The 72,089-nt window shown below is 38.7% G+C and overlaps 5 protein-coding genes and 1 long non-coding RNA gene across 12 annotated transcripts in view; 2 read left to right on the top strand and 4 right to left on the bottom strand.

Moving 5' to 3' along the window:
• The window catches only part of LOC122638747 (eukaryotic translation initiation factor 2D), a 29,785-nt gene extending 4,819 nt beyond the window's left edge, over positions 1-24,966 (top strand). The window contains exons 4-9 of one of the 2 annotated variants that reach the window (XM_043831602.1): positions 5,251-5,441; positions 5,568-5,662; positions 5,755-6,186; positions 14,101-14,209; positions 16,475-17,123; positions 24,690-24,966. In XM_043831602.1, coding sequence (XP_043687537.1) covers positions 5,251-5,441; positions 5,568-5,662; positions 5,755-6,186; positions 14,101-14,209; positions 16,475-17,123; positions 24,690-24,811 — 1,598 coding nt within the window. In that variant the 3' untranslated portion in view covers positions 24,812-24,966. The remainder of the gene's footprint in view (positions 1-5,250; positions 5,442-5,567; positions 5,663-5,754; positions 6,187-14,100; positions 14,210-16,474; positions 17,124-24,689) is intronic. The other variant, XM_043831599.1, reaches the window with a different exon arrangement.
• A 9,163-nt stretch (positions 24,967-34,129) lies between these two features.
• LOC122638796 lies at positions 34,130-37,364 on the bottom strand. The gene is made up of 3 exons (XR_006329484.1): positions 37,353-37,364; positions 35,820-35,822; positions 34,130-34,296 (listed from the first exon to the last, which is right to left on the bottom strand). It is a non-coding gene; the product is annotated as an uncharacterized LOC122638796 (long non-coding RNA).
• A 100-nt stretch (positions 37,365-37,464) lies between these two features.
• LOC122644751 (cytosolic sulfotransferase 5-like) lies at positions 37,465-46,809 on the bottom strand. Its single transcript, XM_043838141.1, has 2 exons — positions 46,783-46,809; positions 37,465-38,500 (listed from the first exon to the last, which is right to left on the bottom strand). The coding sequence occupies exon 2, from the start codon at positions 38,497-38,499 to the stop codon at positions 37,465-37,467; it is 1,035 nt and encodes a 344-aa protein (XP_043694076.1). The 5' UTR covers position 38,500; positions 46,783-46,809.
• LOC122638757 (cytosolic sulfotransferase 5-like) lies at positions 45,677-46,772 on the bottom strand. The gene has a single exon (XM_043831610.1). The coding sequence runs from the start codon at positions 46,755-46,757 to the stop codon at positions 45,735-45,737; it is 1,023 nt and encodes a 340-aa protein (XP_043687545.1). The 5' UTR covers positions 46,758-46,772; the 3' UTR covers positions 45,677-45,734.
• Positions 46,810-50,128: 3,319 nt separating the features above from the next.
• Positions 50,129-50,866, top strand: LOC122638788 (protein MIZU-KUSSEI 1-like). The gene has a single exon (XM_043831639.1). The coding sequence runs from the start codon at positions 50,129-50,131 to the stop codon at positions 50,864-50,866; it is 738 nt and encodes a 245-aa protein (XP_043687574.1).
• A 3,342-nt stretch (positions 50,867-54,208) lies between these two features.
• On the bottom strand, positions 54,209-61,987 carry LOC122638764. Of its 6 annotated transcripts, none has more exons than XM_043831615.1 (10): positions 61,793-61,987; positions 61,300-61,395; positions 61,044-61,118; positions 60,762-60,830; positions 59,244-59,320; positions 57,952-58,040; positions 56,985-57,114; positions 54,897-54,987; positions 54,750-54,815; positions 54,209-54,419 (listed from the first exon to the last, which is right to left on the bottom strand). In XM_043831615.1, exons 1-10 carry the CDS (start codon positions 61,952-61,954, stop codon positions 54,300-54,302), a joined length of 975 nt encoding a protein of 324 aa, XP_043687550.1. In that variant the 5' UTR covers positions 61,955-61,987; the 3' UTR covers positions 54,209-54,299. The 6 variants fall into 6 exon arrangements, with proteins under 6 accessions (XP_043687550.1, XP_043687553.1, XP_043687561.1 ...); XM_043831618.1 differs by having other exon boundaries at positions 61,230-61,395; positions 61,793-61,931; XM_043831626.1 differs by having other exon boundaries at positions 61,268-61,395; positions 61,793-61,931.
• Positions 61,988-72,089: the final 10,102 nt, after the last annotated feature.

Here is a 72,089-nt window from a genome sequence, read left to right as displayed (position 1 = left end):
AGTCAAAACAGGACTGGACTTATTGAATCCTAATCCATCCTAACTAAAACACTGAATAACAATTAAAATAAAGAAATAAACCATTATCTTGACTAATCCCGTATGCCTAGCCTATACCCATATTATAGGCCCGTTAAAGTGCCCATTACAATGAAAACCATTACATTAAAGGCCCAACACATATATAACCCGATCCAAGGCTTATTTCCAATAAAATAAGCCCCTTTAGGTGATTTAACTGCATCAAGAAGGCAGTGGAATAGTACGATAGCGGAGGAAGATTGGAGTATAAAACTACAATGCCTCCTCACTGTTGTAGTAGTTTCCCTTGTATTGCACTCTGTTGGCCCCTGTCATACTTAGTTGCTGAATGTATCTAGAAAAGAAAGAATTCCTGTTAAACGAACCTTGCTAATGGGGACTTTATCTTGTGTATGGCCGACATAGGAGTCCCTCTAGGGCTTGGTACCCACATGGGGTCGCTGAATTGGTATTGTTGTTCAGTTGCTAGTTTTCACTTTATTTGATTTCTCCATTTGAGGTAATAAGGATAAGGATATTTTTGCTATTTTGGGCTTCAGTTGGGGATGGATAGGAGTCTAGTCAGTTGAGGTGTTATTTACAGCAGTTTTGGGCTGTCATTTTATGTCCAAACTTAAGTTTGAATTGTTTTTTTATTTTATAATTAGGAGTCTTAGCTTGTGTCTTACATTATTCCTATTTCTTTAGAATAGGCCTTTATTTGTGTGAGAACTTGCCTGTTTGCTAGATATTTGGTCATTAGAGGTACCGTCAGAGACTGTTAGCTTAAACCAGGCTCAAATCTGAGATCTCAGATGGATGGCTTGGAAACCGAGGCTGTTAAGCTTAATCCAGGCTCAGATCTGGGATCTCAGAAAGATGACTTTGGTGAAGATCTTCAATCTTCCGATCTCAGCAGCAGCGGCAGATTGCACTTCACCGAATGCACCAACAGTGGCAGATCTCACATTCAAACTCACCAGCAGCAGAAAGTCTCACAACTAGACCCACTTCCGATCTCGCTGGCGGTACCTGCGGCAGATCCCACCTTCCTAACCTCGCCAACGGTACCTAATCAAATACCTCCAAGTTCCATCGATTTCTTCTCCTCCATCTTTACATTGATTGGGCTTCTACGATGAAATTTGGATCCAGGACTTGAAACATGGCCAATAATACACCATCATGAAAAGGCTTTTGTGTGAATTATATGGTATCAACTATCAAAGGAGAGGTTTAGTCATGAGAAATCTATAGAGAGGTACCTTTTTTTACTTTACTTTTAGGACATATCGATGGTGAATTGCCACTGGTTTGATGGTCCATCCAAGTTTCTTGTCATTTGTTGACAGCGGACGCATGCAAAAATTCTCTTACCCTTTTTCAAAACCCTAAAAGGTTTAAAGTATCGATATCGGGTATTGTATTGGAAAGGTGATTTTAAGAGACGTATTGGAGAGACACAAGATATGCTTTAGAGACTCATTGAAATGCTTAGGATACATGTGAAAATACAGTTTTGAAGCATAAAACACTATAAGTAAATAAGATGTAAAATATATTACATATAAAGAGAACAAAACACACAAAAGTTCTCTTACCCTTTTTCAAAACCCTAATCAATCCATAAGCAAGGTTTAAAGTATTGATATCGGGTATTGTATTGGAAAGGTGATTTTAAGAGACATATCGGAGATACACAAGATATGCTTTAGATACTCATTGAAATGCTTAGGATACATATGAAAATACAGTTTTGAAGCATAAAACACTATAAGTAGATAATATGTAAAATATATTATATATTAAGAGAACAAAACACACACACACATGGACCACTGTAAGTTAATAAGATGTAAAATATATTATATATGAAGAGAACAAAGTATGTTGAGATAAGTGCATTCAATTGATTACTTATAAAGGATAAGGTTTCTTATATGTACTAATACCAAAAAAGAAAATGTCATTTTTAGTTTAGGAGTTAGGATTTAGATGCACACATCATTGGCAAAAAAAAAAAAAAATTCTAGTTTGATGTACTTATTCAGGATGTTTTTCACTACTCTAATGATCCGTTGCAAAAAACAACACTAAATCAATAATTGAGCAAGAAATTCATAGTTTTAAGTAGCAAAATGTTCCTGCAAAATCTGGTTTTAATCCTTGATCGCAGGTTCTTTAATCACCAAATGATGATGAAACCAACACTACTAAAGTTACTTTTACCAGTAGTAACAAGGAATCAAGTTGATTTTGCCAAAACTAAATTGATTAGAATGTGTTACAGGAGTTCTTGGTAAGTATTTTGCAGTCATTGATCATGTTATATAGTTTCTAAGAGATGTATCGATCGTATTGGTAAGAATCGACCATATCAGGTCACGTATCGACCCGATAGAGTCGATTCCTTTTTTAGGGATTGTTGTGGTGCTGTATCGTATCGGTACCTAAGAGATACGATACACATCGGTTAGTATTGGCTGATACGTTAGGATACTTAAAACCTTGTCCATAAAAGATACGATACACATCGGTTAGTATCGGCGGATACGTTAGGATACTTAAAACCTTGTCCATAAGTACTCCTAAACCTTTAGTAATATCATCAATGGCCTCCATCCTTGCATTCACTAGCAAACTTCTGAGATCTTTGTCTCAATCTATTTCTTCAATCTAGCAGCCATGGATTCCTCATCTATTAATTGCAAATCCTATTTTGGCATCACCATGAATGTAAGTTGCCACTGATTTAAAATGAGGGGATTTCATTTTCTTCCCTGTTTGGAATGATTACAGTTTAGACAAAATTAAGCCTTAGGTTGATTTTGGGAAAGGGTTTATATGGAGTAGTCTCCAGCTACTCAGAAGTTGCAACAAATCATTTGACATTGATGCTTGGGGACTGAATGCACAGAGAGATTTGGCTTGGATGGCCATGCTTACTCTAGACTCGTGGAAGAAGATATAGCATTGTTTGTTGTATTTTTAATGTACATTATATTTTCAAAAAATCATTTTGAAGTATCTTTTGATCTTTAAGGTTTTGATTTCTCTAGTGTTCAGGCAAGAGATGCACTAGGAAGTAATATATAATTCAAATTAAATTACATAGATTATGAGGGAAATTTATATCTGTTAACTCAGTATGACAATATGTTAAAACTATCCAAAATTATACACATACTCTACCGTTGTGAGGGTAACAAAGGTTAAGTTCTTTAGGACATAACAATATGGGAAATAACAAAGCCTAAGCTCCATTACCTGAACACTTTGCATAATTACTAGTGGAAGCCCAGCAAACCCTTACCCTAAATTAGAGATGTAGGAATCTGATGCTGGGTTTGAATTTCAATAACTCAACAACAAAGTACATAGACCTGAAATTTTGGTTAATTAGCCCTGTTGAAGGCATCTAACAGTGTCCAAAATATATCTGATTTTCTTCACACTTCAAGGGTGCGATTGGCCTGGAAGAAGGTGTTGGCCAGAACAGAGTATGAGTGCTAGTCAGGTAAGAAACAAGGACTGGTAATAGGTTTCATGTTGGTATTCAGGGGAATAAGTTAACAGAGAATTGTAGAAGAGATTTGAGGTGAAAGAGAGGACAATTGAGGATGATATAGAGAGGACTCAAATCAAGCTCCAAAATAAAGTAATCACAGACAACAGAAGGTCATTGAACTGATCTTTTTAATGGCAGAAATAGATCAGAATAAAAGAATATAGTGAAGGAAAGCAACATCAGCTTACTTATCCAAAAAAAAAAAAAAAGCACCATCAACTTATTACTTCCCCTGGGACTTTTACCACAGACACGCTATCAAGATTTCCTACCAGCAACTCCACAAATTTTCATTCATTCATCTCAAAAAATTACTGCATTATATAGCTTGTTAGATTTCTTATTTATAGACTTAACCCCTAAACCTTCTATTCCAAACATTGACAAACTCTAGAAACTTTCTTAAATTCCTAGACTTGGGAACCAAGGAAACTGAAAATAGGAACTTGCTGGAGTTTCTAAAACCCAAATAGAAAATTAATCTAGCCTAAATCTTCTGGAAAAGTAGAAAACAGAAACTCAATTTCGTGCACCTAAAGGCTATCCGTGATATCAGCCCATTGAAGCACTCTTTTGCAATGGACAACCCAGAGGTAGAAGGCCTAAAGCCCATGTAATCCATTGAATCTTTGAATTTAGGCTTAATAATCAATCAGCCTTGGCTGTGATAATTACAAAGAGGCTTTATCTGATCACCCAGACTCCCGTGCAAGTTCCTGGTCTACAGTGGTTGAATGGAGTTGAATAGACTTGCCCAACCACAAAGGTGTGTGAATGCAGAAAAGGCCTGCATACATTTGCCCCTCCCAGAGCCTGCAGTAGCAGGAGCCTCGTGGATTGGGACGCTCTTTCGACAGAGTTGTAGGAGATGGGTTGTGGAATTTGATTCAAACTCAATTTCAGGGTTTGAGTTTGAGTAGGTTTATTTTTGTTGCAAGTCTTTAAATAAATGTATGTAACCAACAAATAGATAGATTGGAATGAAAACGTTTGAGTTGATACCTTTGACTGCCAAAACTGTGGTTGCGGTACGCTGCTACTCTATCTCTTCTTTTCTCAGATACGATACTTGATACTGATACTTTAAACCTTACTAGAACACATAAAATTCAATAAAAACAGCTAAAATATGCATTACAATAACTTTGTTATATGACAAAATGTCAAAGTGTTACAAGTGTACAGCCAAGGTTAAACACCCCCTACGAAATCGTTCCTCCAACTCTATGTCAGTACCACATAGAGTTTCCTTGAAGGCTCGAAACCTTTTGGGGGAAAAGGGTATACTTCTCTAAGTTTGAATCTTACAAAAATCTTGCTCAACTGTGGCAAATCATCTTTGTAGATGGCTAGATGCGTTTTAGTAGTCCTCAACACTTTGTTCCCCCAAGAAATGTAGGTGATTTGGTCAGAAATACCGAATCTTGTTTTTTTTGGACTTCCCCCCCTCAGCTTACTAATTGGGCATTCAAATGTGTTTATTGGATAATTGATATCCCTCTAAATATAGTTGGATTGGCTGTTCCAAATCATTAACAAAATATTTCTTATCAATCTAATGGTTTCACGACGATATACTTAATGTGGATCTTCGGCTTAAATTTTGTTTTGCCTCTAGTTGTTACCTGTCAGGCTGAGGTTGTCTTTGTTCGTCAATGCAGTTTATGCACTCTGGAAAGTTCCTGAACTCTTGCCAGCTTTCATGCTCAAGGGGGGTGAAGTGTCTCGTTATGTTATCGGGGGTGCAGATTTGATGTTCCCTGGTATCAGTATACCTGTAGAAGGTCTCTCTTCATTTTCAGCTGGGCAACCCTGGGCAGTAAAAGTCCCCGGCAATCCAGCTCCAATTGCGGTAAGCCTATTTAAATGCCATTAATCTTTCTCTCTCCTTCTGAGACAAGATTTCATCTATCGATATTAACTGTCTGGCAAGTACATTTTTGTTTGGTCCCTTAAAGATTGGTTGAACATTGTGCAGGTGGGAACAACTACTATGAGTAGTACGGAAGCATTAAAAGCTGGTTTGAGAGGAAAGGCTCTGCGCATCATGCACTACTACCGGGACACACTTTGGCAAGTATAGGAAGAAAATTGGCATGGATATTTGACTTCAATTTTATGGAATTTTTTCTGACAAACTTGATTGTTGCTGATCTTTCTTACAGGGAATCAGTGGAAGCTCACTGTGTCCCAAATGCAGGTTTTTTGGAAGATGTTGTGCTTGAGGATCCTTCTATATCATCAGTTAGTCAGACATCTGATTCCTGTGAGAATGTTAATAAAACTTCAAGTGATCAACAAGATGGAATTGACCATGGGAAAGGGGGAGAAGTGGTGGATGCTGCAGGTTTACATTCAGAACAGGATCTTGCTAGCTCAACACATGTTTATCTTAGGGAAGATGTTCCAGAAGAGATAACTGCAGATGTGGGTAGTTTAAAGATTACAGAAAATATTTCTGCTGAAGAAAATAGTGAAAAGGACCAGAATATTCTATCCACAAAAGAAATTGACGCCTTACTGGACAAATGCCTTTTGCAAGCCTTGCACACAACTGTTAAAGGCAAAGAGCTTCCAATTCCTGGAAGCATGTTATGGTAATACACACCTGTCAGCAAGCACATTGATTCAATTATCTCTAGTAGATGTTGTTGAGTTTATTGTCAAATAGCCTCCGTTTTTTTTAATTATTATTGTCATATTTTTCTTTTTTTTAATAGACCCATGTAGTGCATGTTTGCTATTGATTTTTTTTTTTTTTTTGTCATTGCACTGAAAGCTATAACCAATATTTTTGCTTGTTTTCTTTTCTTCCCTTGTGAACTAATTTGTATGGCCGTGAGTTTCATGGCTGATAGCTCTATAATTTTTTTTTTGTCAAATGAATTTTGTATGTAGTGCTCAACAATATCCTGATGGAATAATGTATTAGTTAATTAGATAAGGAGTAAAAAAGAAGTGAAGACCAGTGGAAAGAATGTTTGCCATTTTAATTGGAATCCCGGGGGACATGCTTAGCCTCTGTTCTCGGGGTGGAGCCAGAATCTCCTCAAGGAGGGGAGGGGGTAATGTAGTCCTAGATAGGTAGGAGACCTACTAGGAGCCAGATTACAGGATCAATAGCAAAAGGGGTTGTTGGTTCGAATGGACAACACTAGGTTTTAGGTTAATTCTAGGGTTTAGGATGGGAATTTGGGAATGGGTCTTATTTATAGGTTTAATATGCAGGTTTAGGGGGTTATTATGGGATAAAAGTAATTGGATTTGGTTAAGTTTGAAAATCTATAGAATTAGGGTTAGGGTTTCGGGTTTTAGGTTTAAGGATCTAGGCTGAAAACTAGGGTTTAGATGGTCAGATGGTACTCAAATTGGGATCGAGTGTAGGAGGGAAAGGGAGGGATGTTTGCTGGAAGTTTGGCACAGAGCTGATGGTTGGAAGGTGAATGCTTGGGGATCAAACAAAAATGTGAAGGAATAGTTGCAGGTTTAATGGAGGGGATGGAAGGCTGGCTGTAGTGATCTGATTGGGTCGATGGGAAAGGATGGATTAGGTTAGAGGATGAAGAGGGGAACGATATATGCAGGAAACTAAAATTACTTATTGGTTTGATCTCCTTCAAATGCAGCAGCAACAGCTTGAAGAAGGTCGATTGAAGAAGAAGAACCTCCTGCTCCCGGTACTGGACAGACGCAAGGAGTCGTGAGAGTCCACTCACCCTAGCACCTTGAGATCCACAGGGCAACACTCACACAAGGGAGCAATAGTAGCAACAAAGGCAGCAAGAATAAAGTTGAGTTTTTATTAACCAAAATTCGTATTCAATGTTGGCCTCCCTTACAAACTTATATAGAAGACAAAATAGACTTAGATACTAAAAAGGAAAGGCCTAACCCTATCCCTAACCTAGTAGGTAACTTAAACTGACTAGGAAACTAAAATACTAAAGGAAATTGACTCAAAACATGGCTGGACTTATAAAGTCCTAATCCAGCCCAACTTACATCACATGACCACTTAATTTGTCACATGACCACTTAACCAAGTCATATGATCACTTAAATTGAACCAATTGGATGCAACCAATTTGAACCGGTTCAATTAAAAAAACATAAAAATAAACTAAGTATTGGGCTAATCCCGTATGCAACCTATATAATACCCCTATAGTTTAGGCTCCTTAAAGTGGCCTAATACATAGAAAACTCTTGGGAACAAAGGCCCAACATGTATATAACCCAACCCTAGGCCTATTTCTAAAGAAATAAGCCAATTTCTATGATGAACCTGCATTAGGGGGTGTTAGATGAATAGGGCAATGCTGTAGTAAAATGATACATTAATGGTATCCCACCTTACTGCAGCCCCTACTTGAATTTGGAAATTATTAGATTTCTCTTTTCTAATTAAGTTCAGCATTTGGCGGGTTCCACTTATTGGATTTATTACTAACAAATAGCTCAAGGAAATGATCTTTTTACCGAGAAACTGAATTATGACTAATATATTTGGAGCAGATACCATTTGAGATTTGAAAAAGCACTTGCAAATTCATACCCGTAAACCTACACCCTATGAGTTATTGAGCTACTTAACACGTGTTCAAATTACAAAATAATCGTGGCAAATTCAGTCTCCTTTAACAAATCCAACACATACTTCCTTTGACAGATATTTTTCCCCTTCAGTGACCTTGACACTTCAATACCTAAGAAATATTTCAAGGATTCAAGGTCCTTAATCTCAAATTGTGAAGCTAAATAAGATTTAAGTCTCTTCATCTCTTCGCGGTCATTTCTAGTCACCACAATGTCATCTGCATGGTAGGGTAAATAGAGTATGGTTAGCCCGACTCTGAGTGTATTCATTCTTCAATATGGCTTTCCTCTCAAACCAAGCTTTCGGGGACTGTTTGAGGCCATATAGACCTTTCTTAAGACAACACTCTTTCCTTTCAGCTGAGGAAAACTTGAAGCATGGAGGGGTCTGCATATACATTTCCTCTTTCAAGTTACCATGGAGGAATGCATTCATCACATCTGGCTGATGAGTAGATGGTCTCGATTGGCTTCCAATGATAAAGGACTCTTATCGAATGGTGTTTAGCCACAGGGACAAATGTCTCCTCATAATCTATTTTGTACACTTAACTGTATCCTTTGGCTTCCAATCTAGCCTTATATCTCTCAATAGTGCCATCTTTTCGGTACTTGATTTAGTAGACCCATCTACATCCAACCGGGAGCCTTCTCTTTGGAAGATCAACAAGTTCGCAAACACAGTTCTTCTCAAGGGCTGTCATTCCTCACTCATAGCTTCCTTCCACTTTTCAGTAACATTCTTGGGAATAGGAATTAAAAAAGAGCAGCTGAGAAAGAAACACCTGTAGGAGAGATTGCATCATAGGTTACAAACTTTGGCTATGGAATTAGTACATGCTCTTGTTCTTTTCCGAACAACAACGGAAAGATCTAACTAAAAAGCAAGGGAAGCATAGTTGTCACGATGTCATAGTTTTCAAGGTGTTACCTAGGCGTGTGCCTTGACATCTAGGATCGCCTAGGTGGGTGCCTTGGTTTCCTTGCGTCATGGCCCCCTCCAACGCCTTGGGTCTCCTAGACACCATGACAACTATGTGTTTAGGCGACCCAAGGCGTTGGATTCAAGGCGACTAGGCGATGCCTTGACAACTATGAAGGGAAGGAGTATTACTGGACTTGGAAAGGTGAGGCTCATGATGAGGATCCAAAGAGAATTCTTGACAGGTCTTCCATTTTCTTATTGTGTATGCAATTCTCCTTCTACTTGTCAACCTTCTCAACCTAGTTTCTCTTTGAGTACCAGCTCTCCCCGGATGGTCTAATACATCAGCAACATTCACTCCCTTTTGCTTTCCCGCATCAAAGAAGAAAGGGAGGAATAGGCAAAGGTTGAAAAGGGTGGATAGCAGCAGCTGCCTCTTTACTTCCACTACTCTCCCCCTGAAGAGGTGGCATATGGGGAGTAAAGAATGGCACAAACTCAAAGAAGGTGACATCTTTTGAGAGAAGTCGCTTCATGGAGGATGGGTAGTAGTAATAGCCTTTCATAGAAAGGGCATAACCAAGAAAAATACATTGAAGAGCTTTAGGATCACGTTTATTTCTAGCAGACTTATGAACATGCACATAGTACACACACCCCCAAACACTTTGGGAGGAAGGGAGACAGAAGAAACACCTGGAGACATGATTTCTGAAGGAGATTTGAAACCAAGGATACTAAAATGCATGCAATTCATTAAGAAGACAATAACAAGGATAGCATCGGACCAAAAAGTCTTAGGGACATGCATACCAAACAATAGGCTCTAGTGACTTGAGCAAATGGCAATTTTTCTGCTCAGCTACCCCATCTTGTTGGGTTGTGTGTGTCTACACAAGCAAGCTGATGGACAATATCATTATCGATAAAAAAAATTTGGAGCCTCCTATACATATACTCCCCCTTCTATTAGAGTGAACAATAACAATCTTGAGTCGAGTATCAAATTGGGTGCAAATAATCTGGTAAAAATGTAATTTTTTTTGGTAGTGTCATAAACAATAACATTAATTTTTTGTTTTAACAAGAAGACCCGTGTGGTGCGGGAGTAGTCTCCAACAAATGAAACAAAATAGCAATATCCAAATAAATAAGTGGTGGGAGCAAGTCCCCAAACATCGAGATGCACAATATGAAAGGAAGTACTAAAGCAATTACCATGGTAAGGATAATGAGAAGGACAATGTTTCGCAGATAAACATAATTCACATTGAAATACATGAAAATTAGAAATAGAAGAAAACAAGTGGGGCAATTTTCTTATCTATAACAATAAAAGAGGGATTTCCTAAACGTTGATGCCAAAGTATAGTTGTCACAGTGGTTAGGCGATCGAAGGTGTTGGAGATGGTAAAAAAACAAGGTGACACCAAGTAGGCGCCTAAGGCGACCAAAGCGCTTGGACGCCTAGGCGTCACCTTGACAACTATGTGCCAAAGCATCATAGTATCAACTGTACTATTGTCAGTTCACCCACAAACATATGATTGAGCACGTTTCAAAAAGATGCCTGGGGTCAAGAAGATAGAGCTCTTTCGCCTCACATTTTCTGCCAATAATCCTCTTCGTCACCAAATCTTGAAAAAGATAGTGACAAGAAAAAAAAAGTGGGAACAATTTAAAGATTTGCTTAAGTGACTCATGGAGAGGAGGTTAGTAGCAAAATTTGGAACATTAAGAATAGAGTCAAGAGATATAGAAGAAGTAACTTGTACACTACCCTTACAAGAGATGGATGAAGGAGAACCATCAACAATTAGAATTTTATCCCTACTTGAGCAGACAAAAGATGGCCATAACACTGAGACATACTAGTCATGTGATCAGTAGCTTCAGAATCAATGACCTAAGAGGAGGAAGTAACAGAGTTAAAAGCCTGCAAGGCTAACGCCGAAGACTCTGACAAGGTTGTTGTAGGAGGAGAGCCACTCAACTATGAGATAATCTGTTAAAAAAGTACAAGATCTTCCCCTATGAGGGAGTAGCTCCGGCTATGGTCCAGAAGGATGCCCCATGGGCTCAGGTTCAACCACCATAGTGTTAGCTTTAGCTCCCTCTTTCCTGCAACAGCGTATACTAATAGGTGCAGGTCTAGGAGGACATCCATGAAGGTCCCAACAGGTTTCCCTAGTATACCAGGGTTTGCCACAATGGTCACATCTGAGTCTATCTTTGCCATCCCCACGGTTTGGACCTTGGCCTTTTTACCCACTGCGCCAACTCCTTTGTGAGCTAGAGGCAAGGGCAGATCTCTTAAGGGATGGGGCAGTTTCCATGGCCACCCTTTTGGTTTCTTCACTTTGTAAGTAGCTGCATACGTCATCCAAAGATGGAAGGAAGGGCTGCCTTGCCCATGATTTGAACCTGTATTGGTTCATATTCTGGGTTCAGCCCACTAAAGAGAATCAAGCACACTCCTCAAATGTTCTATAAACCTTTGCCTCATCCTGGGGATTGGACAGCTGGAGGTCCCTATAGTGGTCATTCGCCTCCTAGAGACCAACAACTTTGTTATAGTACTCAATGATTGTATTATCTTCCTGCTTCATTGTGATTATCTTCTGGAGGAGTTGGTAGATCATACTACTCTGTCAAAAGTCTTAGCAACAATATCCCAGATATCCTTGGCTTTTTTGTTTCGCATAACCTCTTACCAATCTCAGATTTCATAGACAAAAATAACCAGGTCATAACAGTTGAGTTCTTCATATCCCATCTTTGATATGTTGGATCACTAGAGTGTGGAGCACGGATAATACCTATGATGTAGCCTAACTTCCCATGACTATAGATTCACAGAGTGAGTCCATTGCAGGTAGTTAGTGTGTCGAACTTAACAATGGATATTTGGGTATTTGGATTTTCAAGGGCAATTAGACTGGGGTTAGCACTACTTGAACCACCAGCTGAGGCTTACATTGGTCCACTGACCTTTGACATTATATGAGTATACTCGGGACATTGGTTGGATATGCAAACCAGATGGGGAAGTATACACTCTACCCAAACACTCCTTCCCAACACCCAAACAACAATTCCGGTCAGCCAAACGTCTCAAAACTTGAGTTAACTTCAATCAAATGCACATTTCAAGGTATTGTTGATCCTATTACAATTCACAAACTCCAAATAGCACAACTCATCTGCAAGTGACACTAGTTTACCTCAAATATAGTCCTCAAGGGAGAGAACAACCAGCAAACTAAAAGCTGGCAGTACAATAGGGATGTAGAAAATTGAGTTGTGAACTCACATAGTGCCACCTTTGCAGCAGGGGTCTTAGGGGCTTGAACGAAAGCTCTAGGACGTTTCCAATGGGCTGGATCCCATCTCCAACAGATGTTAATGAGAGACAGAGAGAGAGTCTGAACCAAAAAACCTGGTGGTGATGCAAACCCGAGAGGGTAAGCAAGCCAAGATTGAATCTGGAAGAGGGTTCTGACCTGAATCTGGTTTGAGTGGGTTATAGGTAGGTATGATGGAGGTTAATGGAGGAAGGCTGCAGGGAATGGATGATGGAGATGATGAGGATGATGAGGATTATGATAGTTGAAGATGAAGATATATAGGTGGCAGCTTAGAGTCCCACTAGTTGCCCAACCGTCGGAGTTGTCCCACCTTGATCTCACTTAAGTCTCACAAGCAAAAGTTCTTAAAGAGAGCAATTTGTTTCAATTCATGGTTGCCTTTGAGAGCAGCCAAGACTTGCATTATATAGAGATGGAAATCTTGAGTACAACACAATAACATTAAAGAGACTCTTAGAATTCCAAATCCCCTTTGGAATTCCTCATACATAGATAACAAATCCTAGACATAGAACTCTGCCCCAGGACACAAAAAACTACCTCCATTACAAAGAAACATAAACCAAGAAAATTAACTAACTTTTGAAATTCTAAAAGACACTAAGAAATTTTGAAGAACTCTTAGATAAGCCTAGGAAATATGAAAAAAAGACTAACTAATAGTCTTAGGAATAAGAAAAGGCTCATAAACATGCCTTGTAATACAAAAAGTCAAGCACTAGAAACTAGGAGAACTAAAGAGAATTTCTAGTAGCTTCCTAGCAAGGCCACAAGATGCAATCAACAAAACCGCAGGGCCAGAAATGCCCTGGCCAACCTAGGCCGAGACTTATGGGCTGGGCTTGGGAGTCTTGGGCATGGACTTGGGCCTGCGCAAGTATTTTTTGGAGAATAGGTGTACTGGCCTATTGGCTGGTGGATGCCCTGCATCAGGCGGTACCCTGTTTTTTCTTATTGTTCTTCAATTTGTCTTCATAGCTTCAAGTCTTCACCATTAAGTCTTCTAGTTGATGAGAGAACACCTCAGAGGTTTTCTTTTCATCTTATGGTAGTTTGATCTGCCAAGTCTCTCTCTCTCTCTTTTTCCTGCTGATGTTCCAATAGAACAAATCTCCAACTTTTCTTTGAGCAACGCAAGTTTTGACTTTTGATTGTGGCTCTTCCACAACACTAGGGCTGCTTTGTTGACTGATGTGCTGTGCGAGTTCGATTAATCTGTAAGGGAGAAGTGAGTTAAAATTAAAAAGACCACTCATGTTCAGAATATGACTCTGGTCTATACTAACATTGACGCTCAAAACACTGAATAGTGGGGATGTATTAACCAAAATATTATGAAACATGCCAACCTGATGAAAACATTTGTCAAAGTACTAAAGAATTGATACATTTCGTATGTTTCTCATTGTTAGTAGCTTGTTCATTGTGATTTTGATATTAAATATGTGTTGCATGTTGAGACCTCGAATGCCATTTCGATCAGTATTCTTTTTAATAAATATGCATTAATTTTTACATCATTATATCTAAATTTGGATTATGTACTGGATGTTATCAGTTGTTTTTGTAGATATTCTTTAGTTTCTAACTAGTGCTGCTATTCTTTTGTGGTGATTGTCTAGGTCAAACCACATACTGCCTTGCAGGCCTTCAGGTGTTAGCCTAGACATAAAAAAGTCATCACACAAGAAGCTTTCAAAGTGGTTACAATCAAAATCCACTTCAGGATTGGTCTGTCTTCTCCCACTTTTCTTTTTTCTATCTTTTTAAATGACATCAAAGATATTGGAACTAATTCTTTTAACATTTCCAGCATTACAGACTTAGTATGGTAGCAAGTGGTGTCTATAAATTAGTGAAGAATCTTGAATGATATATGCCTGAGATAGTATAATTCTGTTGAGGTGCTGTGACAGATGTGGATGAATATTTTGATACATCTGAAGTAGTGGTCAGTGTGTGAGGTACAATTTCTTTAATGTTGGAAAAAGGTTATTTATTATTTTTTGGTAGATGAAAGTTTATTTATTCTTGGTAATAGATTATCATTGTTGAGGGTGACCTTTCCTAGACTGACCAACCCAAGTCTCTGGATGTTCTTGTTGGAATACTATGTAAGGGTATATTTGTGGAATGAATGTCTAACTTGTACATATGATGCAATATTTTATTAATACAGCTGTAAATATGTGCTTTTCATTTTCTGAATTAGTAATAATATTAGAGAAGGGAATCGATCTTTCCTCTCTAGTATTCTTTCTCATCTCTCTTTCTCACTTTGTTTCTCCTGCTTCCATCATCTCTTCCCAGTCTGATCTCTCACTAATATCTTCTATTCTCTACTGTTATCAAGGGAATCAATCTTTCATCTAGCATCCTCTCACAGTTTTGATTGATTATTTATTTTTTAATAAAATATTACTTTCGTCTGTGATTGGCTATTATTATTTTGATACAGTGATATTTAAACGGATCAGAAAGCTATATTCTAGATGGGATCTGCCATATGGATCCTTGTACTCTATAATAGGCTCTGTCCGAGGTCGTACTTGGTACAAGACCTAGCCTATGCATGTCCTTCCTCACCACTTCTCCTATGGTCATTTTAGGTTTGCCCCTAGCTCTTTTTGGTCCTTCAATAATATCACTCCTCCTTACTGGGGCGTTCCTAGGCCTCTGTTGAATATGAACATACCACCTTAAACAACTCTCTCGGAGTTTGTCATTGATGGAGGCAACTCCCAAGTCCGCTCTTATATGTTCATTCCGTACTTTATCCTTGTTTTTCCACACTATTTTAACATCCTCATCTCTGCTACACAAAGCTTATCAATATGACACTTCTTAACTGCCCAACATTCTGCTCCATACAGCATGGCCGGTCGAACAACAGTCCTATAGAACTTTCCTTTAAGCTTTAAAGGAATATGTCGGTCACACAGTACTCCGGACACACCTCTCCTCTTCAACCATCCCACTTTAATTCTCTATGAAACATCGTCCTCTATGTCACCATTTTTATTTATGATTGACCCCAGATATCTGAAATAATCACTTTGTGGTATCTTTCCTCAATTTGCACCATCTCAGCATCCAGCATAGTCTGACTAAAATTACACATCATATATTCCGTCTTCGTTCTACTAATCTTAAAGCCTCTTGCTTCCAAGGTTGACCTCCAAAACTCTAACATGAGTTAATCCCTTCTTTTGTCTTGTCCACCAAAACAAAGACGAATGCGAATCGAATCTGGATTTTCGACTATCCATTTATATCCTTACCAGCAAGCATGTCGTTGCCACTACCGGAAGGAGGAGGAGGAGGAGAAGAGGAAGAGGAGAAGCATATCTGAGGAGGCGAAGGTGCAGGTGCAGGCACAGATGCGAGGGCTGGAGTTTAGGCAGAATTGAAGAGCTGCAGATGCGAGGGCTCGAGGGAGGTGGACTCAATGAACTCGAGGCGAGGCTAAGGCTGTGAAAACATATATAACTTAGATTTTATCATTTTACATTTAGTGTCATGTAATTTTACAAGGAAACAAATATTCGAATTTTCATTTAAGTCCTCTTTAAAACTAAAACTGAAGGACAAAAAAGATGGTTATTTACGCCTACACCTCTCAACTATGGTCATTTTAGGTGCCTAGGCATCCGGCCACCGCCTGAGCTCCACTTTTTGCCATGAAAACTATGGTCATTTTAGGAGAGGCTTCTTAAATGGACCCTACGGGAAAAATTTGTGCCTAATGAATTACATGACTTCAGTGTTGTGCTATCAACAAACTGTAGAGAGATTTGTGACATGCCTCTGATTCTGCTCCAGTGTTATGGCTGATTGGCTGGCTCTGTGTTTCTTTGATATTTTCCCTGGAAGTCTATCTTAGCGTAGGTTTTCTTCTGAGTATTTAATAATTGAGCTGTAAAGGCCTCAACTTCTTTGCAATGTATATCTTTTTGTTAAAAAATAACATAGTCTGTTTTCCTCGTTTTTGGACAGATTTCAGCAAAGGAAGATAAACATAAGAAGGAGGTTGTCTTGTTAGCTGTTAACCGCAGCCACACAGAATATACATCCTTCAAGCCAGAGAAGCGGCAAGCACAGATAGTTGATCTGAGCAATGATTCCACAGTTAGTGAAGGGCGCACACAGAGATCTCAGTTTGAAGTGGCAGAGATCTATAAACCAAGTATACATGTCAATCCCATTTTCACTGCTGTGGGAGCTGACACTGGGAAATTTTATGGTGCGCCAGAAGCCACTGAAGTTGTGTTCAGGTATATTGGGAATGAGAATTTGGTGAAGCCAACGGACAAGGCCATTGTGGTTTTAGATGCAACATTATGTGATGCAATCTACAAGGGAGCAATTAAAAAGGGGTCCAGTTACCCGACTGAGATTCATAAGAAGGACATAGGTTCTGCATTCATAAATCGGATGCAATCCCACCACCGAGTGACAAGAGGAAACGAATCAGTTGTCAGGAAAGGTGCCCTGAAAACTGTTCAGATAATGACAGAACGGCGGCAAGGAAATAAGAAAGTTACTAGAGTCTCAGGGCTAGAATCATTCTTGGTGGATGCTGAAACATTGGCTTCAGAACTGCAGAAGAAGTTTGCTTGTAGCACATCAGTAACTGAACTTCCAGGTATTCTATCTTACTAGTTTCACTCTTAATTTAAGGATTGGGGTTCCAATGCAGCATAGATTGGGAAAGTCTCTAAACGCATGCAATAACTGCCATGTGGCAGTTTGGTTAGCACCTTACTGCATGGATGTGTTCACGTCATCATCAAGTCATGTCAAATTTCAGGCCCATCTGACCTCTCTACTGGGTGTTATAACGCTTGAAAATTTTTGCAAGTCACTTATGTTCAACACACTCTGAACAATGGGGATTATTTTGAGAAAAATAAGGGTGAAAACCCCATATGATGGGCAGTATGGTTAAGATGGGAAAAAAAAAATTTACATGCATCAGATTCTGGAGATTCCTCAACTATCTAATAGTCATATTTCCAAATCTTCATGTCCATGGGGCAGAAATATAGCTAGCTTAGGAAATGATTAAGGTTTAGCTTCTTGTCCCTTCTTCATATTTGAAATATCGTTTGGTGGTCTTTGTAGAAGTAGTTCTGTTTGTTTCAAACCCTGCTTCATATTGATCAATTGATGCAGTTCAAAAGAACAAGACGGCTAGCAACAAAGCAGGCCATCAAACCGGACCAAGAATGGGTGTCGAATTGGTTAAATGGGTCATGGGATTAATATTTTTTGGGTTTACTATTGTAATGGGGCAATTCTATAAGCCCACGTATTAGGGATTTAATAAGTCCTACACGTGATAAGTGTTAGTTTCTATTTTAGTAGGTTATATTCTTTAATAAAGTAGTATTTCTTGAAGGCTGGACAGATGTCCTACTTTCCAGCCCCTAGTTTCTATTTGGTAATATTCTAGAATAGCTTCTATTCTGAAGAGATACTTTGATGCAGTCACATCTGTGGTTGGACCATCTTGACTCAGTCTGGGGGGCAAGGTGGACCAGGTCCAAACCTGATTTTATGGTTCAATAGGGTTGCCCAGGATATTTTCAATTTAATGGGATAGTAATTTCAGGTTTATTTAATTATTTCTTAATGGTGTTAGCTATGGAGGAATGAGAGTCTAAATTAGCTTGGAACTCTATTTTTTAGTCTTACAGTTCAATTTCATTATTGTTTTTAGATTGCGATTAGGAGTCTTATTTTTTTATTTATATATGCAAGCAATGAAACCAACAAAATCAGTTTTAGAATGGAATGAAAGTTTAAGTGGGTTTACCTCCCGGTTGTGGAGTTTTGCAACCAGGTTGGTCAAGTGCGATCTCTTCTTCTCTCTCCCTGCTATATTCCTCCTCTGGTCTCTCTTCTTTAGCTTATAGTTTTTTTTATGCTTCTTTATGCTAACGTTTTCTTTTCTGTTCCTGTTTTGAGCGGTATGCAGTCCACCTAAAAGTTGTTCGATCTCCCTTGTGCTTGCTCCTCTCAACCTCAAATCTGGGAAAGTGGGAATTTAAATTAATACTCCAGGATGAACCTTTGTGCAGAATCCCAACTCGAAACCCTGCTGGAATCAAGAGTTTCAAACTGAAGCTCTACTCTGTTCTCTCTCTTGCCCCCTGACAGTATTTGCAGACTTCTATTTGTCTTCCCTGGCATCAATTTTGGCTGCTTTTCATGTGTAATCAATGGGCTTTTAAGATTCTGACCTTCCCCTAAAGTCTCAGTTTTGTTGGAAACCAAACGGGAGAATTTTCTCATCGGAAGTGGTAGCTGGTTGCTGCTCTTTGGCTGGAGGTTGAAGACAACCCCCTTTCCCCCACAATATAAAATTCCTTGTGATTATTTCCCTGATTTCCCCTCCTTTCTTTGGTTATTCTTTTTTATCTTGTAATTTATTTTCCTTTCAAGTTTATCCCTATTCTATAAATTCTAATTTCCTTTGCGTCCCTCTCTCCTTTTACATACCAATTACCCCCTTTAATATTCTGGTTGTTTACCAGGTTGCCACTCCCCCTTTGAAATCTTTGATATGTTTACAGTTCAGCCATTACCTTCCTGCTATTGGCTATTGTGCATTTGGGTGGGCCCATGGTGAACCCAAATAGGGTTTTTCAAACCCCGGATCACACCATCTTAGGTTGCAAGGGATTCCTCCTTCCATGCATGGGGGTTTCCATTTTTCTCATTCCCATGAAGTTATAAATAATGAGTAGGGGATCATACCCATTACGAACAATTTTGACAATTTGTTTTGATTTTATGTGAGATGCAGTTTGCTCTTGTGAGATGCAATGGCAGCCTTGGTGGGATGCCATGTTGGACTAGTGAGATGCTAGTCAAGTTCTAGGTGGGAGGCCTAGTCCATATCCTTCTATTCATTACTTCTTCTATCTCAATTCCAGCTTCTATTTCACCATATTATTCTCAGGTCTGATTTCTGATTCTGGTTTTATATGTTGATCACTGTTTCCATATTTTTGGACTTAATTCTTTCACAGTTACTGCTTGAGTTTTACCTCGGTTACTAAATACTTCTAACTTCTATTTTCTGGTCAGCCTAGTTCTAATTTCATACTGTTTCTGCAGAGTTCCAACTTTAGTTTCTATTCTTAGAGTTTCTTTTTTTATTAGTTTCTTTTGATATCTATTACTAATACCTACAGGTTTCTAAATCTGTTTTTGTAAAGTTTATATTTTCTAGTTAGTGCTATAACTCCAGGACCAACCATTGGATTGGAACCATATTTTAAGGGTTTATTCCCCTATTCCATAGCGTCCTTTGACTTGGATTACAGCACCATCAGATTGCTCAGTTTTGCTTTATTACAAATCTCCCAATTCTGGTCCTAAGGATATGTTCTGTGATGCTTATGTGTGGTTTGCATCTGAATCTATTTTTAGGTTAACCAGATTGTATTATTTGGTATCAGAGCTATGGAGGGACAGTAGAGTCACTACGTTAATGGGATGAATATCGAGGATTGCAGAATTCCACCTCTAATTGAAGGATGACTATGCGGATCGGATTCGGCATCACTACAAAACTTGTGGGAGAGTAATGTAGTCCTAGATAGGTAGGAGACCTACTAGGAGCCAGACAACAGGATCAATCGCAAAAGGGGTTGCTGGTTCGAATGGACAGCACTAGGATTTAGGTTAATTCTAGGGTTTAGGATGGGAATTTGGGAATGGGCCTTATATGGCTTTGATATGCAGGTCTAGGGGGTTATTATGGGATAAAAATAATTGGATTTGGGAAGGTTTTAAAATTCTGCAATTCTGGACAGAATTGAGTTGCAGGTTTTGGGTTTTAATGGAGTGGAGGAATGAAGGGAGTGGGAGTTATGAGCTGGGTTTAGGATCGAGTGTAGGGAGAAGTGTGGGGGTTGTATGCTGGAAGTTTGGTTTGAAACTGATGGACAGATCTGAAGTTATGAGGGAGTCCTAGTTAAGGTAGGAGTTGCAGGTTTAATGGAGGTTAGGGTTTGATGGATGGAGGGGAAGGATATATGTAGGAAACTAAAATTACTTACTGGTTTGATCTCCTTCAAAGGCGGCAGCAGCAGCTTGAAGAAGCTCGATTGAAGAAGAAGAAGAACCTCCTGGTACTGGGCAGACGCAAGGAGTCGCAGGAGTTCACCCACCCTATCCACCTTGAGATCCACAAGGATATACACTCACAAAGAGCAGCAGTAGCAGCAATGGCAGCAAACATAAAGCTAATTTTTATTAATCAAATTCGTATTCAATGCTGGCCTCCCTTACAAACTTATATAGAAGACTCAAAAATAGACTTAGACACTAAAAAGGAAAGGCCTAATCCTATCCCTAACCTATTATGTAACTTAAACTGACTAGGAAACTAGAATACTAAAGGAAATAGACTCAAAACATGGCTGGACTTATAGAGTCCTAATCCAGCCCAACTTACATCACATGACCACTTAAGTTATCACATGACCACTTAACCAAGTCACATGATCACTTAAATTGAACCAATTGGATGCAACCAATTTGAACCGGTTCAATTAAAAAACATAAAAATAAACTAAGTATTGGGCTAATCCCGTATGCAACCTATATACTCTTAGTTTAGGCTCATTAAAGTGACCTAATACATAAAAAAACCCTTGGGAACAAAGGCCCAACATGTATATAACCCAAACCTAGGCCTATTTCTAAAGAAATAAGCCAATTTCTATGATGAACCTGCATCAGAGAGTTTTTTATTTTTTAATAAATACGGGGAGAGTTGATGTAGTTCAAAAGAACAAGAAGACATTCAAAACCATACTTTGTTTTGTTTGGATCCATGTAGCCGACCCCATTAAGCTGGGATAAGGCTGAGTTTGTTGTTGTTGTTATTGTATTCTTTATTTTAGTGGTGTTTCTAGTCTGGACAGATGTCCTACATTCCAGACCCTAGTTTCTATTTTTTAACGTTCTAGAATAGCTTTTATTTTGAAAAGATACATAGGTTGTTAAGGATTCCTCCTTCCATGCATGAGAGCTTCCTATTTTGCTCATTCCCATGAAGTTATAAATAAAGAGTAGGGGATCATACCCACAGAACTTTTGATAGAACTATAGCCCTGTGATAATGTGAAGTAATTTTCTACGAGATGCAGGACCTTAGTGGGATGTCAAGGTTGCTTGATGGCATGCCAAGTTGGACTAGTGAGATGCTAGTCAAGTTCTAGGCGAGAGGCTTAGTCCATATTCTTCTATTCTTCTATCTCTATTTCCATTTTCTGTTTCACTTTATTCTCAGGTTTGATTTATGGTTCTGGTTATACATAAAACTTGAGGGATTCCTTCTTGACATTACCTCTACTATTTCTCAAAATGGCCTGCACATGCTGATTACTGGTTCCACAGTTTTGGACTTATTCTTTTACAGTTACTGCTTGGATTTTACCTCGGTTACTAAATACTTATAACTTCTATTTTCTGATCAGCCTATTTCTTATTCCTTCAACTGTTTCTGTGGAGTTCAAACTTTAGTTTCTATTCTTGGAATTTTGACTAGTTTCTGAATTCTGAGATCTATTACTAATCTCTACCGGTTTCTATTTCTGTTTATGGAAAGTTCTTTTTTATTCAGTGCTATAACCCTGAGTCCAAATGTTGGATTGGAACCATATTTTGGGGGTTTATTCCCCCTTTTCCAGTGTCCTTCAATCTGGATTACAATCCCATCAGATTGCTTAGTTTTGAGTTATTTCAAATCTCCCTATTCTGGTCTTAAGGATTTGTCCTGTGATCCTTACCTGTGTTTTGCATCTGAACCTACTTTAAGTATAGTTGTCAAGGTATCGCTGAGGTGTCACCTATGCATCTAGGCTCTTTGTTGGGTCCAAGGCGACAACTCCCCTTGTTTGACACTTCATGAGTTTACGTTGATTTATTTTTATTGTTGTCACGAGTTTATTTTTATTTATCTTTTATTGTTTTGTTTTTTGATGAATTTATATTCTATTCTGTGATATTGTTTATTATATGTTGGTTTTCTCATATTAGGTCATTACTAGCATAAGTATATGATATTGCATTGATATGACTTTGTTTGCTACCGTTTCACCTAAATGCTCGAACTGTTAGAAAAGGGCAGCGTAAATGTATACATCAACACTCCCCCCACGTGCAGGCCAAGATCACATGGTCCTTGCACGTGGCCAAGATCACATGGCACCTAGGGAGAAGAAATGTTGCTAAAAAATATTCTGATGCATTTCCCAAGGGTCAAACACATGACCTCCTTGCTCTGATACAATGTTCGCTACCGTTTCACATAAAAGCTCGAACTGTTAGGGAAGGGCAGTGTAACTGTATGCATCAACAGACTTCTATGTTGAGCAATTACCATTGCTATATTTACATATAGTAATATACTACACACCTAGGGTTCCTAGGCGATGCCTAGTTGGGCGCTTTGTCGCCTAGGTGCCCCTTCAATGCCTTGGGTTGTGTAGTCGCCGTGGCAACTATGACCTTAAGGATAACTTATCTATTTTTGTGTTGTTGCCCTTGCTGTGAGTCTGGTTTTTGCTTACACAACTGGTATGGTGTCTTTTAACAAGGAATTTAACTATCTTGTGAGGCAAAGTTTAACTAAATTAATTGACGTTTGGCTGTATGGTACATCATTCCTGCTTTCCCATTTTACCCTGTTGAAAGACTAGACTAATAGATCCCATTAGGCAGTAAACATCATCCTAAACCAGAAATAATAAAACAAGAAGAAGCATTTATAAATGGATATTTTTTTTTTTAATTATATGAATTGAATCCCATCTTTGGATTCAGTAGCCCCATCTTCTCTCTTATAATACATAGTGCTAATTATTTATATTGTTGTCTAAAATGATAGGGTAAAGTATATCTGGTTGCCCGACTGGATACACTTTGTCTGGTTGGTCTAAAATTCTGCCGTGTGGCATGTTGACCAGCCGCTGATTTTGTGGATAGGTAAACCCCTAGGTCCCTTGCTCTGTTGCTCACATGTCAAGCTTCAGCCCAAGGAGGTGTTAGCGCAACGGTGGTCTACGATCAGCTCGACCACAGGCTGGTTGTAAATCAGCTCGACCAAACGCCATCAGGAGGTGGCATTGCATTCTGTTAGCTACTTATAGTATACCTTAACATAGTTGGAGTTCTAGTGCAAGATGTGTGTTGCAGGTTGTTTGCACAAAGTCTCACTGGACAAGCAGAAAACTGGTTTCATTCGCTGCCTAATGGAACCATCAAGTGAGTTTGCCGAGTGGCAGAATAGATCTTTGAAAATCTAGGACTATGGGAGGGTGCACAGTAGTGGTCAAAGTGCTGTAGGTGTGCATGGATTTGCAAGGGAGTACAGTTGGGAATGGTTGATTACGGAAAAGAATCCAAGTATCTGACGATATGATGAGTTTTATGTCGTCCATGTATGGCAAGTGTAATGGAAAAGATACCATAACTATTTCTGGGAAACAATATCTAGAAAATTGGATTGAAAGTTGTTATCCATATCTTTCTTATTGCATTTCAGTGAATTTCTGTTTCGGCTCCTGTAAAATATTTCCGTTGAAGCAAATGGAACATGATGAACTGGAAAGATGGTAGAAAAGGAATGAGCCCATCCCTGGCAAAATATCTTTTGTATGGAACATTGAGAAAGCCTTTCCTAGATGGTTCACCTAGTTGTTGCACAAATTCTGCTGTTGGATATGTAGCCAAATTTATTCTTAAAACCTGACATGTAAACAAGGCAAGTTGGAATCTACCTGTCCACAAAATTTCAACCCATCTAATCTGCCATGTGGCAGATGCTTAGGCCATACAGGAAGCTGTTCCTAAGCAGGTCATCAGTAAACAGCTGCCTGTTATTTATTTGTTGAAAGAAGAGATAAGGGACAAGTTTCTTTCATTGTTGCGGATTTGCTTTTCTGCATTCTAGAAAGAGATAAAGGATGACTTTTGGGGTCGATAAATTTGCTACAGCTCTTGGACTTTTGAGCTCTACAAGTGAATTCTAGTTGTATATTTGCTTGACTTTAGATTATGCTTCAAAAAAATTTATGTAATGCCTGTCTATATTAAAACCTTATTGATTTGTGCTATTTGTGTTATTTTTAGATGTAAAATATTTTTAAAAATATGAATTAATTTAGAAGTTTGTTGATTTATTTTTCAGGCAAGAAGGGATATGAGGTGCTGGTTCAAGGGGGTGTTATTGATGACCTCGCCAAACACCTAGTGGAACATTATGGCATCCCAAAGAGATACATAGAAGTGCTTGACAAAACCAAGAAATGAATACCATCGGTCTCTTGTTTCATCAGACTTGTATTGTTGTAAATAGAAGAAGCAAGTTTTTAAAGATCCTCCGGCTCTGCAATCTTCCCATACACTCGGTGAGACGGAATGAAGGGTCAGTTTTCTTCTATTTGAAGTTAGTTGGAGCTTTTTATCAATATTTCTGTATCTTCGGAGTTTTTTTTTAATAAATATCAGTGTCTCCGCAGGCTGTGCATCCTGTACTGATGGGTTTGGGTTTTCAGCTAATGTGAAGGGACAATTTGGTTTTATGTACAAACTTCTCGCCAAGTAAAAGAGAGCTTAAACTGCCAGTTCCCCTTGCATCATCGATCATAGAAATCTTGTGGGTTCAGACCCCAGAAAAGAGAGCTTTAAACTCCCATTTAATGGCTGTTAATACAATCCCTCTTTTCAGTACCTTTTGCTGACATGTCTCGTCAAGTGCCTTTGTTAAGATTAATATGGACATGGCAAAACACTGATGACGAAAAAGTTGAAATTAAAGCCAGTAACCTTGAGGCTGTGGTACTGAATATCAGCCTTACATCCCTTTGTGAATTGATGCCCATAAGGGATGGGTACTGTAGAGAGCCATGGTTATAAAACAGAATTGGATGGGCTGTTTGAAGTGGTTTGAACCGGAATCAGGGACCTTTCGGTTTCTGTTCTCTTGGTTTGATTCCTGATATCCTATAAACCTCCTGTTGGAATCTGAAAGTCTGGATTTGGATACATTCATTTGATGCATGGTATAGTGCCCACGTGGTTTTACTGGCCAATCCTTTTCTTTTGGAAACAAAGCTTTTTGTCTTTGTCCTGCCTGTCAATTGGGCAAGGCCAGTCGTTTAACTTTGCTTGAGACATATATTCGTAGTGCTTTTCACACATGTGCGAAACATATTGAAATAGATTTTCATTTTGTGCATGATAAGGTTGCAAAGAGGGAGATCTGAGTCCAGTTCAATTCCACCAAAAGCTAATTTGCCGACATTATGACCAAAAGGTCTTGCCACTACTTATTTCCAATTTCTTCGAGACAATTTGCGCATACGAAGCATTGAATCCTATCTTGAGGTGGGGGTGTATCAACCATAATCATAGAGTTCGATCCTATCTAGGGAATCTCCTCATAAGAGTTCGGTTTTAACAGCAGTTTCTATATCTCATGTAACACAAGTCTTTTAATCATTTCGGTTGTAATTCTATATATAGCTCTCTACAATTGGAGAGTTAAACATAATTGAATTTTATGATCAGATAATCTCCCTGGGGATAAACTTGAAATTACACGAAACAAAAGTAGAAGATAAATACATATATCTTCGATCAAGAATGGAACAGATAATTAGAGGTGAATAGAGGGCAAGTTGCTGTAGTGGCGGTCGTTAAGCAGTACTGCACTAATATCCTTAATCTTTTAAGTCACCTAATTTCTACTAGTACAACTACTACTTTCCACTATTGATCTTTTTTATTATTTTTATTTTTCTGTTGTTTGAATGAAGTCTTACTTAAAACATAAAGCCTAGCTTCCCTTGCATGGAAGACCCCTTGGAATAAAGAAAAATTGAGGATTCTAATAGAAAAATGACCGTAGTGATCGATTATCTTTTCTAAAGTTCTCCAAGGGAAAAGTCTTAGGCCCCATTTGTTTAGGGAAAGGTGAATGGGATTGTTGGAAAGTATCCGCATTTTTTTCACCTCAATTCTCCCACTCCACTTAAATCCCCTCTAAACAAATGGGGCCTAATGTTTTTGGACAACTATACATAACCCAATTTACGCATATCTATCAATTCTTTTCAAAGTCTCTAGCTTCCTGAGGTAATGCCACTCTTACCCTTTTAATTAAGATTCATTATATCCATGGTTCCATACATAATCAGTTGCTTCCCTCTTTACTTTAGAGGACGAATTTTTGCGGCAACCAAGGAAATAGAATCTTAAAGGATATTTTAGAAAATACCAAAACTTAAAAGGGTATTTATGAACCCAAAGGGGAAGTGAATTATTCCATTTCCTCGGCTGTTAACCTTACATTCCTCCTATAAATGTAACAGCAAAATTTTTTCCTACTTTTGAAGACAATCATCAGTGAAGTTAGATAAATTATTCACAAGCAAAGTGGTCTACTCACTACTACTCAGTTGAAATATGTTCCATGGATTTCTATCACATTGATGGTCCCTCCTTTCTTTATTGATAGACTAAGTCAGCGTATTGTCACGGCCTTAGACCTTACTAAGCAACCGCGCCGGCCCTCAGCACTCACACTAGCACTAAGTCAGCCTTTCCACAACTCTAGCAAGGGACTTGGGAAGAGAACTTAGAGAACACAAGAGAGTTTGAGTGAATGGAACTTGTATTGCACTAGAAAGCTTGAGTACAAAGCTTGAATGCTAACTTGCTTGATTGATTGGGTGGTTGGTTGGTTGATTGGTTGTGCCTTAGCCAAATGAGGCCACCTCTATTTATAGGCACCTCAACTTACAATGTATGGTTAGGATTTGTACAAGTGTTCTCCATCCAATGGTGGAGAACTTTCTAGCCTAAGGAACTAGAATTTTCCCACCTCCTTTGTGGAGGGTTCTAGCTCTTTGGAGAACTCTAGAATTGTCCTCCTTCCTTAGATATTTACAAAGCTTTTCTAGAAGCTTCTCTAGAAACTTCCTTGACCATCTTTGTTTCTAGAGGTTCTAGAACATATCTAGATTCTCTTCTAGTGTAGAGAGTTCTAGGCCATGGACTAGGTCTTAGCCCAATGTCTAAGTCCATGGGCTTGCAAGTTAGGCCCGTGGGCCTTTGTTGGGCGGGCCGTGACACTCTCCCCCGCCCAAGTTGGCGACGCCCTCGTCGCAACCTTCTTGGAGAACTTCTGTATATGGCCTACATGAACGCCTGTATAGCCTCCTCCCGTGTGAAGTAACAACGTCCATTGTGCCACAACTTGAGTCTTCCATGTCTCTCCTCGTATGGGCCAGTGTGTTGGCGAGCCTTCTCCTTAGACACCTCCTTTAGGGACTTGTCGAGCACTAACTCCCCGTCTTTGAAGCTTGTCGGTTGCCTTCTTTTGCTAACCCTCCTCTTTCTCTTCTTCTTGGTCTTATCTTTGCAAGACCGGGCCACATCCACCTTCCCCTTAGGTGGTGATTGTTTGTGGATCCCTGATGGCCTGATGTCCTTACATCCATCAAGAGTCTTCTTAGTAGGCCTTGCTTCTGCATTTACAAGGCCGCCTTCCTTAGCTCCAACCGATACGTCGAGAGTGGAGTCTTGGAGCTTCTTTCCCTCTTTCTCGAGTCGAATCGCGGTCAAGAGCTTGGCACCCTCCTTAGTCCCTGACACCGTGGGGACCATGCATGGAGCACCTTCCTCCATGATGCACACCGTGTTGATGAATGGCATGGGTATAGCCTTAACCCTTCTAAGAAAATCCATGCCAAGCACCACTAGATAGTCGTCCATGGGCACCACCGACAGATCCAAGGTGCCGCTCCACGTCCCCATCCGCATCTCGACCCCTCGAGCTATGCCTTGTATGGGACGAGCTTGGGAGTTAACCGCCTTAAGCCATCCTCCCTCCTTGGAGACCTTTAGTCCAAGCCTCTTTGCCTCCTCCGTTGAGACAAAGTTGTGGGTAGCACCTGTGTCGACCATGACACGTGTAGGCTTCCCGTTCATCTGCGCCTCCACGTACATCAATCCCTTCTGTGGAGTAGTGACCTTGACCTCCGTCTTGGCCTTGATAGCACCAAGCTGCATTAGGGAACCCATACGGATCGGCTCTTCTTCTTCACCCTTCTCTTCGAGTAAGGCACTTAAGGCCTTTCTCTTTGGGCAGTCCCTGGCCCAGTGTGGCCCATCACACAAGAAGCACTTGTCCTTGGGCTTGAACTTATCCTTCTTGTCAAGACGAGGCTTACCCTCCTTGCCTGAAGAGGGTTTACTGCTGTCTTCTTTGGGGTGATGAGCAGCAGAACCTTGGTCTCCCCCACCATTCTCCCCATTGCTCTTTCTTGGCTTGTCTTCTCTTTGGAACTCCATCAACGATTCTGCCGCTGCTATGGCTGAAGCAAGGTCTTGCACACCACGGCGTTGCAGCTCTTGTGCAGCCCAGTTTTGGAGACCATCCATGAAGTTGAACAATAACTCCTCGTCGGTCATACTCGGGACATCGAGCGCAAGAGTGGTGAACTCTTTGACATAGTCCCGAATAGACCCAGTATGCTTGAGCCTTTTGATGTTCCTTCTTGCCAAGAAGGTAGCATTGTTGGGATAGAATTGCTTCTTTAACTCCTTCTTAAACTCATCCCAGGTGTCTATGGTGCACATACCTTTTTCAATATCTCGCATGTCTTCTGCCACCATAGAGTTCTTTGTGTCGGTGAGGTAGAGTGTAGCCGTTCGTACCTTAGTAGGTTCATCCTCGAGTGCCATTGCCTCAAAGTACCTCTCCATGTGCCACACAAAGTTGTCGACTTCCCGCGCATCTCTCTTCCCATCGAATGGCTTGGGCTTTGGTACCTCCACCCTAGGTACCTCACGCGAGGTAGTGGCTCCCCCAGTGGCTGCCCTCCTACACATTGCCCAATCCGCTTGTACCTCATCGATGCGAGCGTCCATCTTGGCCAATGCTTCCCATACTTGAGCCTTGAAGCTGGCAAACTCTTCCTGTTGGGCGTGCATTATGGTGTTGAGAGTGGTTTGTAGGGACTCCTTGAGCACCCCCATTTGGCCCACTAGCTCCTCCTTGAGCTCCATCATGTGGCCTTCGAGCTCCTCCCCACTTTGCTCCACAACATCGAGGCGCTCCTTCACCTCGGCCGTTGCTAGCTCCACCCGAGCTAGGCGTGGCTCCATAGCTCCACTAACGTCCACAGACTTGTCCTTGCCTCTTCGCCTCTCCTTGGTGGGAATGGCCTCCCTCCCACGGGCTTGCTCGCTCACCATCATGTCTAGCACTTCCGATTCGTTAGCCATGATGTCGAATCCACAAGTATCTTCCCTCGCAACCGAAGCTCTGATACCACACTTGTCACGGCCTTAGACCTTACTAAGCAACCGCGCCGGCCCTCAGCACTCACACTAGCACTAAGTCAGCCTTTCCACAACTCTAGCAAGGGACTTGGGAAGAGAACTTAGAGAACACAAGAGAGTTTGAGTGAATGGAACTTGTATTGCACTAGAAAGCTTGAGTACAAAGCTTGAATGCTAACTTGCTTGATTGATTGGGTGGTTGGTTGGTTGATTGGTTGTGCCTTAGCCAAATGAGGCCACCTCTATTTATAGGCACCTCAACTTACAATGTATGGTTAGGATTTGTACAAGTGTTCTCCATCCAATGGTGGAGAACTTTCTAGCCTAAGGAACTAGAATTTTCCCACCTCCTTTGTGGAGGGTTCTAGCTCTTTGGAGAACTCTAGAATTGTCCTCCTTCCTTAGATATTTACAAAGCTTTTCTAGAAGCTTCTCTAGAAACTTCCTTGACCATCTTTGTTTCTAGAGGTTCTAGAACATATCTAGATTCTCTTCTAGTGTAGAGAGTTCTAGGCCATGGACTAGGTCTTAGCCCAATGTCTAAGTCCATGGGCTTGCAAGTTAGGCCCGTGGGCCTTTGTTGGGCGGGCCGTGACAGTATGACCACAACCATTTGAAACCATTTGAAATTATTTGAATTTCCTTATATCTCTCCAATTGTAAACTAACCAGTCCTTATCTACTTGTAACAGTTCACGTAGTCTTGTAATTCATCTTTATATACAATGCTACTGCTAACGGAAAAGGTAAGCTTGAATTCAAAACCTTATTGTATCCTTTCATTTATCTATTCATTTTCCTATGCGTGTGATCATCCTCTCTTTTTTTTTTCTTTTTGGGTAAATGTCATTTAGGGTTTTATGAAATTGTAACCGGCGTGCGGCCTCACACAGGCAGGGCGTGGATCACATCCAGACAGTATGCTCGGCAGTGGATGGGGCGATCATATCGCCCCTCCTTGTGTGAGGCCGCACGCTAACCACGCTAACCGCTCGGCTGCCCAGCCATAGAGGATTCAAATCCGTCCCTACAAGCCTTGCCTCTCAGGCTTCATCCGCAGAAATATCAAAACGCATTACGGAGGTGAAACATGAAATGTATTAATCAATCAAAATGACGAGATCGAACACTCATCATATACTCAACTAAAAGTGAATACAAATGGGGCAAATTAAACCCAGTCCCAATCCCAACTTTCACTCCCATTTAATTAATTTAGAGTGTTAAGCCCGAACCATGAAATATTTGGTTTTTTTTTTTGTTGTTTTGGTAGAAATGAAATATTTGGTTTGTTATGCGATCTAGCTGCTCCATCATCTCACGTGAGAGGTAATTTGCAGAATCTCCAACTTTACCTTGCCTGAAGAAGACTCTGTTAGAAAAACCAGAATCATTTATTTCAGTTTTATTCACTGCTAAGTTGCTTAAATTCTCGAAACTGCAGAGCTTTATTATTTGCTCAACTACCCCTTCCTTCTCTTCCATTGACGAGATGGGACACCCAATAAACTCTGCAAGAAGAGCTGGTTCAACCACCATCTCGTCGTACCTAGCACATTTTGAGGCCTTTCTAAGCTCGCTTTCCAATAGCCCAACACATGTTCCCAAAATGGCCCAAGTGAAGACATCCCTTTGCAAAACCAATCGAAGGCTTCTTCCAGTTTCATAGGCTCTAAAGAAAAATTCAATCTTACCTTGTTGACAAAATGCCACCAGGATACTAGAGTATCCTTGGTGATCCTGCAAATATAAACAATCCGGGAGTGGGCAAGTGTTACAGATTGTGGTAGTGATGTGTAAGGCATGTGTGTGCCAAACAGTCTAGGAGATGGAAGGATATCGAGGTTAGGAATTAGGTTGCCATTGAAGTTGTTGTTATATAGGCTCATCTCCAACGTTGGTACGAGATCGTGAGAGTTGAATATGAACAGAGGATGCTGCTGCTGGTGCTGAGCTGAAGAAGGGTGAGATTTGCGATTCAAAGACTAGCGATTTCAGCCAAGTTGTGCCACCCTTGGGGATACTAGCACCAAGAAAGTCAGTGGGTCGTGGCTTGAAGTGATCTTGAACTGCCAATGGTCCAACACCAGACGGTCTAGAGTTGTACCAAAAGCCTTGATACTGGTAGATCGGTTTACCCGACCAACCTTCTGTTGTGGGAAGAGTTGCAATAATTTCACTGTATCTCTTAGATTTTCTCATCTTCTTCTCTGCTCTTGGGTACAAAACATATTTTGTAAAGAGGGTTTTGGGCCATAAGTGGAAAAGAAGATCTACCTTTGGGGAAAAACAGTTACGTAATGAGCATGTGAAAGAAAAAAAGGAAATTTTTTAAGGCCTGTGTGTGGGATAGGCCAGTCTGCTTGGAGAGCTTTATTATATTTTTGGAGAGGGTGTGTGGGGCTCCTGCTCCCGTGAAAAAGGACATTGGGGGTAGATAGATAGATCGCTTCACAAATCATGTGCTGCCTACCTTGTCGTTTTTAGCCAAGGACATGCTATAATCCAGAATGCAAAACATAATGATACTATTGATTGTAGTTTTAATTCTTTACCCAAAAAACCAGAAAAAAAGATTGTAGTTTTAATTATTTCGGATCTGGTTCGCGAAGGATTCTCTTGTTATTTTAGATCAGGTGCTGGAGGTGGGGCTTCAAGGTGGTGATGGTGTTAATAGTGAGTGGAGACGGTGGTGGTGGTGGGTATGTAAAAGAAGATGATGACTTGAGGAAGATGAGGGTATTTTGGTTTTTTTAAATTTTAACAAATAGGTCAGGACAATTAGAGCTTTTTAAATTTTTAAAAAGATAGAAGAAAGAGTAATTTGATCATTTTTAAGCATTTAACACCTGGTGTAGACTTAAATGGCTTTAGGTGGAAAAGTAGGGGTGCATGATACGTAGGATTTTCAAGGGGTGTATATGGATTTATCCAAATCTTAGGGGGGTACGAGGAATATTGGGTGCATTTTAGGGAGGTATGCATATTTAACCCTAGAATTATTCAAAGTGAATTGCAAAGAAAAATGTGAACACCTACTAGTTCGGTTGGTTGGAGGCTTGCCAGTAGCAATGCATGACCATGCCCCCTAGGAGGTCAAGGGTTTGACTCTCTTTGTCACTTAGAACACCTACTAGTTCGATTGATATGCCACACATTGTTCTAAGTATCGATATTGTGTTACCTGATACGTATTGATATCACTAAGTGCCCAATACTGATACTTCCAACTTCAATTAAACATACATCACTCCATGAGTGTGTTGGCTATGTACGTTGATAACTATGAGCAACATCATAACCAAGCCACATTGCTCAACTTTGAACATTATGGAGTTCACTTCTATGTGGCAAGAACTTTGATGTTGGTGCATACACCCGTCCTGGTAGAAACATATAACTTTAAAACAAAGAAACTCATCAAACAGAAATTCCAAGAGTTTCGTGTCTTATTTCATCCTACACTTGTTTAACGATGCTTTAATTTCGTTTGATGTTATCTCGGTGTAGTTTTCCTGTTCTATCTCCTTGTTAGGTGCTTGCAGCTACATTGACTACAAGTTGTTGGATTTTAAATGGTCAAAATTTTGTGTTTTATAAAAGATTAGGGTTTATATGGTAACGTCAAAAAAAACAAATTTCCATTGTTTTTCAACTTTTTTGGACCAGAAATGGGACCAAACTTGTATAGGTTAGTCTGATTTTTATTTTCTTGCATTGCACCGATAAAAAATATAAAGATTTGGCACAGTTTTGAAAAATACCAAAATAAGACTCAAAAAAATAGAATCACAAAATGAAAGCAAAAAATATGCATGATACAGACTCGATATTTATGAATCACCACCAAAAACAACTCCACCACTACAATCACCACCACCACTGCTACCGCCACTCCCACCACCTCAACTAAATCTGAATACAAGGGATAGAGGCAAATTAAGTATACAGATTTTCTATGGCGACCTGCCTGTAGCGGCCTGTGCGGCCCAGACAATGCATCGCTCATAATGACCACCTTACCCCTGCTAGGGTAAGGCGCTCTGGTAGGGGTTAGGCAGACAATGCGCACGACACTCTATCTGAACCGCACAAGCCACTACGGACAGGACGTCATAGAAGATCACGATCCCTAAATTAAACCCAGTTCCAATCCTAACTGTCAATACTCCCATTTAATTTATAGTGTTAAGCCAGAACCATGAAGTTTTTGCTTTGTTATGCGGTCAAGCTGCTCCATCATCTCAAGCGAGAGTTAATTTGCAGAACCTCCAACTTTACCTTGCCCGAAGAAGACTCTGTTCGGGATACCACTACCATTTTCTTCAATTTTATTCACTGCCAAATTGCTTAAATTCTCAAAACTGCATAGCTTTATTATTTGATTAACTACCCCTTCCTTCTCTTCCATTGAAGAGAAAGGGCACCCCATAAACTTTGCAACACTTGTCAAGTGAAAAGCTGGTTCACCCATCATCTCGTCGTACTTGAGAAATAGTACATTTCGAGGCCTTTTCTAAGCTCGCTTTCCAATAGCCCAACACATGAAATAAAGTTTCTGCCATTCACTAAATTATACAAGTCTTATAAGGTGATGGGACCTTTCACATTGGAGATATGATTCTCTCTTTTTCTTTTCGGTAATAGAGAAAGATTTCTCTACACATTGAAGAAAATCGAGGATCATAAAGTCTCTGCCACTCACTAAATTATACAAGTATGAAATCTTTCACATTGGGGATATGATTCTCTCCTTTTTTTTTTTTCGGTAATAGAGAAAGATTCTCTACACAGTGTGGAAAATCGAAGATCATAAAGTCTCTGACACTCACTAAATTATATAAGTCTAATAATGTGATGGATTCTTTTCATTACGGACATTTATCCTTTCAAGTGCGCGCATTGGATGGAACACCACATTTAAAGAGGATGAAAATCCATCTTTCTTAAGTATGGTGCGTTATCCAATGCGATGCCAGAAGGGTGCATTGGGCATTGCACTATTAGATTGATAATTTTATTGTTAGTGCGACATTTGTTTCTAAAACCAAACCAAGAATAATTAATAATAACCCTGGCTCCCACACAAAGCCACTTAATTTCATTTTAATTTTGTATAATTAAGGCCGCTTTTGTGCATGTGCAACATGGCAAAAAGCACTGTCTAGATCATGAATTAAAGAGAGATTATTTCCCTATGTTACATAGTTTTATTAACATAACAGAAAACGTGCACCTTTGAGGGAGGGGCAACAAAAAAGAAAGGAATCATACCATTATTGTCCCTCTATTTATAAATAAAATAATGATTTTCATGCTACATATAATTAGGCTTATAAACGGATTGGATCTAAATATTCCCTGACCAAATACGGATATCTTTATATGGAATCGGATGCGGATCGAATTTGGATTATCGACCATCCGTTTACATCTCTGTCTTGTGTAGCCTGGACCTTCCTCCCCCTAGCAGATACAATTCACTCTCAATCTATATCTCTTAGATTATGATTCTCTTATCTCATATTCTCGAACCTAATGAATCTTCAAAAACCCTTAAGATTATTATTTACTTTATTTGTTATTATTAAGTATTCGGATTTTTTTTCAGACGATTTTTATCGTAGTATTCGAATTTTTTTTCTTTCCGAATATCTCTATACAAATACGGATGTTCATAAACAGATACGGATGCGGATCAAATTCGAATTTTCATTTATTCATTTACATCGATGTATCACTTACATGTTTTATATTTCAAAGAACTATCACGGGATGTGCACGTGTTGTGATAGACTTCACGTAATATTTCTTAGAATTAAAAAATAGGTAAGTGATGTGCACTTGTTGTGATAGAATAATTCAAAGTGAATCGTGGATAAAAACGTGAACGACTGCTAGATCGGATTGTTGGAAGCTTGCCAGTTGCAGTGCATGCCCATGCCCCCTAGGAGTTCAAGGGTTCCACTCTCTTTGTCACAAGATTATGAAAAAGGGTTTAGAAGAGAGGTGGTAATGTTTCAACATACCACACATTGTTCTAAGTATCGATATTGTGTCAGCTGATATGTATCGATATCACTAGTGCCCAATACTGATATGGCTCCGATATGGATCGGCTGATTCAGCCAAAAAGTGAATTTTATTTTTATTTTTTATCGAAAAGTGAATTTTAATCTCAAATAGAAAAGATACGGACCGATTCATCCTATATGTATTGTTATCGGCTGAGACTGATACAGGTATTAACACCGATAGCTAAAACTAAGAGTGTCGGATTGTTTAAATTGGAGCTGATAAACCATTTACTAATTAGTACAGTTTTGTCTTTAAAAAGTAAAATTGTTTATTAACTGATTTGGTTTGATTTTGAAACGATTTGGTTAGATTTTAAATTGATAAACCATTGGATTTGAACGGATTACAATCAGTATGCTACTGAACTGTTTATACATACTAAACCGATTATAAAAAACTGGTTATTAGTCTTGGGCATTCTATATTTGTGTTCTATGTAAATTAATTTGGTCTATGTTTAGTATTTTTAGTCACAATTTGGACCTAAAGGTTGTAGTTCAAGCCCAACAAAATTACATAAAATAGGTAACTCCAACAACAAAGCCAAAACTGATAAAAACCCATTTAACCAGAACCGTTTAGTGATTGATTTCAATTTGCAAATTAAAACCAATTAAATGAATCAGAACCAAATTGATTAACCAGAAGAACAAAAGCGATTAACAAACACCCTTAAATTATTGTCAATAACCTTGGTGCCACACGTGCTTCCCTTGGCATTGAAACTTGAAAGCAACTTTATATTTATTTCCTTTTTCTATCATTAATTAAGACTTAGATGTTCATCGTTGCTCTCATGAATGCGCTTTCAATTTCAACAATAATGAAACCTGAAATTTATTAATAAATCTAAATGATAAGGAGGAGGGGAGAACTTTCAGGTACTCAACTAAATCTGAATGAATACAAGGGGAAGGGGCTGGTATAACTCCTCTCAGGTTCCTTGCCCGGTCAGGTTCGTAGGTTCCTCTCATGGGGGGACTGAAAATGACGACCTCACCCCCTGTTCGAACACACTACCCAGGTGGGGTGAGGTCGTCATTTCCACCCTCCCTATGAGAGGAATTAACCTACGAACCTGACCGGGCAGGGAACCTGAGAAGAGAAAAAATTCGACCGTTTCTTACCTATGTTGTTGGTAGAAGAAGTGAGAAAAAGTTTAATGGTGGAAAAATCAAGTAATTACACAAGAACACTAGCTTTACTGAGGAAGCAGCCAGACCTCCCTACTCAAGAGTAGATTAATTTAATTTAGGTTCAAAAGATGCAATCTTCATTCCCACCATGATATTTAAGTCCGTACGTACAAATAATAGAAGATAAACTGACTCAAGACTCCTCACTACTTCTCCCCTATAACCGCCCACATACAACTTCCCACCTCCAATAACTAACCCCCCACATCTCACATGTGATCATGGACTCACTTAAGGAAAACTAAATGAATACACACTACCAGAAGAAAACCAAACCAGATCGAATAGCTTCAACTACCCCCATGCAAATAGGGTGCTGCCCATGCGTTATTGCATGTATCAGAGTGTTAAGCCCGAACCATGAAATTTTTGCTTTGTGATGCGGTCAAGCTGATCCATCATCTCAGGTGAGAGGTAATTTGCAGAATCTCCAACTTTACCTTGCCTGAAGAAGACTCTGTTTGGGAAACCACTACCATTTTCTTCAGTTTTATTCACTGCCAAATTGCTTAAATTCTCAAAACTGCAGAGCTTTATGATTTGATCAACCACTCCTTCCTTCTCTTCTTCAATGGAAGAGAAGGGGCACCCCATAAACTCTGCAATTCTTTTTAAGTGAAGAGCTGGTTCATCCACCATCTGCTCATACTTGAGAAATAGCACATTTTGAGGCCGTTCTAAGCTCGCTTTCCAATAGCCCAACACATGTTCCCAAAATGGCCCAGGTGAAGTCATCCCTTTGCAGAACCTGTCGAAGGCTTCTTCCAGTTCCATAGGCTCTAAAGAATTGTTCGATCTCATCTTGTTGGTAAAATGCCACCAGGATACTAGAGTATCCTTGGTGTTCCTGCAAATATAAACAATCCGGGGACTTGAAAGTGCTACAGATTGAGGTAGTGATGTGTAAGGCATGTGTGTGCCAAACAGTCTAGGTGATGGAAGGATATCGAGTCTAGGAATTCGGTTTCCATTTAAAATGTTGCTATATAGCATCATCTCCATAACTGGAACAAGATCGTGGGAGTTGAATATTAACAGAGGGTGGTGCTGAGCTGAAGGAGGGTGAGATTTGCGATTCAGGACAGCAAAGACTAGCGATTTCAGCCAAGTTGTGCCACCCTTGGGGATGCTAGCAACAAGAACGTCAGTGGGTCGTGGCTTGAAGTGATCTTGAACTGCCAATGGTCCAACACCAAACGCTCCAGAGTTATACCAAAAGCCTTGATACTGGTAGATCGGTTTACCCCACCAACCTTCTTTTGTGGGAAGAGTTGCAACGATTTCGCTGTATCTCTTGTAGATTTTCTCATCTTCTTCCTCTTCTTCTTTGCTCCTGGGTACAAAACATATTTTGTAAGGAGGGTTTTGGGCCATAAGTGAAAAAACAGTAAGGAGCATATGAAAGAAAACAGGAAAGTTTTTAACGCCTGTGAGATAGGTCAGTCTGCTTTTGGAGAGCTTTATTATATGTTTTGGAGAGGGTGTATCCAGCTCGTGCTCCCTTGAAAAAGGTTGTTGGGGTTAGATAGATAGCTTCACAAACCACTTGCTACTGTTGGAGAGGGTGTATCCAGCTCGTGCTCCCTTGAAAAAGGTTGTTGGGGTTAGATAGATAGCTTCACAAACCACTTGCTACTGCTACTACCTTGTCGTTTTTAGTCCCCTTGTTTTTTTTTGGTTGGTAAAACTTGTCGTTTTTAGTCAAGGACATGCTATATCTACCGGATCCAGAAGGAACGCGAAAACTTATATGATACTATTGATTATAGCTCTTCAAGGCAAAAGTTTTTGGGAAAATTATCATCTGCATTTATCTGCCCTTCCATTTTCGCTAGTACACTAATAATGGGGGAGTGGATCCCACCCGGGTAGATAAATGGAAACGATAAAGATTCAAGTTCTTATACACGAGCATGATCATGCATGAACCCAGATCCTCTCTAGCCATTCACGGAGACTTAACTCCCTTTCCTCATTCTATTTTGTGTTTTTCAAATTTTTTTTTCTCTCTCCCTCTTTTTAAGGAATACATAAAACGTGATTAAACAGGAAATAGATAATTAAATCTAGAATCTAATTTCAAATCTCTCTCTCCCTTAAGTTCAGAATCTTATCTCAAATCTAAATCTTTTTCTATCTCTCTCCTTATGCAAAACAATCCTGCAACTCACATTGGTTCCGATGAACAACTATCGATTTGATCTTGCATAAGGGTGGTGAGGAAATTATATTGACAGAGTGGTTACTAATGCCAGATCGAGTATTGGTCATTTCAATCGGATTGGGTATCGATCACTTGTAAAATCGATACGATATCGATATGGCATCGACACTAATCGATTGTATCAGATAAGTTTACCCCCTGATTTTCTTTTAAAAAAAAAATAGGTTTTTTACTACTATACCCTTTGTCTGTACCATTTCATCAATACACTATCGACACAATATCAAAATCATAGTTTGAAGAATCAAAATAGGATCGGTCGATTCGCATCAGTATCAGTTGAGACAAATACCGATTCCTTGTCGATTCAGTCTCGATGGACCAGTACAGACAAGAGTAAAATTTTAAATTAAATTAAAAAATCTAATTTTTTGAAAGAAACAAGGGTGAACCTAACCGATCTGGATCGGTAGATACCGTTATCGATCACTAGAACCCATGGTTCTACTGCATGGAATTGGATCATGTATCGGTAACTTGCAAAACCAATATAATACCGCTACGATATCGACAAGGATCGATCGTATCTGACAAAATTACCCCTGATTTCCCTTTAAAAAAAGATATTTAACTGTTTTACCCCTTGTCCATAACGTATCACCGTTACAATATTGACACAATATCAAGATCGGCCACAACCAAAACCATTACATATTGCCCCAATACGACCGATATAATACCCTCACGATGCGATAATACCTCAGCCCATGAACTGAGTTGCAGGATTGTTTTTGCATAAGCTATGAGAGAGAGAGAGAGAGATTTAAGATTAGATTCTAGATTTAATTACCTATTTCCTTTTCAATCACGTTTTATAGATACCTTTAAAAGAGGGAGAGAGGAAAAAGAAAAATAGAAAATAAGACAAATGAATTAGACAAATGAAACTAAATCAACATGAATGGATATGAAACGTGACTTTAGGAGAGCGTTATTGGAGAGGAATCCTCTTCAATGGCGTGATCCGGACTCACCGTGCATTATATTATTTCTGTTTTAAATAATGAAACTTGAAATTAATTGATAAATCTAAATGATAAGGAGGGGAAGCGATGTCTCGTGATCAAACCTTCGCCGCTGCATAATTTCTTGGGGCCACCCGCCTGAGGTTCACTAGGGTCCAGAAGCTCCCGGTTCGTGCGTGACACGGGGGTCATGTACGAGCCCGGGGGGATTTAGTCGGCCTAAAGTCGGATACCCCTCCTGTCTCCGAAAAAAAAAAAGTAGGGAACTTTCAGATGCTCAACTAAATCTGAATACATACAAGGGGCAAATCCCAGTCCCAATCCCAACTTTGATTCATCTAATGAATTTAGAGTGTTATGCCCGAACCATGAAATTTTGGCTTTGTGATACGGTCAAGCTGCTCCATCATCTTAGGTGAGAGGTAATTTGCAGAATCTCCAACTTTACCTTGCCTGAAGAAGACTCTGTTCGGGATACCACTACCATTTTCTTCAGTTTTATTCACTGCCAAATTGCTTAAATTCTCGAAACTGCAGAGCTTTATGATTTGATCAACCACTCCTTCCTCCTCTTCCATTGAGGAGAAGGGGAACCCCATAAACTCAGCAATTCTTTTTAAGTGAAGAGCTGGTTCACCCATCATCTCGTCATACTTGAGAAATAGCACATTTTGAGGCCGATCTAAGCTCGCTTTCCAATAGCCCAACACATGTTCCCAAAATGGCCCAAGTGAAGACATCCCTTTGCAAAACCAATCTAAGGTTTCTTCCAATTTCGTAGGCTCCAGAGAAAAATTCAATCTTATCTTGTTGACAAAATGCCACCAGGATACTAGATTATCCTTGGTGTTCATGCAAATATAAACAATCCGAGAGCCTGAAAGTGCTACAGATTGGGGTAGTGATGTGTAAGGCATGTGTGTGCCAAACAGTCTAGGCGATGGGAGGATATCGAGGTTAGGAATTCGATTGCCATTGAAGTTGTTACTATATAGCCGTACCTCCAACGTTGGCACAAGATCGTGAGAGTTGAATAAGAGCAAAGGGTGTTGCTGCTGAGCTGAAGGAGGGTGAGATTTGCGATTCATGACAGCAAAGGCTAGCGATTTCAGCCAAGTTGTACCACACTTGGGGATGCTAGCAATAAGAACGTCAGTGGGTCGTGGCTTGAAGCGATCTTGAACTGCCAATGGTCCACCACCATACGCTCCAGAGTTGTACCAAAAGCCTTGATACTGGTAGATCGGCTTACCCACCAACCTTCTGTTGTGGGAAGAGTTGCAACGATTTCTCTGTATCTCTTGTAGATTTTCTCATCGTCTTCCTCTTCTTTTCTGCTCTTGGGTACAAAACATATTTGTATGGAGGGCTTTGGGCCATAAGTGAGAATTCTTGTTCTAAAGTTGGGGAAACACATTAATGAGCATATGAAAGAAAAAAGGAAATTTTTAGGGCCTGTGACATAGGCCAGTCCTGCTTGGAGAGCTTTATTATAGTTTTGGAGAGGCTGTGTAAAGCTCCTGCTCTCATGCAAAAGGACATTGGGGCTAGATAGACAGCTTCACAAACCATGTGCTCTTGCTCGCTATCTTGTCCGCTCCGTTTGGTTGCAAGTGGAATTAAAAGGAAGGGATGCAACTAGAATTAAAGGGAAGGGAAGGGAAATTTTTAAAACTTAAAAAGAAACATTTATAATCATTATCCCATGTGATTGTATAAACTACTTAAATTTCTTATCATATCTAGTAATGCAACATTTTACATGTAATATTTATTTTACATTTTAAATCAAAGGGAATTGGATGTAAAGTAAGATGGAATTTAATAACCAAATATGGAATGATTTGAAGTAAGTGATATTGTCACATGGGATAATGATTACACAAATTTTTTTTTTAAGTATAAAAATTTCACTTCCCTTCCCTTTAATTCCCCTTGCAACCAAACGGAGCCATCGTTTTTAGCCAAAGACATGCTATATCTACTAGATCCAGAAAGCAAAACATTATGATACTATTGATTGTAGCTTTTTAAGGCAAAAGTTTTTGTGCATGAGCATGACTGCATTATATTGTTGGAGGATCCGGATACTTTATGGTGCGTTGCCTATAGCGGTTTGAGCGGCGCAGACTGAGCCGCGCACGCAAAGACCGCCTTACTTCTGCCCAAACGCCTTACCTGAGCGGGGGTAAGGCGGTCATTGCCCGTGCGGTCCAATCTGCACCGCACAATTCGCTACGGGCAGCTACGTCGTAGATGATCTGAATTGATTGTTGGATGGGTGACCCGGATCTTTGTCCCCTCCAGTTCCTGCCCGGCCCAATTCCCCCCAGTGCCTGTAATAGGGGGTGCAATGACCACCCTACCCCCGCTCGAACACTTTGCCCCGGTGGGATTCACCTCCCCTTATTACAGGCACTGGGGGAACTGGGTCGGGTAGAGAACTGAAGGAGATAATTTTCCGTTGTACCCCTTTCTTTATCCGATGACTGTGTACATGATCGTACATCATTTGCACAATCTTGCACTAAAATGAAAATATGTTGTGCATCAAAATCTACTACATGGATTGAAAGTTATGAAAATTTTAATCCAAGGCCCAAAATAGAATAAAATAAAAATATATATATTTGGATCAATCCGGGTCAACTGGAATCAACTCGTGTTGACCCAACCTGATCCGAGCCAACCCAGCCTGGCAAAGCTAGAGCCAAGCCCAGCCCAACTATGCGTCCCGTGCATGAGCCACGCCACACAACACATTCACCCTTGTCCCGTCGCCGCGGGTATTAGCTGGCCTGCCTCGCACACACGCCACATACCTTTGCCTACCGTTGTCTCGTTGCCATGCGTTGTGCGTGCCAGGCCTGTTTATGCCCCTGCCCAAGCCCATAGGGCCCAGTTGGGCAATTCGTTGAACAACCTTGGAGCCATTTGGAGCCCTTTCAGAGGCTGGAAAAAATCCCCGAAAAATCTTGGGAGTTGTGGTCCATATAGCAATGAGACATTTTTGTTGTCCTTAACCAGACATTTTTTCTGGTTACTTTGTGTCTTGCTCTTTTCATTTTGTTTCAAGGGAGATTAACAGCGTGACTAATTCCTTGGTAAAGAGGGTCCTATCGGTGACATGTACGATGATTTGACCCATTTTCATTCCATGATTATGTGATCTTTGTAATCTTGAGCCATGAGCTCCCACGTTATCTATAATATACTCTATTTATCAAAAAACAAAAATTAATACGTTATCTAATTTTAGAATCTGGCGTGTCTTATGGAAACACTCCCAATTCACTCAAAATTCAAAGACTCCTTTTTGGAAGCTTCCCCAAGGGGGTATTTAGACCTGACTACGCGTGTTTTCTATTTTACAAGTTCATTCATGGTGTTTATTTTGTAATAGTGACATGGAATTTAATTAAAATTTTTTTTTTTCTTTTATCTTGACCTATATCCAATCATATTTGGACGGCAGGACCATTAGGCCTCCATATTGTATTGAAAGCCTTTGTTCTCATTCTATGGTAACCCTGTTGGAAACTTTGTTAAATGATGCTGATCTACTTAAGCCTGAAAAGTTGCGTATTCTTTCTATTGTGGCTATTACTAGTATTATCTTTGTTAATGAAGAATGATGTTTTATATCAGTAGTTCATCAGTTAGGATATATGCAGGGTTAGGAGTTAGGACAGAGAAGACTAAAGTTTATCGTACGATTGACTAATGTGATTTTTTAATAGTTAAATTTTTTTGTTCTATGGCCATAAAAGGAATAAATAAAAATAAAATAGCAGAGATACAAACAAAAGGAAAAACCGGAGCAAATTTATCTTCTTTATCGTTTGGATTTATTATTAAGGAAAACGTTTTCTTTCACCTTGGGTTCATCGCACCATTCTAGAGTTAACAATTCCTTATAAGGTTTTAGTATAAATCCTAAAGTACCCTCATAATACCCTTTCGTGCCCATCCTTCAACCGCGATGAAAGGATTCCCATTTAAAGCATGAAACGTATGTGAAATTTATAAGTAAATCAAAATGACAAGAAGGGGTTGGGATAGGAGTGAGTACTAAACCCGAATACAATGGGCCAAACCTGCAGCAAACAAACGTCCTAAGACGTACAAGAAGAAATATGGAACGATAAACCCAACAAAATGAGCAACATACAATAGAAAAACTAATTAAGATATTTACGTGGTAATTAATTTAGAGTGTTAATCCCGAACCATGCAAGTTTTGCCTAATGATGCGGTCAAGCTGATCCCCCATCTCAGGTGAGAGGTAATTTGAAGAATCTCCAACTTTACCTTGCCTGAAAAAGGCACTGTTCGGAACTCCATCAACAATTTTTCCAGTTTTATTCACTGCCAAATTGCTTAAATTCTCGAAACTGCAGAGCTTTATGATTTGATCAAACACCTCTTCCTTCTCTTCCATTGAAGAGAAAGGGCACCTCATAAACTCTGCAATCCTTTTCAAGTGAAGAGCTGGTTCAGCTATCATCTCGTCATTTTGGAGGTTTAATTTTAGGGTTCATCTTCCCCAAATGGTTTAGGGTTTTATTTTCAATTTCAAATCTTAAACCATTTGGTTCAAACCCTAAACCATTTGGAGAAGATGAGGGCATTTTGGTCATTAGATACCATGAAACTAACATCTGATTTTCTAAATTAACGAATAATTAGGACCAAAGTGCTACATTGTTTTGAAAGTAAGGGGAGTTTGCAATTATAAAAGTTGTAGTAGGGCATTTGGACAAATGGGCATTTTCAGGGGGCATTTGTCAAAAACCCAAAAAACAAAAAACCTCCGTAAGATTTTAATAAAATGCCCATCCTTCACTTTGCGGCAAATGGATTCTCATTCACCGTGTCTAATGCTACTCAAACAATATAATAAATTTTCTTCATAATTGAATACATCACCAAGCTATATTTGAGGAACAGAATAAAGGATCTGGCTCCTCTCCAGGGCACATCGTGTGGCTGGGGGGCTTCGATCCACAACACTACATGCATCCCAGTGCAGTGGCGTGTGGATCGAGGCCTCCCCAGCCGGACGATATGCGCTAGACATCGTCCCGCACGGGAGAGGAGTTCAATCCCGGAATAAACTTCTGATGTTGCCACCTTTCTTATGAAAATTTTTCCCTTTAAAATGCATTATGGAGATGCTTTCCTTCATTCATGTACACAATCAGATTGTTTTAAGGTATGAAATGAATATAACCAATCGATCGAATACGTTTTTAATTTAAAGCATGAAACGTGAAATTTATTAAAAGATCAAAGTGACAAGAAGGGGGGAAGGGGATTTGGACCAAAGCCAAACGAAAGAGAACACCCAGAGACACTCGCAACCAAAATGAGCAACATACAATAGGAAAACTAAGATAAATATATAAGTGATAATTAATTTAGAGTATCAAGCCCGAACCATGCAATTTTTGCATTGTGATGCGATCAAGCTGCTCCATCATCTCAGTTGTGAGGTAATTTGCAGAATCTCCAACTTTACCTTGCCTGAAGAAGGCACTGTTCGGAATACCAGTACCATTTTTGTCAGTTTTATTCACTGCCAAATTGCTTAAATTCTCGAAACTACAGAGCTTTATTATTTGATCGACCACCTCTTCCTTCTCTTCCATTGAAGAGAAAGGGCACCCCATAAACTCTGCAATTCTTTTCAAGTGAAGGGCTGGTTCAGCGATCATCTCATCGTACTTGAGGAATAGTACATTTTGAGGCCTTTCTAAGCTCGCTTTCCAATAGGCCAACACATGTTCCCAAAATGGCCCAAGTGAAGACATCCCTTTGCAGAACAACTCGATGGCTTCTTCCAGTTTCACGGGCTCTAAAGAATTGTTGGATCTTACCTTGTTGATAAAATGCCACCACGATACTAGATTATCATTGGTGTTCCGGCAGATATAAACAATCCGGGATCCTGAAAGTGTTACAGATTGGGGTAGTGATGTGTAAGGCATGTGTGTGCTAAACAGTCGAGGCGATGGAAGGATATCGAGGTTTGGAATTCGGCTGCCATTTAAATTATTGTTATATAGCATCCCCTCCAACCCTGGCACGAGATCGTGTGAGTTCAATATGCACAAAGGGTGTTGCGGCTGAGCTGAAGGAGGGTGAGATTTGCGATTCATGACAGCAAAGGCTAGAGATTTCAGCCAAGTTGAGCCACACTTGGGGATGCTAGCAAGAAAAATGTCACTGGGTCGTGCCTTGAAGTGATCTTGAAATGCTAAAGGTCCAACACCAGACGCTCCAGAGTTGTGCCAAAAGCCTTGGTACTGGTAGCTCGGTTTACCCGACCAACCTTCTATTGTGGGAAGTGTAGTCGCAACAATTTCTATGTATCTCTTGTAGATTTTCTCATCATCATCTTTTTCTTCTTCTTCTTCTCTGCTCTTGAGTGCAAAAGACATTTCGTAAGGAGGGTTTTGGGCCATGAGTGAAAGTAAGAAGATAAGTTTGAACGTTCTTTAGATTCTTGTTCTAAAGTTGAGGGGAAACAGTAATGGGCATATGAAAGATAGAAGAATGTAGTGAGCTAGCTTGGCCAGGCCTTGGAGAGCTTTTATAACCCCAGGAGAAAAATGGCAGGTAGTAGAGAAATGGTAGGTGTGTGCGTGTGCCCACTGCCCTCACTCAGAGCAGATCAACAATTATTGCAATAATCCGGTTTATGGTGGGGCCAGTTTTTTCATGGGGTGATGTCTGATGTGAATCATTTATTCACCATTGAAAGTCTATTTTACTCCATTTCAATTCTCAAGTCATGTGCTTCCGCTAAAGACATTGTCTAATCAGCTCAAAATAAAAAAAAAATAAAAAAGGGTCTGATCAATAGGAGGTGGGTATTTGGTATTTTGAGGGGATTTTTGGTTTTCATCCATTGGTTCAAGTACGACCGTGTATGATGCACGGTCATATATAAGATTTTTTTCCATAAATAAATATTCAATAGGTATAATGACAACAAACCAGCGATATTCGCCTTCCACTGGGTTTTGGATGCTTCTTTCGTTTATTGGTGCTTGCATAAAACTTATAGATCGTGTCAGATTTCATGAATCTTTTTTATGTCCCTTAATATATACATAATCTTGTCACTTATGTAAAAAATAAAATTTTAATAAATAAGTAGTAGTGATGGGATAATATTAAATGAAATTGATATTTTATCTAACATGTGTCACTTTAATATTATGATGGGTGGAAGCAATAGAGTTGTACAAAACAAAACATAAGTCGATGCAGAAAAGAATGAAAATCATAAACAAACAATCATCTATTGCACATAAGGATTTACAGGGTGTGGCAAGATTATCTGTGTTCACAGTGAGATGCGATCTACTTCACTATCAATGAAGAAATTGGGTTCCTGTCGTTCGTCCTCACATGTCTCTTAAATTGATTATAGAGAAAGAACTCTTGCTACAAATATATAGTGAAACCTTTATATAGGTAATTTACTTAAATACTCAACAATAGCCTAATATATTACTCCCACTCAAAAAACTCACTATGATATATTAGCATTTTTCACATACAATTGATGATTTTCAATAAGCCATCATCTCCATTTTCCTTGAAAACATCTCCTTAAAAGTGCATTAAAATTACTTATCTTATTGAAGAAACTTTGAAAATCCAACCCACCAATTGGATTACCCAAAAAGAATATATAATGTATTTAAGAGAGAAAGAGAGAAATCATCACATCATGTACCATAACACATCTTACCCATAAATAAATTAATTTAAACTTCTGTAACTGCTAATAATGCCATGACATGATTCTTGATATTTAAAAAATGTGTAAATAAAATTTAATAAACCATATTATACTTCACTAACTTCATTTCATGACATAAAAATAACTCTTACTTGTAAAATTTTTGCGAGCCAAAATAAACACTCCATGGGCCAAAACAATGCAAGTCTTACTTGCTAGCCCATAAAAGTCACCCATAACATATATCAACATAATACATTATTATGTCATCATGTGCATAGCCCACCATAACACATAGGAACATAACACCTTTTTTATGTGGGACCCACAAGCCAAAACAAAAGGTTTAGGTTGGTTGACCAAATAAAACGTAGGCTTGCTGACCTTAATGAACTTTCTAGTGGACCAACTAAGGACAAAACAGTGAAATGGGCCAATGCAAAAGGATGACAGAATATTAGAAGTTAATGTTAAAAGGAATATGGGCTTAAGCCCAAAACTCTTTAAGTTAATAAAATTAACCTAATAATACAAAAAAGAATCATACATAGGCGCATAACAATTAATTACCGATTAAAAACTATGGGCTCCTATTTCTCATATTCTCTTGGGCTGTTCTTTTGCAAGAGGAATTTGGTTTGGGAGTAATTTGGGTTATATTGTCTTTTCTCATGAGGTTCCTTCTATTGTGGAGTGGATTCTGGAATGGAATTCTGTTTCTCATCTTGGGAAAACCATTGCCAGAGATTTGGTTTTGTTGTGTACGTACTGTTATTTGCCGGTACCTTTGGATAACAAAGAACGACTAATTTTTGGGAGACGAACTTGGATTCCAGAAGAGGTGATTCAGGCTTCTCATCATATGCTTATCAGGAGTTTCTTGGTGCACAAACAGTAGATCACAATGGTGGAGTATGGAGTATCGACTGACCTTGGTGATTCAAAGTAACTTATTTTTTTTCAATCCAATAATTTGGATATTAATTTTATAACAAAAGCTAATAATGTCTTTTTTTTTTTTTTTAGGTAAAAAGAAAATATATTACGAAGAAAGGGAAACAAAAAACGCAAATTTTCCGAAATAGAGAAACTAAGTTTTTCTATCCTAATCCGCATAGCTAATTAAGGGTACCTTCAGGTTCACCTGATTAACTCTATTTTGGTTATAACATAGAAACATGAGTAGGATACCTTCAGGTCCACTTGTCCAAAAAATTTTAGTTATATTCAATCTACAACTTGGTAGATATTTGTGCTTTTCTAGAGAAACTATCTAGACTTGTTGGACTAGAAAGTTTCGTCCAAAAGTATATAACAATGGTGAAAATAAATAATTTATAAGGGACAAGGTTTTATAAGCCAAGTACACTAGCACACACACACACACACACACACTCTCTCTTTCTCTTTTCTCTTACCCCTCACCTCTTAATATGAAATAACCTCTCCATTTTATAACTACTAGGATAGAGAATGCAATGAATAAATAATATGGAGGTTATTTTCTCTTTAAGAGAAAAGAATGTTCTCCTGAGCCGCGAGGGGAGGTTATGCTAACACCCCTTCTCTCTCTCTTTCTTACATGAAATAACCTCGTTACCCTCATTTATACAAAACTATTCTATTGCATATCAATGATGGGATCATCTATGCTGCTTGCTTAAAGAACCTTTTCGCTAACTTTAAATTCCTAAAATGTTAAAATCTAAATCGTATGAATTAATCAAATAAGAAAAGATAATTTTGTCCAAGAGTATAGCATAATACATTAGCACTCCCATGAGTTTATTTCTCTTCTCCTTAAAATAAGGAGATGTTTTTTCATACATGGGAGGAGAGAGAAAGACAGAGACTGCTAGGAGTGCTGGCCTCGAGACAGAAAAACTATTTTCCAAATAAAATATCAGCCTTATTTGCAGCTAAAGCAATTTAAGGGTCCGGAGACCAAGCCGAACCCCAAAGCTATACCTAACATAACCAACCAATTCTTCTCTCTGTCTCTCTCTCTCTCTCCGTCCCTGGGCTGCTCCACCGTTTCTGGCTCTGAAAGACCCATTCATGGGGCAACCAAAGGATAATCCTAGTGCCAAAGCCAACAGCGAGCCAAAACAGTTGCCGACATCTCCACCACCGCCCCGTCCTCCGGTGTCTCTCATCAAACCGTCGGAGAAGAAGAAAAATAAGCCCACAAAGGTCGTTCGTGCCTTCCGTTCCGTCGTCCGTTCTTTCCCAATCTGGACTCCAGCTGTCTGCAAGTTCCCCGGCCTCCCAGGTAGCTTACCGGAGAGCAACCGTATTTCCTCCGGCACTCGCATCACCGGTACATTGTTCGGATACCGTAAAGGCCGGGTAAGTTTCTCGATGCAGGAGAACCCAAAATGTTTGCCCACGTTAGTGGTGGAGCTGGCCATGCAAACTAATACGTTGCAGAAGGAGATGAGCTCCGGAATGGTGAGAATCGCTCTGGAATGTGAAAAGAGATCGGAGAAGGACAAAGTTAAACTTCTAGATGAGCCGGTGTGGTCGATGTATTGCAACGGGAAGAAGAGCGGATATGGGATAAAGAGAGACGCCACAGATGAGGATCTAAACGTAATGGAGCTCCTCAAGGCTGTATCAATGGGTGCTGGTGTTTTGCCAGGGAACTCGGAGGTTGAGGGTCCTGATGGGGAATTGGCTTATATGAGAGCCCATTTCGAACGTGTCGTGGGATCTAAGGACTCAGAGACCCTTTACATGTTGAGCCCTGGAGGGGATAATAGTCCTGAACTAAGCTTATTCTTTGTGAGAGTATGAGAGAGATTGAACTCTGTGAAGGTTTGATCGAGTCTGGAACCTCTACCCCACATGATAAGAACCAACCAAACAGAATCTCCATGCCTCTGACCCTGTCTGACCCTGTGTCAGATGGAATAATTGTTCCTTGTTACAAGGCTAGCAGCCAAGGAAATGGAATAATTCCAAATTTCGTCCATGTCAGATGGGGTGGAGAACTGTTTGGTTGGTTCTCATCATGCGGGATGAGGGTAGGGTATTGACCAATATAGTCGTTCTCACTCATAGAACGTGCTATATTGGTTTCCTTATGCACGTATATCTCTTACCTTGTATATCCTGATGTGTATATATCTCCTTACCTTGTAAACCACATGTGATATGAAAACTTATCTATGGATCCAGACTCTTTACAGAAATGTCACTTGTTGGCGTTACCTAGCGGTGGTAGATCGTAATGTTATCCCCTGATGCATGCATGCATGCTATGGAGGACCTTCGCAAAGGTGGTAGATGATGGGGGACAAATTTCATACACGGTGAGAGCGGTGACCCTTGATAATTTTAGGGGGAGGGAGAAAGGGAAGGGGGAAGGGAAAGAGTGGGTGTCCTAGGGAAGAAAGAATAGATTATGAAGGCTGTTGAGGATGGTCTAGGGCATCCAAATAGGTGTATCAAATGAGTATTAAGAAACAATTTTTTTCTCTCTCTTCCTTGTATATTTTTCATTTTTAGGTTCATTTAATTGAAAGTGATTTTGCTTTTCTTTTTTGGTTTTTTGCTGTAATCAGTAAGCAATAATATCGTTCAGTTATAGGGAATATGGCTAGCTAGCCTGCAATCACTTGCCTTCTCAAGGATTATAGAATGTGAAATGAAAATGTAAATGCAGAGTTGCAGAGATACGAAGAAGCTTTGGTGGCTTAAATCTTCAAGGTGTAAGATCCCAGCTCATGCGTTGGTTCTTGGGATTCCAAGAACAATGCTAAAAAAAAAATAAATAAATTAAGATTCTATGATTGAGGGGTGGCTGAAAAATAATGATGTCGATTCCAATTTCTGCAGATTTTATATTATAAATAATGTATGAGGATGTGTTTGGTTGGCAAGAAATGGATAGAAAAGAAAAAAAAAAGTTCAAAATTTTTTGAATTTGAAGAGAGAGATAGACACATAAATCAATGATTGTTATCATGACTATTGTCTTATTATGTTTTTTTTTTATTTCTTTTTTATTTCCATTTTTTGCCAAGTATGAGTGTGTATATATATATATATATATGTGTGTATGTATATTGAATTGGATCACATACGAATTACTCTTAATTGATTAAGGAATAAAATTCGCTACTAGCTTATGTACAATACTATTTTATCGAACCTAATTGATGCATTCCCCTATGCCACTTGCTAGAAAACCTTCTCCCTAAAACAAATTAAGGGTGTGTATATGCATTATCGAAATAGGTTCTAAGTCTAGAATGCATTCTATAACCAATTCTTCTTCGTTTCAGATCTGAAATCTATTTCAGGATGACATATCAAACTATGTTCCAAGAAATAAGATATACTAGCAAGGATTTAACCCAAGGTCAAGGAGAACCGAAGAGTTTGGATGGTGCATAGAAGGTATTGGGGAACAGTGAAAAGATATTATACATGATTATACTCATTCAATGGTTGAAAGCATGACCTGGCATCATCCAAGCCGTAATATATTACGACAAAAGTTTCAATGCAATCGTGCAAATGCATGAGTGCATGACTGACGGATCGTCATCCGTTTAAAAAAACAGCCGTGCACGACAAGAATCTAATACTCGCCAACTGTCGATCCCCACCCCCCCCCCGCTCTAGCAGCGGCGGTCGGCGAGGTCTCCCAAGGTAAGTATACCCGCAAACCCTTCACTCCTTCAACTTCCCTCACCTTCTTGGCTCTCACGACCAGAATCTATTACTCCTCAAACCCACTGCCGTATTTCATCTGCCTATCGTCTATCACTACCTGAACCCAAACCCATCAGAGAATGCACAAATCCTTTGCTTGGGGTTGGTTGGTCAGCCCCAATTTTTTGCTTCTCTCACTCATCCTCTGTAAACTTGTAAGTCTCGAAACGAAACTTCCCTTCTATGTTCAGTTAGTATTACTTCCTTTTTTTTTGGGTTATGTAGAAGGTACGGCAACTATTGCAATCTACAGAGGGTTCGAGTTCTCTTTTGAGATTCAAGAGCTTAGTTTTATTTTGTTTTCTCCCTCTTTTTTTAGTTAGGGTTCTGTTGTTTTTTTTTTTTTTTTCTTGAAATCATTAATTTGTCTTAGGAATTCATTGATATTTCAGCTCCGTGATCTGTAGCTGTTTTTATTCTGCTCCATTTTTTTTTTTTAATTCTTTTGATGCTTAGTTTGATATAATTTTTCATGGTATTTTGTTTTTTTGAGAGTTGTTTTCAGCGATGGTGAATTAGTCAGTGGTTCAGAGAGTAATGCGTTTATGTTTGTGCATTCTCTCCTGGGGGCTTACCTATCCCAAAAAAAGAGGGGGGGGGGGGGGGCAGGGAACTGTAACTGATGAAAATGAACTCTATCAGTGACATTCTCGAACCGTGGGAAAACAGTGAGATATGCACCTACTCAACAGTATTGTCATTCTAAATACTGGTGAAATTTTCAGTCAATTCGACTCCTTTGCTTTTGGGATGGTTTAATGTTAACATGAAACCATTGGCGCCACAAATCAGCACTTTAGTAATGTAAAGCATTGTTGGGCATACTTTTTATTAAATATCAGGTAATTTGAAAGATTTTGTAAAAAATTCATACCATCATCACGAGAACTGTCAAGTTAAATATCTTATTGGAATCTTGAAAAGATATTAATAAAAGAAATATTTGACATATTTCTCTCCTATAAATTTTATTTTCAAAGCCTGCTATAACTGTCTCTACTGAATTAATATTATTTAAGAAGAATGTTCAATTGAGCACCAACAAAAAAGGCAACAGTCTAGCAGAGAAATCATTTTCCTGGCCTTCTGCACACCTGCCCTAAAACCCAGTTAAGCTTGCTGTTTCAAGTTATTTGACCTGCCTGTCTACCACACAACCAACTGTCAAACAAATTGACCGGATTTTCAAATTTCTTTTCCAATGAGATCAGGCTTTCTTTCACTAATTAAGGGAAATTCTCCCGTCTGGGCTATCAGATCTGTACACAGGTTTGGGGCACCCAAAACATGCTATCCGTCATGTTTTGCAAAGATCAGGACCTATAAATGAGTAGGATCCATCTTAAAGATTATACAAATGAAAAATCACAACGATCAATTGATTCTTAAACCATCTGATCTAAGTGCTACTCTCCAAACCTTTTGAAACCACATTTGAATGATTCTTCACTGTCCAAATGAATGCTAAAGGTGCATTTTCTGAATGTGCCCCATGAAGACATTAGAATTATACAGCTTTCTCAATTGCTTCAATACACTCTAACACAGTTGCCTTCTTTGACATTGCTGATATTAGGGCCTCGTGAACGACCTTGTTATTCTTTAAGAGGGATCCAGCAAACAAAACCTACATTTTTATCTGAATGGTCAGCATTTATAAGAACACTCCTAGGTCAGCTTGTTATAAGAACACTCGGTGTGAACATATAGCATCAGACAGAAATCATAGCATGAGAACAAGGACGCTGACTCATGGCCTCAAGAACTAACAGTAAATGATGCGTCAGATTAACCTCCAAAACTATCCTTAGATGAGAAAAGAACTACCATAAGTGCTTAATGTATCGATATAAAGCAGCATTATCAAGTTCTTGCAACAAGAAGAGTCAGCTGACTACTGAGTTTTTAATTTTGATCATGCAAATGAATAGCCATGTACATGAGATGAAGAACTTACGGCCCATCTAGTGAGATTCTGTTGCTGTTCTTTGCTGATCTGTGGCTTGCTTCTGTTTATAAACCTCTGAAGAGAACAGGAGGAAAATTATCTGAGATCATGTTCACCTCACAGCATAGAGAGCATGGCTTTAAAAAGTTAACAAACCTGAAGAGTGAATAGATCAGCAGATTGACCAACAACTTTATCATATTTCAAACCCTCCGCTGCCAGCCCAGCCATTGATACCACTGCCAACCTGAAAAGGCAACTAGCATCCAATGTAAAGTTTCCTACTAAAAGGTATGATCTTCTGCTTCCCTACCAAATTATGTGAATTTTGTCCTTAAAATGATCTTTGTCCATATATTTTTTAGGTTTTGGACCAAACACCTTTTCTTGTTTTTTTGTTTTTTTTTTTGAAGTTTCCAATTCTCAGTTTTTGCTTGTGTCCTTTCATTTATTGAGACAATTTATGTGCACTACTAATGGTTATTTTGGGCGACAGATGCATCAAATTGGAGGAAATGAAGATGTGTCCCTCCTGCTTCTGCTGTGTACCTTGCACGCTTGCCACATACAGTGCATGATATTATCCAAAGTTGATGTTCCTTTCAGTTGTGGTAATGTCAAGTTGTCAAAATTATATCTATGATTTTCTTGTGTAACATTTTACACCATGCACCTTGCTCAATATCCACAAAAAGTATAATTTATTCATTTAGCAAGGACACTTACCTTGATCGAAGAGAAGATCTACTAAACACTTCTGAACTTTTTAGTTGCAAAGATCTACTACACTTCTGAACTTTTTAGTTACAAAGCTCAGTAGATCAAAGCATAAACTCTAGGGAAATATCTAGAGTTTTCTTCAAATAACCTCCTATTTCGGTCCTTTCACAAACCTTGTATTATCTCACATGCAGTCTGGCAGATTCCACCTTTCCTCCCATGAGGGCTTCCTGCCCAATGAATAAATGTTTTAACACATGGTACAAGGTTTCACGAGATTTCTCCAGCGAAATCTCGGGTTTCGTTTCAGTTTTGCAAGGTCTCTAAACGAAACCTATTGCAATATACATTTTTGCCAAAGTTTCAACCAAAATTTCGACCATGGTTTGGAGTTCTGTATCGTTTTGGTCAAACCCTTTGTGTAAAATGCATGGTTTCAATGAAATTTTGACCATGTTTCGAGTTTTGGTATATCATTTCATTAGTTTCGATTCCAAAGAGAGAAATTTTGTAGAAAATCTCAATTTTTGTGAACTATGTATAACATTTGATAATTATGTATAATATTTCATAATATTTGATAGTTTTGGTATATCATTTCACTAGTTTCTAATTTTATGTTTATTCATTCCTAAAGCATATTTTATTTGTTTTAATATAATTATGTGTATTCTAGTACTAAATTTTGTGTATACAGTGTTGTACAACGTAGGGTTTCCTAGGGTCCAAAACCAAACTATCTTTTTGGGTGTGTTTCTTTACAATTTAAGGGTTTCACTATGTTTAAAGGGCCTAAAACGGGGTTTCCTGGAAGTTTCGGGAAGTAATTTGGCCATTTGGGCCTTGAAACCATCAATTGAAACCAGCAACCGAAACCTTCCAAGTTTTGACCGAAATTTCATGAAACTGCGAAATATTTCAGTTTCGAATCTGGCCGAAACCAGGCTCGAAACTAAAACCTTGAACCTTGAACCTTGGTTTAACAATTGTAGACCATCTGATTTTATTGACCTGAGAAACATTCCTAAACATCTTTGGCCAATCACATTCAAGGACAAGGGTCTGGTGGACTCCTCCCTATAGCAGAGACAACACCTATTTGCCAGGCACCACTCCCAAGTCCCAATATTGTAAACCGAAGAAGGATCAAATTCAAATCTGACCAACTGATGAAAAGAGTTTAATGCTGCCTCAGATGTATTGAGGATCTAGGCTCAAAATTTGTCTACACGTTATAAAACTAGACATGAGTGAAGCTAATTTCCTGATTTGGATGAGCAACATGTACAACAAATAGCATATAGGAATTCTTATTTTCTTTAAAACTTCTAGTTCTATGTAACAACACTGGTCATGATATCTCATCTTGGAAAAGAGAAGCTCATGTCCACTGGTCCTATTTCACTTCTTTAGTTACTAAGCCATACAAAAATTTGGGAAAAAAACATCTTATCATTGAGGCTATTTTCTACCCAGCATTTTAAAAGGGGAAAACCAGAAAACAAAATATTATAAGCCACATACCTGTCTAATTCTTTTGCATCAAGTTGACCACTGTATATCAGCTTTTCGAGCTTTTTATCAACCAAATTAACATGCTCTTTCCCAATATCCAACGAATACCCCAATATCGGGAGGCCAAGCAAGTAAGCAACTGAAACTCAAGGAAAACTAGATTTCATTAGATTGCTATATACAGAGACACAAAATTTCAACTGGGACTTGAGGATAACCGATTTCATTATATTCTTGTGTACACAGCTACAGAAGTTAGCCGTAAAATTGAGAGGAAAACAAGAATTTCTAGGTGGTGTACTTATGATATGCTAGATTCCCACACTACTTTTGTTTTGAGACAGATGTCCTGGAGGCGCTTGGATGCCTTAATGCATGTACACTACTGAGTTCTCAATTTTTGGATATAAGCACCCCTTATATCACATAATAGTGGTAGGGAAAACTTTCCATGGACATGAAACTTCTAGTATTCAGAGATGCCCACAGAATTCCTAATAAATGGCTTGGTAAGAGGTTGCTTCTTCCAAAGCCTACCATGTTTGCTTTACTTGCAACAATCCAATCTAGGTGGGGGAGCGGGGAACCATTTGACATTCCATCTCCTAAAACCAATATTTTGACGTTATTTCATACAATAATATCTACATGCTTATTATGGATACAAACCCCTGGGATTCATAAATCATTTTAATCTTATTAATGAAAGAGATCCAACTTTGTGCTATGGTTTGCTCAATGCCAATCAAGAATTCTCTAGGAAATTCTAAGAATTCTTGTTATATGTTTCTTCCAACCCTCAAGGCCTCAACCCTCTTTCAAGTCAAATGTCCAAGCATACATGCAGATTCACATTCACAAATTGCAGTGACGTATCACAGGACATATATTGCACAGCATCACGGTCTTCATAGTGAGCTGTTCGAAGCAGAAATAGAGGATGCTTGCTTTATGATTTCCATATAAGAAAGATTACCTAAAAAATGAGCTGCCTCATGTGCAGCAATTCTTTCCTGGTAGTCAGGGAAAACTGATGAGAATCCACCAATAGCAACCTGAAGAAGCCTGCAACAGTAAATCAAGCAATTGATCAAATGGAGAGAACAATTTCAAGGACAGGTACAGACCTAACCAATCTCTATATAGGATTCCAATCCTGAGTTGGATGCTGAATGTACCATCTTCTGGCACAGTTTTGCTCCCTAGATTGGCAAATCCAGTATGTGGAACTCATTGACCATAGATTTGATCAGTATAGCAGGGAATGATCCATGCTCCAATATCGGTCCTTAAATCCTCGATGGAAGAAAAACAGTAAGATTTTTTTTTTTTGAGTTACAGCTTCATCTACATTCTTGATTTATGAATGCAAGCAGACTAAAGACTTAATAGATCAGAAAGTCCTGTGTCTGTAACTTAACCTGAAAACTTTCAAAGGTCTGATTATGCATCATGATGATACTTGATTAGCTACCTAAAGAGCCTGAAAGTGCAATCTGGAGATAATTTCAACAACTTATGGTTAAAAACTTTAAAAGGAGTGACAAAATCTTGATATTTACTTTGTCATTCTAAAAATCGAGTCTTTGCCAAGTATGTACTTTGAACTCAATTTCTAGCTTATGAATTTGAGTTACACATATGTTTTAGAGAAGCTCTTTATATACGATTTGTTATAGGTTAGGATATAATAGTTCTTATGCTAGAGAGCAAGAAGTTGAGTTTGGAAGGGTTTTCATATTAAAGTTGTGGCAAAAGAAGAAAGAGGCTACAATTCTTCACATTACAGACTTCATTAACTCCCCATTTCCCTATCTAAATCCTATTTTATGTTTTCTCTTATTCTGGTAAACTGTCTAATTAAATCTGGGTTGGTCGAATCTTATCTTAATTATGGTCAACAGCTCAACTCCCTAAGCCTTGTTCTCACTATTTGAGGTTGGCTATACAAATTCTGTCTCATCACTCTCACTCTAGTTAAAGTCAAATACCATCATTGTCAAGAAAGAGGAATTTTGGCTTTTTGTGACTGAAATTGATGTGTTGATTGCTGCAAACCTTTGTGACACCCAAAATTAATTATCTGGCTACATACTGAAAAAGATATTGTTAAGATTTTCCTAGTGCTAGGGCAAAGACCACAGAAGACTATTCATCAGGCTAGTTGAGATACTAAAAAAAGAGAAGTGATGACTATTCCCCTTTCCCTTCCATTCTAGGCTACAGAAATTGAGATTCGGAATGGCTAAACTCTTCCTTGGAACATACCCAGGGCTGATACTCCCAATGGCCAAAACTATCAAAGAGATGCTCCCAATCAAGTATGGCACAAAAAATCCCCAGTCCTGCACTGACAAAAAATAGGATTAGAAAATATCAGAAATGCATTATTCCACAGCTCAAACAGAGGATATAAAACTAAAATAATCAAAGTTCAATTGTGATTATGTACTATTAACAATTAAAGAAAAACTAACAACTATAGGAAGAACATTAAGATCCATTGAACTGGATATGGTGGATAAATAATAAATTATTCAGGAGGGGTAACATGTGGATCCAATGTTAAAACAGGTTAAATTCATGCTGAAGTGGAAACAACTGGCTTTTACAATTCCAACTTTTAGATTTTTTTGCACACTACTAGGTAATAGACAAGAAAGAAGGTGCAAGTGGAAGTGAAAATCAAAAGAACAAAGAAGACAAAACAAAGATGTAGCTTTTATTTGGTCTGGCTCTTACAAGTTTTCAAGGAAGATCCACAGTTGTAGGATAAAAGAATAGACTACGAAGAATATGCAAGTTTAATCCCCGAAAACAATGTAACTCTCAGAAAAATAATCAGAAAGGAGATTTTCCACTAGTATCATGCCCTGAGAAGTTGTTGGAGAAACATCTTCGGCAAAGTAATAGAACATCAGGAGAGGTAGAAACATAAACAAGAAAAGAGAGTAAACAGTATAGCATGTATTTGAAATTAGAAGCTCTAAGAAAATAATTTAATATCACATTCAAGGTATCTGATAATACCAAGAGATTTTCAAAAAATGTTTTCCCTCAATTCTCAAAAACTAATCATTACACGAGCATCAGGATGACTGGTGCAGTTCATAGGGTGGAGGCCCCTACATCTGCATTGATCTCAACTAATGTTTGGATTGAATTCATTAATAAGTCTATACTTAAAACTTCCACAAACCAGATAATCTAGGTGAGAGGTTCAGATTCTGATGAATTTGCATGCCCCATTTCACACAAGCAGTCCTTGGCTATACTGACAATGTTTGGACATGGTTAGAAAATGTCTTGGCACAGTTTCTAATATTTAACCTGTATAGTTATACTGTCATGGTTTTTAATATTTTAATAGTCTGTGCAGACCAGGGAACCTTTCACCATATTTCAAATGTATACTTAAAAACTTCCACAAACTAGCAGTCTATGTAAGAAAGTCAGATGCTGATAAAATTACACATCCACTGAATGCAAACAGTCCTCAGTTGTACTGAAAACTTTTATGGCTAGCATATGTATATCCAGTTGCATTATGTATATCTTTTACAAGAATTCTCATCCGTCAATGTTATCTCAACAATATTTCCCATCCAAAGAATCTGAAGTTTTACAAGCAAAACCTTCCAAATAGTGATCAAGAATGGTTTTCATCAAAAGCATGAGCTTTCCGATGGAGGCAAAGGGGGAACACCCAGAAATCCTGATCTAACACTCACTTGGTTATCCCTTATACAATGGTACAGGAAAAATTAGAAACCAAGAAAAAGTTACCCCAGGAAGTTGGCTGGTGAGAACACCCAGAAATCCCGTCGTCCCCACCACTGTGAATAGAAAAGCTGCCTGCATTACTGGAAGATATCAAATTGGTGAACAGTTGGTTCAAAACCAACCCACCAGTTTTGCCAAACAGTGATAAATTAAGTTATAAAAACATGAAGCAATGTAATTATGTAAAATGGAACAAGAACAAAAAATACAAGACAGATAGATATTTCAAAATGCTCTTGACATATTATATAGTCTACTGGAATGTTAAATTCTAATATTACTCACATCATTTCTAACACTTGGAATTGCAAGGTTCTCTGCATTTTTAATTCCAAGAGTTGTGAGCTCTCGCAGTGATGTCTGCATTGATGGTTTGCAACTGTTAGCATATATGTATTTTACTGCAAACTTATGAAGCAGCTAAATAATTCATGAATATTGTTAACAGATAAATGTGATTAATGTACGTGCATGAGTTATGGATGTTGCTATGTTTGAGTAGCACTTGCCCAGAACTTCACACTCGTAATGGAGGACTGACCATACGGCGTGATACATAGGGTTGAGAACTCCATTTTTTGGCCCAACCAACTTCATTCAGCTGATCAAGCACCACTTTAACAGCATCACTATCATTCTGCCACCAACCCAAAAAAAAAAAAAGCATATCAGAAAACTGTTTTATATGACAATTAGCAGTGTAAGGCTTTCAAGTATTCACTCCACAAACCACATACTTATGATTTGAGGTTAGACAGAGATCATGTCCCAAGATTGCAGTACAGAGAATACCAAGTTACGAAATGAAAACCAATTCCAATTAACGAGGAGGAGAAACACACACATCATAGGAACAGAGTATAACATCTTAAGAACTTTAAAAAGTAGGCTCTTCAAGTAATCAAAAAATTTCTGGCTGCAATAAACACTCAAAAACAGGATTTCTTATCCCATATGAAGCCAACTATAATGTCAATGTTCCAGAAGAACCCACAAAATAAAGAACAAGAAAATGAGATAGAATGGAGCAGAACCTTGGCAATTGCAGCTTCAAGGCTTTTTAAATCAACTCCGGGAGCAGCAGAAGAGGCTTTAATTCGCCATTTTTTCTGGTTGGGGGAGGTCTTGCCATGACATTCGTAGGTGAAGAGACCAGCCTTTGTTGGGGAGACGAGGGAGACCGCACAAACGGACATTGCTGCGTTTCTGGCAGTCTCGTGCTGGCCACTTAACACTTCAAATGGGAAATCGGGATAACGTTCTCCTATAAACTGTATGGCACCAATGCGTGGCGTGGATTCTTGTTAGTGTTCGTTAGCGATAAGGTCTATAGTCAAAACTACCTGGTGGATAGTTGGTGATCAACCGCCGGATTGGTATAATTGCGATGGAATAGATTATTCCAATCTGAAAAGATCATCAGTGGAGTAGTGGACCACCTCATGCTTAATTCATGATTACTATACCGATAGGTTTTATGACTATTTTGGTAATTTCCCGGTTTAAAACAGTGTCAGTCTCGATTTTATTACCGGTTTGACTTTGAGGTAATAGTTTATAAACGGGCTTTAAACGGGTTGTTAACGGTTCTCTATTTTAAACACATTCCTTATTGCATATTTGTTCTAAATTCTAAATGCAGTGAAAATTCGGTGTAAACGGTCTAATCATATTAAATATAATCGGTTTATACGGTTTGTAAATGGTTCAAACCTGACTGTTAAATGATTAAAATTGAACTGAACCGTTTACTAAATGCTATGGCTATCAATCTGGGTTTTAGGATGACCCAGTACCCTGGGCAAGTGCCCGGTCTACATGGCAGGTCTGTTCGGCCATCAATTTATAAGGTCCTTTGCTTGCATGCTTTGCTAGGATTCCGAGGCTGGCTCAGGTTCTCGTACGAGAACTATTCTTTTATGGCCTGAACTGCACAATTGGAATCCAAGAGAGATGTGTCCCACTCTTGGGTTGGCCGAGCCTGCACCAGAGCCCATGAGAGAGACAAGTTTCAAGTTGCATACAAGAACAGCATTGAACCATTCCCACGATGCCAGAATGGGAAGGATGCGTACGTCGTCTTACATAATGGCCCATGCGCTCACACTGACATTCTCTCTCTCTCTCTCTCTCTCTCTCTCTCTCTTAAATCAATATGTGGGTTTCCTAGTGAACCAATTCATTTCCCTACTTTCTCATTGGTGCAGTTTTCCACTTTTGCCTAAAAGAATAAATGCTATAACATTATTTACGATCAAGATTTTGCAGATTGAGAACTGAAGGAGAAAAAATTGATCATAATCTCCAGTAGGGGCTGATCAAGCCCAACCAGTAATTTTGCCCGGGCTAGGCTACATTCCCCAGCATGTGATCCAAGGCCTAGTAGGTGTAATTTCATCTAAGGATGGGCCAAAGCCAAAGGAGCTACAATGGGCCTAGGCCTTATACAAGCCCAAAAATATTGGGCGACAAACAAAAGCATCTTTAGGGTGCTTATATGAATGACTGACTACACAGGACTCCAAATCAACTATACTACTGACTGTAGTTACCAAGTTGCGTTCTTTTTAGAAGCAAATGACCGAGTTATCCTTCGCCCTCGATGACGAGGAATCTCTTCGGTCAATGGCCATCATTGTGCTTGGATGGCATTGGGAAAGTGAACGTTATTTCACACACCTTCAACATAATTATGGTGGAAGATTCGTGAGTGGAAAGTGGATCTCTATCACCTCCAGTTTGCTGACCGGCCCAGTTCCCCAGTTCCTCTAACAAAGGGGGGCTGAAATGACCTCTCTACCCATGCCCAAACACCCTGCCCGGGTGGGATCCACCATCCCCCTATTAGAGGAACTGGGGAACTGGGCCGGTCAGCAAATTGGAGGTGATAATTTTCCGTGGAAAGTTCACCTTAGGTACATGAAAACTTTCTCCCGAAACAAATGCACGCCTATTATATTGTTTGGTTGGGCCCAAAGAATTGTTTTTGGGGTTAATGTAGGGAGAATTTCAATCTTTTTGACCGGCTAATTAAAGGGTTTCGTGCAAGGAACAACTTACTTTCTACCAATGGAAAACATTGAAAAAACGAAACCAAGAGATGAACTGCACAATCAGTTTTCCACGTGGAAAAAGAAAAACTCATTTTTCTGATATTTCTCATTAGAAACTAGAGATTTATATGTTTCTGATATTTCTCATTAGAGAGTAGAGATTTCTATGTTTGTCATTATATAATAGGTAATAGACAATTCTATGTTTCTAGACAACCAAATGTTGGAGGACATAAACATTTTGAAATTCCTTGTTATTCATTTTAAGGGGCTTTTATTTAAAAGGTGGGAAAAGGTGGAGGAAAAGATTATTCTCTCTAAATTCTTCAATTATTCACAATTATATTGGCGAGCTAAATGTATTCCCAGTCAGACGAATACAAAGAAAACAAGATGATATGGGAACAGAACCCCTAACAAAAAAGAAGCATCCAAGAAGGATACCTCACACTAGCAAGAATTTGTACCTCATCCACCCCAACGAATCCTCTAGCAGAGCCTCTCTAATAGAAAGGGAAAAATTACAAAACCACGGGGATGACTCTCCTTGCTTTGTAGCTTGCTTAGCAAGGAAATCCACATAATAATTTAAAATAAACAATTAAAAATCGTATAAGAACTACATAACATAAAACCAATGGTGTAATTTCTCTCAATTTTGATATTTAAGTGGATATGGTTTAAAAAACTTGGTCATCACCCAACATGAATGTTAGTGACGTGCAAAGGTTAAGGGTGTGTGATATGTACAAAATCCCATTATGCATATTCTATTTCTTTGCTCACCCATTGGCCCAAATGCTTGTGTAGAGACTATGCGATCAAGTAGAGATCTCTTGCCCTTATTTTACATAAAATGACCATTACCTAGTTTTAGTTGCACCTATGCGAGGTCTCAAGAGGGGTGAGTTTGGAGACAATCCTAAAATTTGACAATTTTGATGCAGAGTGGCTAGTGCCATTTACTTTACATGGTAAAATAATTATACAAAGTACCGTTATAACCAATTTTAAATTATGCAGTCCTTATCATATGATTGTGCAAACTATATCTGAATGGGTGTCACTGAAGCCTTCAAGAAATTGAAAATTTTACAAAGAAAGATTTTGGAGTCGAATTAAAAATAAAAATTATCAAGGAAAAATTCAAAAAATGTCTAATCCATCAATAAGTTATTTTCCTCATAAATTGAAAAACAAGCAATGAAAAATTAAAATTTATAATGAAAATTTATTCTTAGGGCACTATTCTCTATGCCGCAGCGCAACTTGCGCCCAGGCACATGGGAGTAGGCGCAATGACCACCCTGTCCCCCTGTACAGGCTGTCCATGTGCCTGGGCGCAGGCTGCGCTGTGGCACAGAGAACATTCTCCCTTTATTCTTTATCTATTTTACACCGCAACAAACACAACTATAGAAGGCAATAGATCTGAGCAATCTTAACCAAAAACATGATTATTTTAAAATATTTAGTAGTGAGAGATACATACTTTCTCCATTAATTATATATGTTACACCAATATAGAACCTCCCATGCCCTGTATAGTGGTTTCGGCTCCTCTACGGCGTAGGAATGCACTACGACGTGTCCAGATCTCGATACGTGACCGAGGTGCTATTTGAATGGCGAGATTGGTGTGCATCATGCTCAGTTGCACACATCCATTCTTGCCATTCAAGTGACACTTCAGCCACGTGTCGAGCTCTAATGCCCCATCGTACATCTTTTAGCTCGGGATTGCGCTAGATAAGAGTGATCCTGATCGGGGTAAGGCGGTCATTTTCCACTTTGCTATGTCTGCACAACACGATCCTACCAGACAACTCGGCAATAGAGGATTCAAATTTTTTCATTTGACAACAGTCCAATGAGTATGAATATGATTTCCTCTACAATGATATATTATTTATTTTTTTGATAAGCAGCCTTTATTAAGGAGAGAACAAAGTTCCCCATGCATCAGGCAAACAACAAAGAAAAAATAGAAAGAGGGGGGAAGAGAGCCAAATTACATCATGTTGAGAGTGCAGCCAAGGATGCAAGAGAATCAGCAACAGCGTTTGCTTCACTGTCTGCAACGATTTTGCTTTTTCTTTTTTCCCATACTCCAAAAACTCTGACTTGTACCTAAAACAAAATGGCTTCACGACAGACGATAGCTGTGATCTGTAACTATTCACCATGTGGTGTTTGTTGAGTTGTATTGTACTCTCTGGACTGAGAGGATAGTTTATTGTAGCAAAAATGAATAAATAAATAAATTCTAAGTTCAAATATTTAATTATCTTTAGTATTCTGATTATCACTCAACATTGAAATCATCAAAAAAAAAAAAAATTTTGAGTCAAATGGAAAGTATATTTTTTTTTAATAAATATAAAATGGAAAATTATACATTAGAAATATACTCACGATCAAATTCAAATACATCCCAAAGAAAATAAGAAAGCATACCCACCCATTTACAAAGAGATAAATCATAAAAAAAAATTCCAAAAATAGCTAAGAGATGCAAATAATTTTAAATTCATGTTCATAAAATTGAAGGCTGATGTTCTCTGTACCGTAGCAGCACAGGCTGCATCCAAACACATCAGCTTGGTACTTCTTGCAATCATTTCACCCACCCCTTATGTACCTAGGTGTAGCTTGCGGCCCGGCACAAAGAACATATGGCCTAAACTTTAATATAGTATTTAAATGATTTTTATTTATTATTGTTTCATAAAACTATTTAGATGGCCTTGTCTCTTTATGGAAAATTATCACCTCCGGTTTGCTGACCGGCCCAGTTCCCCAGTTCCTCTAATAGGGGGATGGTGGACCCCACCCGGGCAGGGTGTTTGGGCATGGGTAGAGAGGTCATTTCAGCCCCCCTTTGTTAGAGGAACTGGGGAATTGGGCCGATCAGCAAACTGGAGGTGATAAAAGATCCGTCTCTTTATAGAAAAAGTCAAAAAACCCTCCGTCCTCACATTGAACTTTTCTTCATCTTGCTTTCAAATGAATTCTTCTCTCTTCAATGCATTCCTCTTTAGTAGAGCTTTTTGCTATCCTCCATCCTCACAGAGATCTTTATCCACCGACAAACTCTTTCTTTTTTATCTTTAGAAAAGTAAAAACACATGGCTACTGACTACATATCAATTTATATTTTCTTCCATTGTTTTTTAAGGATATGTTATTTTATTTTATTATTTGTTGATGCATTTGTAGCCCTTGTGGTATTGTATTCTATTCTCAATGCTTATAGGTATTCAGTTAATTTTATAGAAACTAAAACCTATTCATAATACATACAAATATCATTAAAATAAAAAAATTACAACACAAGAATATACATAGTTCAATAAAATGGCTATATCTACAGTGAGATGAGAATGAATTCACTAGCAATGAAAAATAGGGTTACAAGCTCTCTGTTCCACGTTTGTTTGTTTACAAAATATTCCTTCTCAATCCAATGACATCCCCAACATTACCAATTTTAAGAAAAAATATTTAGAGATTTAATTTCCAAAATTTTACTCCATTAAGTCCTATGTGTTTTTAATGACCTAAGGGCAGCCCACAACCCTCTGCAACTTTCGATGTTTTGGTTATCACTGAGTATCTAAATCACATTTGTTTTCATCTAATAGTTTTGAAACTCATGCTCATATACTTTGATATGTTATTTTTATTCATAGTTACTAATCATTGTTTCATACAAACTATTCTAGTCGCCTTGGCATTCAAACTTATTTTTGAGATATCAACATTTTCTTCATCTCCCTTTCAAATCTATTCTTCTTGTCTCTTCCATCCACAGTTCGTAATCTTAGATTGAATTGGCTGATTTTGGTCAGATTGAAATCGTATTGGTTGAGATCGATCCCGATACCGATCTGATCCAACTATACGAATAAAGGTCAAAAGGTTAAAAAAAAAAAAAAGATATTTTATAAATAAAAAAAATAAAGGCAAAAGTGTCATATTTGCTTGAATTTGAACCATCCCAATCCATATCGGCCAATCCAATCTGGTCCAACCGACACCACAGTTACGAACCTTGCTTCCATCTACTCTAACAACGTGACATCTTCTTTTCCACAATACCGACAAGCTCTTTCTCCTTTATCTTTAAAAACGAAATATGAATTATATTTTATTCCCTAATTTCTTAAGAGTATTTTATTTCATTTTCACTTTATTTTATTATTTAAATATTTGTGTATATATTCACATTTTTTTGGATCACAAGATTTGTAAACTGTTTTATAACACGTGCCGATCATGGCATTATTCACGTGTAATTATAACAGAAATTGTATAGATTGAAAGGTAACAAAAAGCCATTACTTTGAATAGAATATAATTAAATTTTAGAATAATGTGTTTTTTTCTTGAGATAGATAACCACTTTATTGCAAAGAAGAGGAAAGGGAATGTCCGGCTTGCAGGTTTCTCCTTCCAAAAATTGTTTGTTTATATAAACTAGTTGGATATCAAAAGAATGTAGTTTGCTTTTGCACAAATTCCATGATTAGAGTAACATGAGGATCGATATAATACAAGTGTGGGGCCACGGATGTTATGTATAGATCTATTAATAAATGTGCTATTGGTGGATTATTGGTCGCTTCTACATTGGGCACTCAAGTTCTGCAATATGGCTTATTGAAAATGAGTGAAACTTATGGATAGATCTGAGGTTTGCTGTTCACGTGTCAAGTTTCAATCCAAACGAAATTTATAAAATAATAAAATAGAGCATTGAAAGATTCAAGATTGATTTGTTTTTTTTTTTTTGGGATGTAATTCAAGGGCCCACTGGCCATCAACCTCAACAGGACCCCACAAGGAGGCAATGAGGGGACCCACAAGGGGTCAAATATGATACCCAAAGGCTCCACTTCTTAGAAAGCAATTAAATGTGGATTAGGTGTCGCTAAGGAGACTTGAATCACCGATCAAGCGCCTGACGCAGTTCTCCCAATAGAGTAGCGAACCACTAGGGCAAGCCCTGGATCGACGATTCAAGATTATTAAGAACATATGCATGGGCGACATACATGATAGGGTATATGATTTAATTTTACTATAAAGTTTGTGAGGTGTTGTTGTGATGTAGGAAAACCTTTTGCCTTTAAGTGGTTAAGTGTTATGTGGATCACATGAACCTAGATGATTATATATAGATGGACTGGACTTCGACATACCTTCTTCTATACACATGTACGTCATCACTTAATCGTATGTGAAATGTGCAAGTATGAGTAGATGATCTACACTCTTATTCCTATCTGTTGAATGAACAGTTGACTTTGAATAGAAATATTTACAATTCAAAACACATCCTTCTACGTGTTTTTACTATATTTTTAGGGGATGGGATTAAAGAAAAATAATGTTAAAACTACAGAAAAAAAATATATATATTATTGTTTAAACGTGTCTATTTGTAATGGGACAAATCATGCCAAAAAGTCCTTAATTAGATATAGATAAGGAGAAATGTGCCAGGTTATGAGCTAAACTCACTAGCTATCTGTGAGAGAAAATTACTCTTAATTTACCCCTCCCCCCTCCAAAAAAAATAGAACTCTTAATAGAGGATCTTTGTCTCCTCTAGTTTCCAGTGCCTGTAATAAGAGAGGATGCAATGACCATCCTACCCCTGACCAAACTGTCTACCCAGATAGGATCCACCCTTTTATTTCAGCCACCACAGGTACTGGGCCGGATAGAAAACTAGAGAAGATAATTTTCCGCTGAAAAGATAGGAAAGAACAACAAACAAGTGTAGAGTCTATTATAGACGTTACTAATCCAGTCCCCACCAGAAAATGAGTCGTACACTGCATCCACCACCACTACCTCTAAAGTCTATAGTGTTGAAAAAATTGTGATCACTTTCTCCAATTGATTCTCCCTGGCATGCACGAGTCTTGTTAGCTAAGTATACGATGGCATATGCTTCAGCTTTGTTGTTGAAATGATCAGTTTGAACTGATCTAGGCTCACATTTATGCAAGAAGACTTTTTTATTTCACATTAATTGTCCTTTTGAAATGATTAATTACCCTCTTAGAAAAGGAGGGTGAAGGTCGGGGCCATTTTATCATTTGAAAAAACATATTGTTAAACCTTAAATCTCGGCTTTGTTTAGGATAACAATCTTCTGCAGTACCGCCGGATGTGCGGTGCACATCTTGCGGCACAACAGAAGTCATGTGTGTCATGTGTGTCACGTGATCTTTGCTGTGCCGTAAGATGTGCACCGCAAATCCGACAGTACTACAAAAGATCCTGGTCCCTTTGCTTACTGAGGGATGATCCTTCGCCAACTAAATTATTTATTGAAATAAAAATAAAAAAGATTGAATTCTTTCTCCACCAGCTGTGTAATGTATATATGCTACTGTTTTTTTTTACCTATCTCTTTCCTCCCATCAGGGTAATTATATATCATTTCATAAGAAAGATGAGTGATAGACACAAAGAAGTATTAGCATACCCTACGCATTTTTTAACTAAAATAAAAATAAATCATGCTATTATATGAAATAAAAAAACAAAAAAGACAACAAGAGAAAGGGTGGATTCAGCTCGATTGAGACCCGGGTGAGAGCCGCCATCGTGCTGCCCACAAGCCCAGGCGCACCGCTTGTTTGGTGCTTCATCTGACCATTACGATTAGTTTTATTTAAAAAACTAGATACAAAGCGGACGGGCCAAAGTGAATTATAAACTAAACAATAAAGACCAACCTGATTTAAAACCAACAAAACCGATGCTAACCTAAATCCTCAAATTCCCAAATCGACTTTCCCAGCTTCTTCTTCTTCTTCTCCAAGCTTTCTGCAAATGTATCAACTCTCGCACACACTCCCCCCCACAGAAAAACGTGTGTACGTACATTTTGATTTAAAAAGTGGCAGAGCTTTTAGATCTTTAATCTGTGTTTTTCCATTCAAAATCATCAAATCCTAAACAACAACAGTGTGTTAGGTGGTATGCGACAAATTAAAGCCGGCCCCATCTATGATCTATGCCTCTTTGTGGCCAATTTTGCAGTGAGGCGGCCACGCGGATGTCAGTTTTGGTTTGCACACAAGACCTCTTTCACGTTTAAAACACATTTTGTTTAATAAAAAGTTGCTTCACATCCCACTACTTACTAGTACGTGCCTAGTGGACCCCACGCTCCTACAAATTTTTTGTTGCATTAATTGCGCGTGATGTGAGGGGTGTCACCTTAACTGACCTACTAACCCTCTTTCTCTGTTAATTTGTCTCAAACATGAGTGGGGGCTTAGAATAAACTTCCATATCTGATTTGACAACAATGTTAGGGAATCCCTGAGAAAGATGCAGGAATAGCTCAATGGTTTTGCAAAAATGGACATTTTAGTTATGAAATAGGTATTTCATATAATGAATGAGTTAAAAAAGGGACCTAGCTTGCAATGTTACTCCAATAACGTGCACAATGATCTGTTTGGTCGTTGGGAGTAAAGTTTGAAAACTCGGGTTTTGATTAAGTTTTGATTAGTTAGAAATCAAGTTTATTTTGGGTTCGATCATATCTCGATTGAAACCTGAGACTTTCTTTATGTTAACACAAACTTTGGTTTCGAGGCATATAAGTTATTTTTTTGCCCTGATTCTTGTTGTGTTGTCTATTTTTGATATTCTAAACTCAATTCATATATTAGTTTCACACAAAGAACACTAAAAATATTATTTGTGGTTTTGATCCAAGTTTGATACTGTATATTGTTCTTGGACATGGTATCGAATAAGATTTGACCGAAACATAACTCTTTCAATATAAATGAGATTTAAGTAATCTTGGATTTATTAGAAAACTTTATTTTGATAGCTTTCCAACAAGTCCAAGATTGTTTAAATCTCATTTATATTGAAGGAGTTTGTCATACGCAAATGCTGTCAAAATCACTCTGAATGAACATATTTTTTTGGACATCAAAACAAATGAATATTTTATCGCACTTTTGATTTTTAACAATGTTTTATCATAATAAGATTTAAGAAATTTTTAGATTTGAGAAAAAACCCCAGATTGAAAATTGCACCTACCGTAAAAAATCTAATTTTTGTTTGAATGAGAGGGTTTCCTTTTAGAATTTGATTTTTTAACTATTTTTATTGGATTCAAATAAGGGGGTATTTGCTTCTTTATAAATAATATCTTAAGTACTATGATATTAGACATAACTAAGTTTCTAGCATAAATACCTGACTGTCCTAGTTTTGAGCCAAGTTTGCC

The sequence above is a fragment of the Telopea speciosissima genome, chromosome 1 (genome assembly GCF_018873765.1).
Source record: "Telopea speciosissima isolate NSW1024214 ecotype Mountain lineage chromosome 1, Tspe_v1, whole genome shotgun sequence".
NCBI classification, from domain to species: Eukaryota; Viridiplantae; Streptophyta; class Magnoliopsida; order Proteales; family Proteaceae; genus Telopea; species Telopea speciosissima.
The sequence above is the reverse complement of the archived record's forward strand: the minus strand, read 5'-3'. Positions and strand labels throughout refer to the sequence as shown.

What these genes read in the sequence shown, in the direction of transcription:
- LOC122644751 (XM_043838141.1), bottom strand. Translation starts at nt 38,499, where the DNA reads ATGGCCCAAAACCCTCCTTACAAAATATGTTTTGTACCCAGGAGCAAA.
- LOC122638757 (XM_043831610.1), bottom strand. Translation starts at nt 46,757, where the DNA reads ATGTCTTTTGCACTCAAGAGCAGAGAAGAAGAAGAAGAAAAAGATGAT.
- LOC122638788 (XM_043831639.1), top strand. Translation starts at nt 50,129, where the DNA reads ATGGGGCAACCAAAGGATAATCCTAGTGCCAAAGCCAACAGCGAGCCA.
- LOC122638764 (XM_043831615.1), bottom strand. Translation starts at nt 61,954, where the DNA reads ATGTCCGTTTGTGCGGTCTCCCTCGTCTCCCCAACAAAGGCTGGTCTC. An exon ending in CCTATGTATCACGCCGTATG is followed by an intron (nt 61,119 to 61,299) that starts GTCAGTCCTCCA and finishes CCATCAATGCAG; the next exon opens with ACATCACTGCGAGAGCTCAC. An exon ending in CTGATCTATTCACTCTTCAG is followed by an intron (nt 54,816 to 54,896) that starts GTTTGTTAACTT and finishes TGTTCTCTTCAG; the next exon opens with AGGTTTATAAACAGAAGCAA.